The sequence below is a fragment of the Nicotiana tabacum genome, chromosome 20 (genome assembly GCF_000715075.1).
Source record: "Nicotiana tabacum cultivar K326 chromosome 20, ASM71507v2, whole genome shotgun sequence".
Classification (NCBI taxonomy): domain Eukaryota; kingdom Viridiplantae; phylum Streptophyta; class Magnoliopsida; order Solanales; family Solanaceae; genus Nicotiana; species Nicotiana tabacum.
In genome coordinates, this window is record NC_134099.1 from 56,873,824 (window position 1) to 56,945,912 (window position 72,089).

At 38.8% G+C, this 72,089-nt stretch overlaps 3 protein-coding genes across 3 annotated transcripts; 2 read left to right on the plus strand and 1 right to left on the minus strand.

The window, feature by feature from the left end:
* Positions 1–2,634: 2,634 nt before the first annotated feature.
* Positions 2,635–7,350, plus strand: LOC107778376 (protein SIEVE ELEMENT OCCLUSION B-like). The gene is made up of 8 exons (XM_016598624.2): positions 2,635–2,937; positions 3,387–3,611; positions 4,109–4,219; positions 4,675–5,132; positions 5,456–5,565; positions 5,658–5,800; positions 5,890–6,384; positions 6,519–7,350. Exons 1-8 carry the CDS (start codon positions 2,722–2,724, stop codon positions 7,137–7,139), a joined length of 2,379 nt encoding a protein of 792 aa, XP_016454110.2. The 5' UTR covers positions 2,635–2,721; the 3' UTR covers positions 7,140–7,350.
* Positions 7,351–31,853: 24,503 nt separating this feature from the next.
* Positions 31,854–33,747, plus strand: NTTCTP (translationally-controlled tumor protein). Its single transcript, NM_001329593.1, has 3 exons — positions 31,854–31,989; positions 32,902–32,975; positions 33,100–33,747. The coding sequence occupies exons 1-3, from the start codon at positions 31,962–31,964 to the stop codon at positions 33,502–33,504; spliced, it is 507 nt and encodes a 168-aa protein (NP_001316522.1). The 5' UTR covers positions 31,854–31,961; the 3' UTR covers positions 33,505–33,747.
* Positions 33,748–37,634: 3,887 nt separating this feature from the next.
* LOC107778374 (DEAD-box ATP-dependent RNA helicase 52-like) lies at positions 37,635–42,078 on the minus strand. The gene is made up of 6 exons (XM_016598622.2): positions 41,412–42,078; positions 41,200–41,283; positions 40,020–40,262; positions 39,561–39,728; positions 39,345–39,458; positions 37,635–38,557 (listed from the first exon to the last, which is right to left on the minus strand). The coding sequence occupies exons 1-6, from the start codon at positions 41,883–41,885 to the stop codon at positions 37,979–37,981; spliced, it is 1,662 nt and encodes a 553-aa protein (XP_016454108.1). The 5' UTR covers positions 41,886–42,078; the 3' UTR covers positions 37,635–37,978.
* Positions 42,079–72,089: the final 30,011 nt, after the last annotated feature.

The window sequence follows — 72,089 nt, forward strand, 5'->3', positions numbered from 1 at the left end:
TGAAAATATAAAGAATTTTAGTACTTTTTTATTTTTATTTTTATTATTAGTTTTATTATGTAATATTGCCCTAAGATGCGTTTAAATGATTGAACCCGGTGAGGATTCATAAAACCTTCTTCATCATTGCGGACACACTTTGCTGAAATTTTCTGCAGCTTCTTTGCTGGTTTAATTTAAGTAGATACATGTTTCTGTATTTTATGGCAAAGTTGGATAAGAATGTCTACCTGTTTGGGAATGCTCTTATTTCCTACTACTCTAGGTGACGCTAGTTTATTTAAAATTGAGGCGTATTTATTGTTATTATTAAGTTGTTCTAGGTGAAAGTCTCACATATGATTCTCGGGATCAATAGACCATTTTGCCTAAAGTTTATATTTGTTTTGAAACTTTTAAAATTGAATTTGTCCATTAAGATTATCTTATCAATGTCTAACTCTAGACAGTATATTTTTTTAAAAAAGGGTTATAATTTGGGGAGATGTCTAATGACATTGGGCAAAGGAACTTTTCGGTGCGAATTTGAATTTAATCAGGTTCCGATATGATGAGGATATTGACATCAAGTAGGAAACAAAAAAAAAATGGATGGTAAAACATCCAATTATGAACCATTTCTTTTCTCACCTCGTTGTCCTCGCTGAAATTTAAAGTGAAAACCAGCATGCAAATCTTGAAAAAGCGAAAAAATAGAAAAAGGATGAAGCAAATGGCATATTTTTACATTCTCAAAGTTAAATTCGGACTGTAACTAGGTTTACTGCCAATAAAGCAAAGCACCCCATTTGTGGTCTTTGAGCTGTCATTCTCAAGGTAAAGATTTACCTTAGCTTGTACCAAACATTTGCCCTTTTTTCTACAGTATTCAGTTTCTTTTTACCAAACAGAATTTCTTATTCTTCATATGAATATTAATAATACTTTGCAATATTCGCAAGCTTCAAGTGGGCCCACAAAATCACCCCTTTGAAGTAACCCAAAAAACAAAAAAAGTGAAAAGGGAAAAGAGATTCTTGATTCTTAGCTAGCTTTTTCTAATGGGTCTGTATCTATTACGATATGACATGTTTTTGTTTCAACTTGACAAGATATCTTCCCACTCTTATTCTTAAAAAAACAAAACAACTTCTTATAATAATTGAGAAATTAAGCTTTTAATAACTATTGTAGTCACTTATACTAGCTAATCCATATCTTATTAGTAGTAATCGTTTCGGTACCAACTAAAGTGAATAGTCTTTCAGCAGTGAATGAAGAGCTTTACTGAATTGTATCTTCTTGCCTTTTTTTTTTTTCTTCTTTTTCTTGACTTTTAGGGCTTTTGAAGATAAAATAACAAATCCTACACTCCCAAATTTAATGTATTATTCAATGAGTCTTAACTTGTATGATCAATAGTGTAAAGAGTTTTTTATATTATCAAGTTATCTAAAGATATCTATCCGCCACCCTTCGTAAAAATTGAGATTTGTTATCTTGAAAATAAGGTAATTACCTACTAAAACATTTAAAGATGACATGCAAAAATTATTTACAACTTTTGTATATATAATTCAAACTATTAGACAATTCCAAAACATCACCATCACCAGTTTCATCTAATTTGATTGATAACACCTAAATACTTACCCTTCATGTCCTTCATTATGCAAATTTTGCTAATTAGCAAGGATGACCATGTACAAATAAAATTGAGCATTGTTATGCTATAGACGCTTTTTCCCCTTCCCCAGTACTTAAAGTGAACTTCATTGATAATGCTATAATAGTATGTTGTCTATCACTAACCGATAGAGTTTAATTCTCTCCTTTGATGGTGCAAAAAATATCTATCTAATTTGATCACGTATATGATTAACACAGGAAAATCTCTATAGTGAACATTGGTCAATAACCTAATAAACAAAAATGATAACTAACCTACTATCACGGTTAAAATTGGGCCGAAAATGTATAAATCTTTACACAGTTAGTGTATATAAATTAAATTCTGATAATACCCTTGGATGCTGACTCTCCATGTCCTTCATTATGCAAAACTTGCTAAGCTAGGATGATTATATGTGTGCGATAAATAAATTGAGCAACAAGTGTTTAACTGAATTTAATTTATTGATAAAGGGTGTGTTTAACCTTTGGGGTTGATACTTCTCATTAATAAGTCAAATTTGTCTTGTTCTTTTGGTATTGATAGCATTCTTCCTACCATCCTATTGAATGGATTAGTCATGTGGCCAGATGAAGAGGCATAACACTATACTTTTTTGGAACTTTAATTAAGATTCAAATTAACAAAACTAAGCACAAACTGTTATATATATATATATATATATATATATATATATATATATATATATAGTGTGTGTGTGTGTGTGTGTGTGTGAGAGAGAGAGAGAGAGAGAGAGAGAGAGAAATGAAGCAAAATCTTAATGGTAACGATAATGAGAATGCTGTCTAAATTACGTTTTATCCTTTCTACTGTGAAAGAGACAAAGATGTTTGCTTCATAGGAGCCATTCATAGGACCAATTCCAAACCTCTTCACAACTTTAGACCCCATTAGAAGCAAGGAACTTGATTCATACCACCTTTATACTATTTCCAAATGTTATATAAACCCCTCTCATGGGTTCATTTCAACACACAGCTAGCAGTTCTTAATTACAACTATTTCTTGCCTTTTCTAAAACCCTACCATTTTTTAGTTCCCTTTGAAATATGGCTCATGTTAACCAATTGACTGAAAAGGGAGCCATGAACCCAGTGACTAATGATTCAGCTGTTGCTGCCAACAGGATGCATCCAATGAGTCATGATCATATGGTCCCAACTACTGGCCATCACGCAACTTCTGGCCATCACATCAACCCTCTGAATACTCAGATAAATCCTGTGATGAACCATCCTGTGGTCAAACCAGTGAGTCATGACATGGTACGATTGAATTTCTGCCACCATTTTATTTAAATGTTTAGCACCCTTTTAATTAATTATATTATGTCGTAACATGTTTCTCATGGGTAGGTTTAATTCTTTTTCATGAACCAAAAACATACAGATATGCATGCACCGTATAACCTTTTCTGAAGTCACTCCTTAAATTAGTTCTCCAATAGTTCAATGGCCTAAATTTCGCCTTTAAAGTTGAATGAGTTTCTCTTGTTGCGAACAAATTTAGCCAGCTAGGCTAAACTCGATATAAATTAAATAGTGGCCTCAAAGAATGCCATTTGTGCAAATGCGCCAATGTTTTTTTGGGAATTTTGGATAGAAGAGTGAGATCTGGACTGAGAATCTCTACCTAGCTACTCTAATACTTATTATATATGTTGAATAGTAATAATATAATTTTAATTACTTAATTATATATTATGTCCCCACAGGTACCAGCTGTTGCTCATAATACTCATATCAACCCACGGACTACAAATCGAATTCACCCGAGGAGGGGTGATCATCATCTCTTCTTAACATCTGATGATAATGCAATGATGAAGCACATTGAGGATACTCATTCCCCAGATGGCCGTGACTTTGACGTCAAACCTCTTCTCCATACCATTGAGGATATTGTGCATCGTGCTCCTGCTATTCCTGGCCATCTTCATGTATGTATCATCTCATTTTTCTTGTTATATCAGAACACAGTTTTTCTACGTGAACCAATATTGTGACAGTGTAACAAAAGTTTAGACTATTAGGAGTTTAGGACACTTTAGCGGTAAGTTAAAAATAAGACATATAACCAGCTTCTATAGCAAGTTAAATTGTACTGTTTGTGAAAAAATTATTTATATTGTCGTGGATATAATAATAAATATCTTTTTTAATTTACTGCTACTAGTAATTTGTTATATCATAACAAAGTTTTTCTACATGATCCAATAAATGATTGTGATGGAGTAGTAAGTACTCCTTCATCCTTAACCAACTCTCGGGTTCGAGTCCTGGATATGGAGTCGCTTTTATTAAGAATCGCTTTACCCCCAATGTGGGACTTCCGGGCGCAAATCTCGGGCCCTAATGTGGATATCGAACACCGAGTGAAAAATGAAAAAAAATAGCTTTTCTAATCTTTTGTTTGTTTTTGTTTTGAATATTATAGGGAGGTCAAGCTCAAGCACATCTGGAAGCATTGGAAGAGAAGGTTCCCCACAGTGGACTTTCTGAAATACTCAACTATTTGGCATATCCTATACACAGAATTTCTATGGAGGTAAGTGCATTAAAATTTAAATATAACTCGCTTTGCTATTTAAATCCCAAAATTAAAAATTTGATACTACTTAACATTTTTAAACTTGGAGTACTTGTAATTAAGAGAACAAGTTCAATTATCATTTTTATATATATTCTATTTGCGACCTGGTCAATGTGTTAATAGATCATGCAAACCATTTGATTTAGAGAAGGAAAAAGAGAATCTCATGTCTAGAATGATTCGGTACGGAGCTTGTAAAACAACTTCTTTGTTAGCTATTAGATCACCTAATTATAAACAGGAAAAATTAGTAACTTGCAAAATAAGACATATAATAACCTGCTACAACGGGTTATAATGCACCGATACTCTAAATTCTTTTTACATTAAGCGGATATAAGTAAAATCCTTCTCGGATGTCTCCTGGAGTAAAATATTTGGTGGTTGATGTGAATGTAATTATGGTACAGTTGATATGCAAATGTGCTAACAAAGAAGACCCGCACTCAACAACAATTGCGTTGCTTCACTCGCTCACAACCTACGCCTGGGATACAAAAGTAGCAATAACATTTGCAGCCTTTGCTCAGCAATATGGTGAATTTTGGCTACTTGTTCAACAATATCCCACAAATCCACTGGCCAAGTCAGTTGCAATCATTAAGGAACTTCCAGAAATCATGGAGCGCACTGATGTTCTTAAGCCAAAATTTGATGCAATCTCTGATCTGATCAACAAAATGTTGGATGTCACAAAGTGCATTATCGAGTTTAGAGACATTCGAACATCTCATCACCAATATGCTATCACCCAAGAATTGGAAATGTTGATCAATACTGCCCATATTTCCACTGCTGCCTATTGGACTATAAGGGCCGCTGTCATGTGTGCTGCCATCATTTTGAATCTCATTGCCACCGGCCACGAGTATGTTTTCTAAACGACTTTAAATTCTATAAGGTAACGGTATAAAAGATTTTTACATTACCATGCTGCGTATGCAATAACTACAAATAACCATAACCATCCATTAAAAGTTGGATTAGAAACCTGGAAAATAACACAAATTACCTGCTATAACAGGTTAATTTTTCTACCGTTTGCGCATATGAGTGAACTCCTCTCTAAAGTGGGCAGTCAAGCTAAAAAATAACTCTAACATTGACAACACAATGATGGAAATATTAATAATAAAGTGTTATTTCTCCATTTTGACAATTTACCATGTACTTTGTGAATATGTGTTTTAGGTATATGTCCACAACATCCGAGACTTGGGAGATATCTAGTTTGGCTCACAAGCTTGCCAACATATTGGATCTCCTGAGAAAGGTTCTTAACCAATGTTACCAAAAGATTGGTAAGCATGTGCTACGATATTTTTAATTAATTAAATTGATGTTTAAAAAACAAGCAAGGATATTTTACATATTATTCTTGTTTGTGATATAGAGGAGAAGAGGCAACATGATGCATTTGAAGCACTTTTGCGACTTCTGAGGACACCCCACATTGATAACATGAAGATACTGTCAATCTTGATTTATTCCAAGGATGACCAGCTCCCACTTTTTGATGGAACTCATAAGAGAAGGGTTTGTACCAATCACTACCTCTTCTTCTTAACAATTAATATCTTCAAGAGATTTACTTATAATTACTAATTAATTATTGATGTGGTTAGGTAAGTCTTGATGTGCTTAGGAGGAAGCATGTATTACTTTTGCTGTCAGATCTGGACATTGCAGCAGAAGAGCTGTTTATTCTCCATCATATGTACGCTGAATCAAAGGCACAACCAAGTAGGCCTGAGAGTAACTATGAGGTTGTTTGGATTCCTGTAGTTGACAAAAGAGTAACAACATGGACTGAAGAAAAGCAAATGAAATTTGAACAAGTCCAAGCTTCTATGCCCTGGTACTCAGTAGCTCATCCTTCTATGATTGATCCTGCAGTCATCAGATACATCAAAGAGATCTGGGGATTCAATAAAAAGCCTCAGCTTGTTGTTCTTGATCCTCAAGGTAAAGAAACAAACAACAATGCTTACCATATGTTGTGGATTTGGGGAAGTTTGGCATTTCCCTTTACTAAAGCTAGGGAAGAAGCTCTATGGAGAGAACAAACTTGGAATATTGAACTATTAGCTGACTCCATTGATCAAAACATATTTACCTGGGTAAGTTAAACTCTCTTAAACATTACTTTTAATCAATTAATTAAGCCAACTAAACTCTCACATACACATAGATCATGAGGTATCATATATCATCTTTAAAGTTTAAATTATCCATGATTTTTTTCTGCATGCAGATTGGGGAAGGCAAATGCATATGCTTGTATGGAGGAGAAGACATCGAATGGATCAGAGCATTCACAACTGCGACAAGAGCTGTTGCAAATGCAGCCCGTATCCCTCTAGAGATGCTCTACGTGGGTAAAAGAAATCCAAAGGAAAGAGTTCGCAAGAACAGCGCAATAATCCAAGTTGAAAACCTAAGCCATGTGGTGCAAGACCAAACTCTCATTTGGTTCTTTTGGGAAAGGCTAGAAAGCATGTGGCACTCAAGGACTCAACAAGACATCCCTGGAGAAACAGACCCAATTCTTCAAGAAATCGTCACCATTTTAAGCTATGATGGAAGTGACCAAGGATGGGCTGTTTTTAGCCGGGGATTGGCTGAAATGACTCGAGGTAAAGGTGACCTGATGGTGCAAGTTATGAGAGGATTTGAACGCTGGAAACATGAAGTCACAGATATCACTGAATTTGTTCCTTCAGTGGACCGTCAACTTCGTGCTCTTCATACTCCTCATCACTGCACACGTCTCATATTGCCTGGAACCACTGGTCATATTCCTGAGAGAGTGGTTTGTGCTGAATGCAGCCGTCCGATGGAGAAGTTTATCATGTACAGCTGCTGCATTGATTGAGCATCTTTATTAATTGCTCCTAGAGGACCATATGTTTGAATAAAATTACTACTACTTCTAGTCCTCTTGAGAGTCTTTTAAGTATTGCTCTTACTTAGAATAAAATGCCATGTACTGGCTTTTTGATGTACTTGTTTTGAGATTTGAGTGTGCGATCGATGTAATTCTATAGCGTTATGCATGAGTGAAAATAAATCTGGTTTCCAATTGATAACGTGTGTTTCTTAGTTTGTTTCTCTTTTGCTCACTACTAGAATTTTCAAAAAATCTTCGACGAAAAATTTGAGAAATGTGGTCGATAATATATAGTTACCCATGTGGTCAATAAAAGGTAAAATTGAAAAAGTAGGAGTAACATGACACGTGTATAGAGGGGCAAAGCTATAAATAACAGTAGGATTTAGTGGTTAATTAACAGATGAGCTGTCACGTTGTACACGTGAAGTTAGTTGTGTAGGGCTCATATTGAAGAAAATAAAAAGAAAAGAAGAAAAATGGGACGGGAGAGCCTAACTTTATTGACAAATTATAGGCTAATTGCACATACAAATTGCATGACTAAATCAACAACAAGCCATCTTCTTTGGCTATTTGGACGACAGCTCTTACTGTAAATAGAGGCCTCCATTCTTCATTTCAATCATACCTCCATCTCTTCTTGTTCCTTGTTGATACATGTTATTATCTCTGTTTGGGATGATTCATATGATTTCTGAGAGCCCGAAAGACTAGAGAGGTTTTGACTGAGATATGACCTGAGTGCCAAGTTGTGAGCTAGGTGAGTATACGTGAATCGGGTTGCACGCTGCAACGAGCCTGAGGGCTGCATGTATATGGATTGGGTTGCACGCCACAACGAGCCTTAGGGGTGTATATATGTATATGGATCGGGTTGCGCGCCTCAACGAGCCTTATGGCTATTTATATATTATGGATCGGTTGTATGCTGCAGCTATATAGAGCATGGGCTGAAAGAGCTCCTCCGAAGTCTGTACACCCCTAATGAGCGCAGGTACCTATTGAGTGTAAGTACTGAGGGCTGAGAGCCGAGTGATTGAGCTGTTGAAACGAGTTGAATGACAGTAGCCCTGAGAGGTTGTACTTGCTTTCATTTGTTATTGCACTTAGTTGTTATCTGTCATTGTTGTGAAATTTCTGGAAGATGTTATATTCGGCTACTTGAACGTGAAACTGTATAGAACTGATTTAACTTAAATTTTCGGATTTGAAAGCATGTCTATTCTTTACTGAAATTAATGAAGATAAAGTATAATTGTGTAGCTCGTCATTTCCTTCAGTTCTTTATTTATTATTGTTAGTTACTGGGTTGGAAGTACTCACGTTACTCCTTGCACTTTTTGTGCAGATCTAGGTATTTCTTGGCACGGTGGACGTTGATCTCTGCGTAGTTAGTTCCGGAGACTTACGAGGTAGTTGCTGGCATCTGTAGTCCTTGTCTCTCTTTTCTTGTTATCTTTTCTTTTTAGTATTGGCATTTGACACAGACTATTGTAAACTCTGATCTTAGACTGGTTATTTAGATGCTCATGACTTAGTGACACCCCGATGTCGGGCTATTTTTTCGCACTTATATTTTGGGTTTTATCCCCTTTTTATGGCAAACTTCGGTTATTTTTAATGTCTTAATTCAGTCCTGTTTAATATTGAAAGTTGTTTTGGAAATATCGGCTTGTCTAGTACCACGATAGGCGCCATCACGACGGGTTAGGTTTTACGGTCGTGACAAATTTAACTGCATTCTTGCTCATTGATAGTTTTTATTCATTTTTCCTTAGTTAAATAATTTCTATTAATTTCCAAATCAAATTTTGAAATCTGAAAGTTGTCTTAGCTTATCATTAGTAATACTAAAATTTGTAACAAATAGGTTAGTTCCATATGGGATTCGACTCCCTACTCTTGAATCGGATTATTTTTGCAGCGACCGCTTAGTCATTTTTATAAGGCATAGTTGGGCGTAATCAGTAACCATGCCATAGAGCTGGTTCCAGGGGCTGAACCCATAAATTTGAGGCCTTAGTGTTACTCGTTTGATCAGAAGAATGCCATTGAAGAGATCGTAGCAGAAATGTTGAATGCCCAAACAGTTGCAAGAAGTGTTTCACCATTTGTCTCAACTGTCCTTTTGGTTAAAAAGAAAGATTCTAGTTGACGTATGTGCATGGATTATCGCAAGTTGAATGAGGCCATTGTTAAGAATAAATATCACATACCAGTTGTTGAAGACTAATTTGATGAGTTATATGGATCAAGAATTTATATTAAGTTAGATTTAAGGTCTGGTTATAATCAAATCTGTATGAAGAAAGGGGACAAATACAAAATAGCTTTTCACACACAACATAGGCTATGGGAATTTAAAGTCATGCCTTTTGGGCTGACAAATTCCCCTAGACACCTTTCAGGCACTTATGAACCAGATCTTTGGGCCTTATTTGAGGCAATTTGTGCTTGTATTTTTTTATGACATTCTTGTTTACACTGAGTCAATGGCATAACATCTGAAGCATTTACAGATGGTGTTCGAGTTGTTGAAAGCAAACCAATTGTTGATCAAAAAGTCTAAATGCAGTTTCGGCCAAGACAAAGTTGAATATCTGGGCCATGTCATTTCAAAACATGGGGTGAGTACTGATGAGTCTAAAATCAAGGTTATGCTAGATTGGATCCAGCCCAAATCAGTCAAGGAGCTGAGGGGATTCTTGGGCCTCACAGGCTACTATAGAAGGTTTATCAGAAACTTTGCGACAATTAGTAAGCCCTTGACTAACCTATTAAAAAGGGAAATTTTAGTTGGTCCATAGAAACAACCCAAGACTTTGAAGAGCTAAATAAAGCCATGGTCCAAGCCCTGCCACATTTCTCAATATTTTTCATTGTGGAAGTGAATGCTAGTGGAAAGTGAATAGGGGTAGTTTTAATGAAAAATGGGCGGCTCATTGCCTTTACCAGTCAAGCACTAAGCTCAAGGTACATGGGACATTCAACATATGAAAAAGAGATACAACAACAATCACCTAGTATAATCCCACAAGTGGGGTCTGGGGAGGGTAAGATGTATGCAACCTTACCCCTACACTGGAAGGGCAGGGAGACTGTTTCTGATAGCCCTCGGCTAAAGAAGGTGAAGGAAGACCTGATAGCAAGTGATAGCAAGGCAAATAATTAAAAAACTAAATTGGAGTTAGCAGCAGAGAATATGAAAGTGGTACTAATAACAAGTAATATCAAGATAGTATATTTAGAAAAATAAATCCAAGGCAGCATCTGAGAATAAGAATGAAGTTATGCTAGCAAACTACGGAATTACCGATGGCAAGTAATAACAGAACAAGACATGCGAATATAGCAAACTAGGAAAAAAAGGGTACCATACTAGCACTAATACTATCGAACTAGAGAAGACAAAGGAAACGCACGACTACCTACTAACCTTCTACTCTAATCTTTAACCTCTACACCCTTCTATCTAGGGTCATGTCCTCGGTCAGCTCAAGCTGCGCTATGTCCCGCCTATCACCTCTCTTCAAGACTTTTTAGGCCTACCTCTACCCCTCCTATCACCTCCCAAGTCCAACCTCTCATATCTCCTGACTGGGGCATCTGTGCTTCTCCTCTTAACATGCTCGAACCATCTCAACCTTGCCTTACGCATCTTTGCCTCCACAAGAGCCACTCCCACTTTGTCCCGAATAATTTTATTCCCAATTTTATCCAATCTAGTATGCTCACACATCCATCTCAACATCCTTATTTCTGTTACTTTCATATGCTAGACATATGACTTTTTGACTAGCAAACATTCTGCCCCATACAACATAGTCGGTCTAACCACTACCTTGTAAAACTTACCCTAATCGCACTATTGTATGTTGTGGATAATTGGCGACATTATCTACAACCTAATCATTTTATCATCAAGACAAACCATTTTAGCCTTAAATTTCTCAAAAATCAGAAGCTAACCACCTCATTGCAGCACAAGGGAGTCACTAAGTTGTTGGGTCTGAGATATGAGATTCATTATCGAAAGGGGTTGAAAATGTAGCCGCATATGCACTTTCAAGGAAGTATGATGAGGGTGATTGTGCCAGACTCACAGTTGTTCAACCGAAATAGGCTGAAGATGTTTTAGAAATTTATCAAAATGATGCACTTGTTCAAGACATTTCCACTCAGTTATTTGTAGATCCTAATACAGTTCTAGGGGTGCAGATCCAAGATGGTATTCTCAGGCAAAATGGAAGAGTTTGGGTGGGAAATCATGGTGATCTCAGACAAAAGTTAATTAAGGAGATGCATTCATCACCCTGGAAAGGTCACTCTGGTATATATGCTACACAACAAAGGCTTAAAAACTTATTCTATTGACCTACTTTATTATAAGATGTCAAGAATCAGGTCAAGGAATGTGAGACTTGCCAGAGAAATAAGGGGGAGAGTGTTGCTTATCTTGGCCTTCTCCAACCACTACCAATACCTTTGCGATCTTGGGAACATTTTGCAGTGGACTTCATCAATGGATTGTTTAAATCAAACGGCAAAGATTCAATACTTGTGGTAATAGATAGATACACAAAGTTTGCTTATTTCTTTTCCCTCGCTCATCCCTACACAGCTAGTCAGGTCTCTCAAGTGTTCTTAGATAATATATGCAAGTTACATGGAATGTCAAGCTCAATAGTTTCAGACAGGGATCCAATTTTTGTTAGCCCTTTCTGGAAGGAGCTATTCAAAGGGTTACATGTATAGCTAAAACCAAGTACTGCTTATCATCCGCAAACCGATGGGCAATCAGAAAGGTTGAACCGATGCCTGGAGACATACCTTAGATGCATGACATGTCATAAACCTTCTAAGTTGAGCAAAAGATTGGTACTGGCTAAATTTTGTTACAATTCGAATTTTCACTCAGCAATTGGTATGACACCCTTCAAGGATCTATATGGGTATGATCCTCCCCAACCCACATTCAAGCTGGTGGCCCAAACAAAGAAAGAATCTGCAGACTTAGTCTTAAGAGAAAGGAAATTGATGTCCAAAGTCCTCCATGATAACCTCATGATAATGCCCAACTATGCCTTATAAAAAGGACTAAGCGGTCGCTACAAATATAATCCGGTTTTAAGTCCGGAATCGAATCCTCAGGGAACTAACCTATCTATTACACTCTACAGCAATGTTATTATCAACTCAGTCAATCTCTAGATGCAAGATTTTTAATCAATAAAGATTGGTTTTTTTTTGTTTAACTACTTCAACTACTATTAAAAACAACAGTAAGCTAAAACAAAGATAATTCAATGGTAAGAAAGTCTAGGGCAGTGATTTCCCCAATTGCTAGTTTAGATCTTGACTCTTCCGCTATAATCTCACTGTAATACTCTATGAGGATTAAGAGTTATGGGTTATCGTAATTATCTCTCGATCAACTGCAATAACTTACTAGAGCATTCTCTCGAACTACTCTAGTTGACAGTAGTTATGCAACTCTAAATTATCCCACCAAAGTTTTGTTATCTCTAAACCCACTTTTAAGTTCAAGTAATGAATCTCTTCAATTACCCAAAATTGGTATTGTTCAACAACTATCTAACTTAATATTCTTTCTCAAGCAATATAAGGTAATTAGATACGATTAATCAAGGGCTCATTCAATTAATCACCATACAAAACGTAGTTGAACAATCATATCATAAATCCGACTCCATTATAACAACTTGAGTCAAAACTTCAACCAACAATTGGTTCTATCAACCTTAGATAAGTATTTAGCTACTCATAACAAAATAAGAGAAAACTACTAAATTGTTCATAATGTAACATTGCAAGAATTAAAAGGATATAGAAAAACTCTAATGTTTGGTTGATCTTCTCACTCTTGTTCTTGCCTCCAAAAGTAGTCTAAAATCAGCTTAGCTTCCTCTTGGGCGAGTTTCTAAATCATATAAGGGTTTTACAAAAGTTTCCCCGATTTTACACTTTGGTCCTCAAACTTTCCAGCAGCGTGAACAGTGCACCGCGGTCGCAGTCGACTGCGGTGAATGCTGACCTTTCTGCCTCACGTTGTTAATCTATCGCGGTTCACCGCAGTCGCGGTGGCCTTCTTGCCCGGGCCACTTATGCTTCTTTGTGTTTGGGTACTTCTCGAGTGGGTGTTTTTCTTCACATTATTGCCTCCAAAACACTCAATGTTGCTTCCTCTCATATAATATTCCCTGTTAAACAAAAGAACACTATTTAGAGCATTTTGTTGGCAATTTATCTATAAAACAACAACAAAGTATGGTCATATTAAGGTGTAAATATCAACTATATAGCCTACTATCAACACCCCACACTTAAATTATTGCTAGCCCTCGAGCAATCCACCACACTCCATCAAAATTCCTTCCCTAAGCTTTACCCTTACGACTCACACCATGAATATTTTACAAAAGTTGTACCTAGTAGTGAACAACCTTTACCTCAAGAGTCAAACCTTTTATGCCATGCAACATCAGCACTTACTCAAACCACTCTATACAAGAGTCAAGACTTACCTTTCCTTTGTGAATCACATGCCCTCACATCATACAAGAGAGTAGTTCCACATATGATGATAATTAGAACAAGTAGGAACTAAGATAGACAAAATTCACTCACTCTCAGAAAGAACGTTCACATGCCACAAAGATGCACCATAGGTTTGCCCGTAGTGTAATACTTTACTAATTGAGCCCATTCAGTCTAAGATCAATAGGACTTTACTTGGTTCTAATGTAGGTAAAGGGACGGGTAGAATATATTTAGATATAGTGACTAACCTCCCTAAGCACTTTTAATACAATTACATTAAACTTAAAGATCATAGTTGTGCCAACCAAACACTCCACCTCATTTGTTTAAAACATCCCCATCCATTAGGTTCAATTTGTACAAGCCACCACTTACCAACCATTATAATTATTTATAACCCATATTTTTTACTTCTTTTTTTTTCGTGGTGCTTCTTTTTTATGCTTCAAAATTTCACACATTTTCTTTATCTCAATGGTTCCACTCAAAAACCAAACCACCACCCCACACTTTTGCTTTTGCATATTTCCACTACTATTCAAGTGCTTATTGGGAGGTAAAAGGGTTCAAACGGCAAGCTATTCAAACAATTGGGTAAGGTTCGCAATTTGGTTGCCAAAGAAATAGGCTTATAGGCTCAACGGGGTTAACTAAGCTGTATTGCATTTAGGTTGGTTTACTTTATATGTCTGGCTCAACAAAGAAATGCCTATATCACTTCTAAAACTGAAAGAAACTACTATTTCGCTTTGCAAATACACAGGGCAAGTTCTAGGCATCAAATATGAAACATGGAACACAGTAAAACTCACACACACATGGAACATGACTTACTCCGGATTGGTTTATCAAGACATTCTCTTTTGAGTGTTCAAGTTAGATACAAACGTACAATTTTAAGGCACTCTAACAGGATTCAACCAATGAAGCTAGGCATTATACTCTAGTGTCTATTATGCTCAAATGTATCAACGCTAAGTGTTTTCCTTCGAATTTAGCTCGTAGCCCATTAGTCCTACTCTAAAAACTAAAAAGAACAAAAATAAATAAAAACTACCTATACTCGGTTCAAGCTAAACCATTGGAAAAGAACTGTGGCCCAAAAAAAACCAAGGAGAAGTTACTACACTACCTAAAAATAAAATAAAAAAATCTTTTTGGTCTTTTCTCTAGGCTAACTTCCCTCAATAAAATTGTCTAAAGGATCCGTCATCAGGAAGAGTCTCCATATTCTAATTTTTTTTCTCAACTTAGTCCCTCAAGAACCCCGCCGAAAGAGATCCGTCGTCGGGACAAGTCACTTACTATTTTAACTTTCCTAATGAACTATTACTCTAACATCAAAACAATCAAAGCAAGACAAAACAAACAAAATCAAACAGTCAATTGTTACAATTACAAACATACAATGAAGTATCCCCCACTCCACACTTAAAATGAAGACATGTCCCCATGGCTTATAAATTTAAAGAACAGTGAGGTTAAGGAACTTCTCTGAAGGCTCACTCCTGATCGGAGACAGTGCCTGGGTTCACGTTGTATGCACGTCCCAGCGCTCTCAACCAGCCCAAGAATTTCTTCTCCGACTTCACTTGCCTCTCAGCCACCGCATCAACACGGGCACCCAAATCAGTGACTGAGGTACGCAACCCAGCCATATCCTGCTCTAAAGCTGTCATACGGGTGCTCCGGTGTGGCTGTGATGGGCCTGCCACATCAACTCTCGGAGGAGGAGGAGGAACCGCAGCTACCTCAGCATCATCATCATCATCATCAGCTGAATCATCATCAGAGTCATCAACATTCACCACCGGATCTCGTCCAATTCCAATTTTTCTCGCCCGGAACGGGGCTTTTAGTGACAATCTCCCATCAACCCGAGGGTCTTCAGGGACTCGAGCAATACGGCACAGCCGGGTGATCAGTGAAGGGAAGTAGTGGCCTTTGGTTAGCTTAGGTGATCTAATGAACATCTCTTCATGGATGAGCCGGGCCACATCAAAATCACTGTGGGACATGAAACAGTGGATTGCGGATGCCCGTGGTAGATTAATATCTGTCATGTTGCTGGATGGCAACAATCGACTGTTGACAATGGTGAGCCAACACTTAGCCTCCCAATTCAGACAGTGGGAGTTGAGAGTAATCCTGTGCTTAATCCATAGGTATTCTCCGTTCGGCATACAGATAGTATCGAGAAGAGTTCCCCACAAGGCCCGTGTACCACTAAAAGTACGATAAGGATCAAATTCACCTCTGAACACTAGCAGCCTGTATACCCTGCGGATGGTGTCGAGGGATGCATTTACCGGGGTGTTGTGCACCGTCACAACCCCATTCTCATGTTCTGGAAAGTTCGCATAGAACTCCCTTACTAGTTGAACATTAGCCTCCTCCGGTACCTCGAAGAAGATATCCAGCTGACACCGCCTCAGCTCATTAAACATGTTGGGGCATTCCACCTCCAAAGCCGTTCGATCAATGTGCACCTCAGGTTGTAACTTCTTAGCTGCTTTCTGGTTGTACCTATCCTCCGCTGCTCTGGATACAAACCGAGTGCTATCGAACTGAGGTGCACTGGCTTGGCTCCTAGCTTGTGAGGAGCCCCCCGGTCCACTAGTGGAGGGTCCGGTGTTTCGTCGCTTCCTGGAAGAACTCATTGTACCTGTCATACAACGAAACGCCTATTAGTGAGTGCGCAAAATATGTGACTATGGATGGTTACTCAGACTTCACCATAACCATGTCACAATAGCTCCTTATATCTCCATTGGGGCAATTTCCCAAACACCTTGTGAGCAGGGCACTATCCAAACACATATAGCCCTCATGGGTACATCAAAGCTCCTCCCCAATCAAGTATACTACCACACCACACACCCCACACTTGTGTCATTCAATCACCCACCAACAAACACCGTTCCAAATATTAATTACACAGCCCCTTCACCAAACATTCTCATAAACGAAATTAAAATAGAAAAACAAAAAGAAACTACAAAAAATCTACCAACAATTACAACACCATATCAACATAAAACTACATAAACTACAATACAATACAACACAATACCAAAGAAAAGAGAGGGAATAGGTGAGGAACATACCGTAGTTGAAGAATGGGTGAGAGGAATGGAGGTGGGGGATGTTAGTATGAGGGCAGAAGAAGAAGAAGAAGAGATTATTTGGGTGGTTAGGGTTTAGAGAGAGGGAGAGATTGAAAATTTGGGGGAGGAGATCAGGTATTTTGGGTTTAAGAGGGGGGTTTTGGGTTTTGAAATTAAAAGAGGAAGAAAAGAGAAAAGAAAAACGCAAAAAAAAAAATTAAAATACCTGGTACGCACCGTGGTCAGCCGCGGTGGGTTTAAAATCTTGAGGCAGAAAGTTTACGCCTCGCCGCAGTTTACCGCGGTCCACCACGGTCGCGGTGAGATGAAAAATTCGAGGCAGAATGTTTACCTTCCACCGTGGTTTACCGCGGTTCACCGCGGTCATGGTGCTGACGCTTTTTTTTAACACACTAACAACAACACTCGTGGGTTTCCTCCCACGCAGCACCTGATTTAACGTCGCGGTACGATGCAAGCATTTGATCATCACTCCTTATTCGCGTACTGGGGCTCTTCCAAAGTGATTACTACTCTATCCCTTTTTTCTTCAGCCATTCCAAGGTAATGTTTCAACCTTTGCCCATTTACTGTGAACCTATTTGTCCTATCTTCTGATACAATCTCTACAGCTCCACTTAGGAACAATTGCACCACTCTGAAGGGTCCTGACCATCGGGACTTTAACTTACCTGGGAACAATCTCAATCTCGATTTGTATAACAACACTAGATCTTCGGGTTTGAAGTTTCGATCCAAGATGTGCTTATCATGCATTAATTTCATCCTTTCTTTGTATAATTTAGCACTCTTAAAGGCCTGGAACCTGAATTCCTCGAGTTCATGTAACCCAGTGATTCTGTTAGTCCCTGTTGTCTCCATGTCTAAGTTTAACTGCCGCAATGCCCAAAGTGCTTTATGCTCTAGCTCAACTGGGAGGTGGCATGACTTGCCAAACACCAACTTGTACGGTGACATATCAATTGGGGTTTTGAAGGCTGTGCGGTACGCCCATAATGCATCATCCAATTTCTTTGCCCAGTCAGTCCTTGTTGCATTCACTGTTTTTGTGAGGACACTTTTAATCTCCCTGTTGGACACTTCAACTTGCCCGCTCGATTGTGGGTGGTACGAGGTGGTCACTTTACGATGAACTCCATATTTTTCCAACAGTCCTGCGAATGCTCTATTGCAGAAATGGGTTCCGCCATCACTGAGTATAGCTCTTGGGGTACCAAAACGTGTGAAAATGTTCTTCTTTAGAAAGCCTAGTACCCCTTTAGCATCATTGGTCGGAAGAGCCACTGCTTCGACCCACTTGGAGACATAGTCAACTGCTACCAATATGTACTTGTTACCATACGAGCTGACGAATGGCCCCATGAAGTCAATCCCCCACATGTCAAAAATCTCCACCTCTTGAATTGTGGTCATTGGCATCTCGTGTCTACGAGATATGTTGCCAGTTCTTTGGCATTCATCGCAGCTTTTAACCCAAGCATGGGCATCCTTGAACAGAGTAGGCCAGTACAAGCCTGACTCCAACACCTTAGCTGCTGTCCGAATTCCTCCAAAGTGTCCACCATATGGTGAAGCATGGCAAGCCTGCAAAACAGAATGTTGATCTTTCTCGGGGATACACCGCCGGATCATGTTATCTACACATATTTTAAACAATAGAGGTTCATCCCAATAATAATACCGACAATCACGAAAGAACTTTTTCTTTTGTATTGAGGAGAGTTCATAAGGTACAATACCACTTGCTAAATAATTAGCAATATCAGCATACCATGGTGCCTCCTCCATTGTCATTGCCAGTAACTGTTCATCCGGGAATGTCTCTGTTATATCCTCAACCTCTACCTTCTTTTCAGCTCCTTCCAACCTTGAGAGGTGGTCAGCTACTTGGTTCTCTGTCCCTTTTCGGTCACGTATTTCCAGATCGAATTCTTGTAAAAGAAGAACCCAGCGAATCAAGCGTGGCTTTGACTCCTTCTTTTCTATCAGGTACCTAATTGTTGTATGGTCAGTGTAAACAATAACTTTCGAGCCAATCAAGTATGACCTGAATTTGTCGAATGCAAAAACAACAGCCAACATTTCCTTTTCCGTCACGGTGTAATTGAGTTGTGCACCGCTTAGCGTTCTGCTTGCATAGTAAATCAGGTGCATCAGTTTATCCTTTCGCTGCCCCAAGACTGCTTCTATGGCATAGTCACTTGCGTCGCACATGAGCTCAAATGGTTGCTCCTAGTTGGGTGCAACAATGATGGGTGCAGTCACCAATCGCTTCTTCAGCTCCTCAAATGCCAACCTGCAATCATTAGAAAACACAAAGGGGTGATCCTTTTCAAGGAGTTTGCATAATGGGTTAGCAATTTTGGAGAAATCTTTTATGAATCGCCTGTAGAACCCGGCGTGCCCAAGGAAACTTCTCACCACCTTGACTGAAGTGGGCGGTGGTGAATTTTCAATCACGTCAACCTTAGCATGATCGACCTCAATTCCTTTACTGGACACTCGATACCCCAGTACTATCCCTTCCTGTACCATAAAATGGCACTTCTCCCAGTTCAACACTAAATTTGTCTCCACACATCTTTTGAGCACTCTTCTTAAGTTGTGAAGACAGTCCTCGAATGAATCTCCCACCACGGAGAAATCATCCATAAAGACCTCCATAATATCCTCCACCATGTCTGTGAAAATGGCTAACATGCACCGTTGAAATGTCGCCGGTGCATTACAAAGCCCAAAAGGCATTCTCCGAAAGGTGAAGATGCCATAAGGACAAGTGAAGGATGTTTTCTCTCTATCTTCGGGGGCTATTGATATTTGATTGTACCCCGAATATCCATCCAAGAAACAGAAGTGCGATCGCCCGGCCAGCCTGTCCAACATTTGGTCAATGAAAGGCAAGGGGAAGTGGTCCTTCCGGGTGGCTGTGTTCAATTTTCGGTAATCCATGCAAATCCGTCATCCCGTTACTGTACGAGTTGAGATCAACTCATTGTTCTTATTTTGCACAACAGTCATTCCCCCTTTTTCGGCACACATTGGACAGGACTGACCCAATTGCTATCAGAGATGGGGAAGATGATTCTCGCATCTAACCATTTGATCACTTCCTTCTTTACTACCTCTTTCGGGTTCAGCCTTCGTTGATGTTCTCTAGAAGGTTTGTGCCCTTCTTCCAAGAGAATCTTGTGCATACAGAAGGCTGGGCTGATACCCTTTATGTCTGCCATGGTCCAGCCAATGGCAGTCTTACTTTTTTGCAGTACCTGCAAGAGCTGTTCTACCTGCACATCTAGCAAACCGGATGATATAATAACAAGCAAAGTAGAATCAGGGCCTAAGAAAATGTACCTGAGGTGAGCTGGGAGCGGCTTCAGCTCCAGCTTGGGTGGTTCCTCTACTGATGGCTTTGCTGGAGGTGTAGCCCTTTTTCTAACTCAAGGGACTCGAACTGAGGTTCCCTTTTCCAGAATCCTTGGCCTTCAAGTGCCATGACCCACTCAGCTAACCCTTTACCATCCATCTCTTCTAAATTTGTCAGACATGCCTCCAATGGATCTTTAGCAGTCAGGGTCACATCATCTTCTTGCAGGATCACATCCACTGCCTCCACTAGAGAGCAATTAGCATATTCACTGGGTCTCCTCATAGATTGCTGAACATTGAATATGACTTCTTCATCGTTTAGTCTCATTTTTAATTCCCTAGTCTCACAATCGATCAGTGCTCTCCCAGTGGCCAAAAATGACCTACCTAAAATGATAGGTATCTCTTCATCTACCTGACAGTCCAAAATAACAAAGTCTACAGGGAACACGAACTTCCCCACTTGCACCAACACATCATCAAGAATCCCAGTAGGCCTTTTTACCATGCGGTCAGCCAGCTGCAGCAGCATCGAAGTTGGTCTAGCTCTGTCAATGCCCAGTTTGGTGTATACAGCCAGAAGCATCAAATTTATGCTGGCTCCCAAATCACATAATGCCTTTGCAAAGGCATAACTCCCAATTTTGCATGGAACAGTGAAGCTACCTGGGTCTGACATCTTTTGAGCCATCGGTTTGGTCACTACTGCACTGCAGGTCTGCGTCAGAGTCACTGTGGATAGGTCCTGAAAATCAAACTTCCATAACATTAGGTCTTTCATCATCTTCGCATAACCTGGCATCTCCCTCAAGGCATCCATCAAAGGAATATTCATTTGGCACAGCATCTCCATGAATTTCTTGTATTGATCTTCTTTCTTTTGTTTTACCAGTCTCTGAGGGAATGGTGCAGGTATCACCCTTTGTGCACTATTTGCTGGCTTCTGTTTGTTGGGGTTCTGTGGCACAAGAGGCACCACCTGCTCTACAGCTTGTTCATTTACCTTAGCCTTACCCTTTTCATCTTGACCCTATTCAACCACCACTTCAGTCAGATTTGATGGTTCATCTACCTCTAGTGGAATTGGAGTGACTGGCATAGTCTTTTTGCTGGCTTGTGCAACCTCCTACTCTTTGTCTAAATCTCTCCTATTCCATAGACTTACTGCCATCAACTGATTCGGGTTTTGCTCCTTGGGGTTAATATTTGTGTCCGGTGGCAATGTTCCCTGGAGGCGGTTGTTTAAAGCCATAGACAACTGCCCCAACTGAGTTTCAATGTTCTTTATAGCTGAATCATGTACTGCCAACTTTTCTTGCATCTTACCATTTGTCCCAATGAGTTGCTGGAGCATCCCCTTGATCTCTACGATGTTGTTATCCTGCTGCTAAGGAGGTGGCTGATATGTCAACTGTTGTTGGTTCTGCTGTGGGTAGCCCTGTTGTCTCTGGTGGTATGGCACCATTTGGCCTTGAACTTGCATGCCCCCAGGCTGAGGCATGTTAGGTCTGTATTGCTGATTTGGTGCCGGTCTCCACTGCTGTCCTCCTTATCTCTGACCCCTAAAGTTGTTAACGTAATTCATATATTCCCCTGCCCCTTGATTTTCACCTTCTCCGCTCCATGAACACACATAAGACTAATTAACACAAGGTGTACACAGTCCTCCATTTGTCGTGTCAACAATATGCACCTGTTTGGTACCCATCTCATCTATCTTCTTTGTCAAAATACTCATTTGAGTCATGAGTGTGGCCATGTTCTCTGCATGCGAATTATTTAGGTCAAGAGGAACTGAATGCATTATGGGTGCCAGTATTGTACCTCTAGTCATCCACCCCGAATTCTGGGACATCTTGTCAAGAAGGACTTTGCACTCGGTGAATGTCTTACTCAAAAATGCACCTCCAGCTGAAGCATCTACATTGGCCTTTAGATTGTCAGCTAACCCCATGTAGAATCTCTGGCCAAGCATCTGGTCTGGAATGCCATGGTGAGGACACTTCACCAGCATCCCTTTAAATCTTTCCCAAGTTTCTTGCAAGGTCTCAGTCGATTGCTGCTTGTACTGCAATATTTCATCAATCTCCCTTGTAGTCTTGTTGGGCGGGTAGAACTTATTCAGGAACTGCTTTACTAATTCCTCCCAGGTGGCAATGGAATTGACTGGGAGCGAATTTAGCCAAGTCTGAGCTTCCCCAGTCACAGAGAACGGGAACAGTAATAGCTTGATAGCTTCTGGGATCACATTTGGCTGCCTTTGAGTCACACAAATTGATAGAATGTTTTTCAAATGTTGCTGAAGGTCTTCAATGTGTGACCCGGAGAGCAATCCTTTATTCTATAGCAAATGCAACATGTTGTTGGTGATCTGGAATGTCTCCACTTGAATTGCGGGCACAGCTATGGCAGTTGCCAGGTTGTCAGCTATGGGTTGAGCCCAATCATAAAGTGCAGCTTCTGGCACAAGAGGTGCCACCACTCTGACATTTGGGTCAGCTGGCTCACCTTGATGTTTCCGTTGATGTTCTCTGCGTCACCCATGTCAATTTCAAGCTGGTGTGATTGTTATGATTATTGGATCCTCTTGTTGGCACGGTTCAATGCCCTGAATGTTTTCTCGGGGTCTGAAAGTCCTTCAAGCAGTTCTCCAGTCCTCAAAGAATTTCTAAGCATACACCTGAATTCCACAAGAGTTCAAACGTTAGAATTTCAATGAAAATTGTTTAACACCTTTGGAAATTGATTTGAACTAATAATTTTAAAACTACTTCTAAGTTGTAATAAATAACACCGTTAGCTCCCCGGTAACGGCGCCAAAATTTGATAACGCCCAACTATGCCCTATAAAAAGGACTAAGCGGTCGCTATAAATATAATCCGATTTTAAGTCCGGAATCGAATCCTCAGGGAACTAACTTATCTATTACACTCTACGACAATGTTATTATCAACTCAATAAATCTCTAGATGCAAGATTTTTTATCAATAAAAATTGGGTTTTTTTGTTTAACTACTTCAACTACTATTAAAAATAACGGTGAGCTAAAACAAAGATAATTCAATGGTAAGAAGGTCTAGGGAAGTGATATCCCCAATTGCTAGTTTAGATCTTGACTCTTCCGCTATAATCTCACCGTAATACTCTATGAGGATTAAGAGTTATGGGTTATCGTAATTATCTCTCCACTAATTTACTAGAGCATTCTCTCGAACTACTCTAGCTGACAGTAGTTATGCAACTCTAAATTATCCCACCAAAGTTTTGTTATCTCTAAACCCACTTTTAAGTTCAAGTAATGAATCTCTTCAATTACCCAAAAATGGTGTTGTTCAACAACTATCTAACCTAATATTCTTTGTCAAGCAATATAAGGTAATTAGACACGATTAATTAATGGCCCATTCAATTAATCACCATACAAAACGTAGTTGAACAATCATATCATAAATCCGGCTCGATTATAACAACTTGAGTCAAAACTTCAACCAACAATTGGTTCCATCAACCCTAGATAAGTATTTAGCTACTCATAACAAAATAAGAGAAAACTACTAAATTGTTCATAATGTAAAATTGCAAGAATTAAAAGGAGATAGAAAAACTCTAATGTTTGGTTGATCTTCTCACTCTTGTTCTTGCCTTTAAAAGTAGTCTAAAATCAGCCTAGCTTCATCTTGGGCGAGTTTCTAAAGCATATAAGGGTTTTACAAAAGTTTTCCCGATTTTACACTTTGGTCCTCAAACTTTCCAGCAGCGTGAACAGTGCACCGCGGTCGCGACCAACCGCGGTCGACCGCGGTGAATGCTGACCTTTCTGCCTCACGTTGTTAATCTACCGCGATTCACCGCGATCGCGGTGGCCTTCTTGCCCAGGCCATTTATGCTTCTTTGTATTCGGGTACTTCTCGAGTGGGCGTTTTTCTTCACGTAATCGCCTCCAAAATACTCCATGTTGCTTCCTCTCATATAATATTCCCTGTTAAACAAAAGAACACTATTTAGAGCATTTTGTTGGCAATTTATCTATAAAACAACAACAAAGTATGGTCATATTAAGGTGTAAATATCAACTATATAGCCTACTATCACTTCACAAAGGCAGAAGCAAGGATGAAGAATTATGGTGATGGAAGAAGAAAAGATAGAAATTTACTGTAGGGGATTGGGTGTTCTTGAAATTACAGCCTTATCGGCAAACCTCTGTAGCAGTGAGAAAAAATTTGAAGAAAGATTTAAATCTCTCAGCTCGTTATTTCGGTCCTTATAAAGTAATCAAAAAGATTAGTTCAGTTGCCTACGAACTCCAATTGCCATTGGGATCGAAGACACACCTTGTTTTCCACGTTTCGCAATTAAAAAAATTTGGGGGGAAGACTTTTTGCCACATAAGATCCGTCTTACTGCACTAATGATGGCCGGATTCTGACTGAGCCATTGAAGATCTTAGAAAGGAGGATGGTCAAAAAGAAGAACAAGGCAATGGTAGAAGTGTTGGTGTAATGGAAAAATTTCGCTCTTGAAGAAGCTACATGACAGGAATATGGTTTTCTGAAGAGTCAATTTACTAATTTTGAACCTTGAATTACAGCAAGGTTCCTTATGGAGGATGGAGTGTAGCAGTTATCGCTGATGAGCAGCCATATCAATGAGCTATTAATTAAGTCCATCTTATTTAGTTATTTCTATTCTAGTCCCGTAGTATTTACTTTTTCAATTAAGTCCTCTTAGGTTCTAGGAGCAGGACATGTATCATTTTGTTAATTGGTTTGTTACACAAAATCAGTTGTCCCTTTCTTATTTTGTTAGGCATATATTGCCAGTCCTTGCATTCAGCAAGGTATCCAGATATGACAAAATCGACATTTTAATTCTTTTTCGTTCTTTTATTGTTTCATTGTCTTTCTCTTTATTTTTCATAGTAGCTGATTGCTACATTAACCAAGTTTAAATAAATCTTTAGGAATACACAATTTTTTTGTTGTGTAAAATAATTTACATGATTTATGCAGATCATTGTAAGCTCGATAAATTGCACAGTTTTCTTACTAAGTCGGCGACCACTGAGAAAGCAAGTAACAACAATTCGTTTATTTTAAAATCATCTTTGATTAACTCGTTTATCAAGTCGCATCGCACAAAAAAAATCTCAGCGCCTACACAGTTGAAACAAACTTGTTTGAAAGTTAAATTAGTTTATATTCCAAAATAAAGAGTCTCGCATGAAGTAATTTTATGGAGACAGTAACTAGGAACAAGCAACATAGGCTCTGATGTCAATGTTAAAATAAATTACGGGCGAGAACAATAAATTGTGTACCTTTTAATGCACCAAAAGTCGTGGTACTTGCCACCAAAAGAGTTGCCCAAGTCGAACTTCGATCACTAGGAAACAATGTTTAATTCACAAACTAAATGTCTTTCATTTTATGTTTTTCGAATAACAAGAGAATTTTCTCTCTTTTCTAAAGTAGCTAAAGGAAAAAGTTGAGAAGAGAAGAAAGCGATCAATTCTTTTTAATCAAATTTGATCTTCCTTTAATAGAAATTACTGTGAGCACGTGATTTTTACCCCGTACGAATTACTCCCAAAGAATTCAAAATAAAATAATTTTTATTTTTGTATGCAATTTTTTGAATTTTCATGATATTTTCTGTTATTGTTTGCATTTCTTTGTGCATGTTTATTTGTAAAATTAATGAAAAATACAAAAAAAAAATATTATAGTTAATTTTAGGATTTACTTTGACATTTTGGAATTAATTAATAAATATATGAAAATTTTAAAAAATATGTATTTTGCATTTTTAAAGTTTAAGTTAAATTGTGTGATTTTCTTAGGTATTTTGCGTTGAACTCTTATAAGAACTTGAATTGAAACTGTGTTGATCAATTGTTTGGACTACACTTCCGTTAAAAAGCTTGGGACACAATAATATTAGTTAATAAACACTAAATTAGTGGGATTGTAAAAAGGGAAAGACAACTAGTAGTGAAGACAACACTTGCTGATTTTAAGGGTTAAAGATAGTATAGTTAATTGTCTACTAAGACTTAAAATTAGGAGAAAAGAGATTTGAAAGCTTATAAGACACAGAGAACCCTACCCTCTCGTAGAGAGGATCTTCTGGAAGCAGTCATCCATGGCTTTTTGTTGAACTAAATAACAGACCCACCCCCTTCGCGTGGTCTTCTCCAAACGACCCCTTTCCCCACTGTTCTTCTTCTTTAACGCAAAACGCAACAGAACCCTAGGCACGCTCGAACCCAGCAACCTTACTTCAGTCGCGACACACAAAACACAGTCACACACACAGCCATATACAGAGAGAAGATGGGCTGCTCACAAAAAAAAAAATCTCTCAGTCCCTTGGAGTCGCTGCTGCTGCGTCGCCATAATCTATAATGGGGTGACCAGCGACGACCTTTCTCCTCCTTCAGTTCTCACTGTTATCGTCGTTCGCCGGCGACCAGCTACGTCCGCAACGACTTCATCCCTTGCTTTTCTTTACTCTATTACGTTGCTGAACACTCTGGCGACAGAGCTGACCGGATTGTACATTTTTTGCGGCAACCTCCATTAACACCGATGGAGTTTCATTTGAGTTGAGCTTTGCCGTTTTGAGGTTTGGTCGATAGCTCGTTATGTTTATTCATCAGTTGGATTAATTTGAGAGATTCAATACATAATGAAATTCCAAAGTTCTTTATTCTTCATGTAAGGTCAGTTTCTATTTCTATTGTCTTTGACAAATGGTATTGCCTCGGTCGGTCAAATTTTTTGTTGCTATTTGATTTTGCATCTCCTTGTTTAGTTGACGGAGAGTATTTTATTGTCTTTGGCCTTTTGATTGTTGAATGAGTATATGCTTTGCTTGTGAAGTTAAAACTCAAAGTTTAAAACAAAAAGGGATATGTGAACTATTAGCCAAAATTAAAAGTTTTGTTAATTGTTTAAGCGTGTCCGTTTATCTTTAAGCGTTAACTGTTCACGTACTTCTTGTAATTGTCAAACGACCTCTATCTCTATAACACTATAATGCTAGTAAATGTTGTTAGACATTAGATACTACATAGATGTGACGTATTCCATTTCACTTTATTTTGTATTTCATGACTATATAGATTCACTAGTGACTAGTAGTAGGTATCTTTGACATTTGAGTAGCATAATTATGGGTTCCAAAATTAAGACCGAAGTATGCGTTCGTGCAATTTCGACCAAACTTTTTTAATAATAAAAGTGTTGCTAATAGGCCGTTAAATTAATTTTAGTTCATATAGTTCGAGGTGTTCCATTAGCTGAATTTCCCATGGCCATCGCAAATTTGAAAGCGCGTAGTTGTTTTAGGCGCGTTATTTTAATAATGTACCTTCCTAAATTCGGGTGCGCATTTATGTGACCCAAATCCAAATCTCAACGATATTAAAATATGTCAGAATCACGGGTGCATTTATGTGACGTGGTTCGAGACGTGTTTTAATAACGTTGCAATCTTCTTAAAAATGAATAAAAGCGGTTAAAGTTGAAATAGAACCATAGGCTAAAATGTGTTTAAAATCAGATATTAAGCTGAATATAACAGTTGAGCGACCGTGCTAGAACCACGGAACTCGAGAATGCCTAACACCTTCTCCCGGGTTAACATAATTCCTTACCCGAATTTCTGGTTTGCGGACTGTTAAACAGAGTCAATATTTTCCTCGATTCGAGATTCAACCGGTGACTTGGGACACCATGAATCTCCCAAGTGGCGACTCTGAATTTCTTAATATAAATCCCGTGTTTCGATTGTCCTTTAATTGGAAAAACTCCCTTATACCCTTACTAGGGTGTAAGTGAAAAAGGAGGTGAGACAATTACCCTACGATTTCTTTTTAACTTCTCTTCAGGGAAGTTATCTTTTAACTCATTATTGTCTCCCTTAATGGGTTAGCCCATATGGGCGACCCAAAAATAACTACCAAGATGGAATAACTCAACAAATATGGATTTCTAGAACAATTAGATAGAATTCCATATACTTTCTTGTTACGGATTTTTTTCTAAAGGGAAGACTTGTTAAAAAATAATTTTATATTTTACTAGTTTTATTTTCTATCACTAGTATTAAAATTTATTATAAAAAGTACTTTCTAAGCTCTTAATCTGCCTGTCTTAATTCTCGCTCGTCACACTCAGTCACTCGGCACTATACGATACCTGCTGCAGCGTGTAGCCCGATCCACATATAGCCATAAGGCCCATTGCGGAGCGCAATCCGATCCGCATATATATAGCCACAAGGCTTATTGCGGCGTGTACCTCGATCCACATATATATAGCCATAAGGCTTGTTGCGGCATGAAACCCTATCCACACACACACACACACACACATATAGTACCATTTTTTTTAGTTAATAAATTTTTCACTAATTCGCATCTATATCTATATCTATATATATATTAAAGCAAGAAAGTTACCATATATAATTAACATTATGGTTAAGCCAAGTGGCAAGCTAATAAATGCCAATAGTATATGGTAACTTTATTCTATATTTGACTATGTTAGACACACACAAATATATATATATATATATATATATATATATATATATATATATATATATATATGTATGTATATATATCACGGAATTTGAATTAAAAGATAATTTTGAATTTATAGATAAAGTTCTAAAATTCGAATTTAAATTAAAAATAAATTTATCTTTTTTTATCATGTTATCATACTTAATTCGGTTAATGATCATATGCAATCATATTAGGAATTTTTGTTAATTTTTTCTAATTATTTAAATACTACTTCGCCTCTAGAAAAAAAAAACTACTCCATATAACTATAAAACTCTTTCACATTTAAAATCCTATAAGTATAGTTCTTTGAAACACTGTAGCTAGATTTGAATAAAACGAAATTCTTTTAAAATAAATGTAATATATAGGGTACACGTCTATGTTTATCTAAATAACAAAAAAGAGTTTACAAAACCAAATAAAAGTCTACTTACATATATAATAAAGTAAACATACATGCTGGGGAAAGAAACATCATAAAATCAGTCAATATTAAAAAAAATTATTTCTTTCTTCTTGAAGAATATTTGTTTGAAGAGTCAATTTGCATAAATGGACATCAAATAAATAACAAAACTTTGGCTATACAATTGCTATTATTAATTTGAATTTAGCACATTCAAGGAATTGAAGGGTATAAGTTGAAACCCCTTCATTTAGCTATAGTCAGGCCAATATTGCAAGGTATAATATTTTTTTCGTTGAAGAATAATTAGTTTTGAATCATTAGATTATGTGAAAGTTTTTTTTTCAAACTCAACAAGAGATAAATTGGTTTCTAATTTGATAGTTTCTATAGCAACTTTTAAGTGTTACAAAGAGTATATATATATATAATTGGTATGACGTGAAATATTTTTTTTAAAATGTAAATAAATTATTTTGAAAAAACTCTTTACTTTTTTTAATTCAAATATAATAAAAAGATGAAGATATTTTTGAATATTAGTAGAAAGTTTTAAAATTATTATAATAGAAGCTATATCATGGATAAACTAAAAAAATCGAAATCTTATGGAATATTTACATAATATCCGGCCATATTTATTGTTTACTTTTTATAGCTAATATAAATAGATGATATATCGACAAGACACGATTATACACATATTATATATTAATTATATATAAATTACACATCATTCAATTTTTTAATTTAAATGGTTGGGTGAGCACTTATGTAGGCTGAATAGATAAAGCCAAAAGAAAAATATGAAATAATTTCAACCAAAGAATAAATTTATAATTAAAGTTCATATATAGATATTTTTTATTAAAACTCATCCTTTTATAGTGAAATAAATTAATTTTTTGTAACAAAAGAAATAATGACATAAAAAATAAGATAAAAGAAAATAAATATTTAAAAAATATTATAAAGATCTAAAAACAAGAAATAAAAGATGACAACAAATTTCTTCTTGTGTTTCATCTTTGTTGAGTATAAAAAATTTGAAAGTTAATCTCATCGATTTCAAATATATTTTTTTCAACTCAAATACATAGATTATAAGATAAGTATATCTTCGAATATTTTTTTTAATTTATGTTATGTGTCATTTTTAAAAAATCACTATTACTAACAAATTGATATGATATTCGAATTTGAATTGGAATGCAACTTGAGTAGTTTGCATTGAGGTTAAGCCAAGTATGGTGTCGAAAAATAAACTATTTGACAATTTTAAGACAATATAATATTTTATAATAATAATCAACTAATTTAACATTTAATAATTCAAAGAACAAAATTTTGTATATATAGGGTATTTAAAATTCAAATTCTGGGGCTAGAGATATTCATAAACTTAAAGTGGAGTCATACTGAAATAAATCCGGATAAAGAATCATTTATATTTTTAGATAGCCGATTAAAGTGAATTTTAAATTAGGGATAATATCGTCACTTGCATCATTATAAAGACAATTATTATAATAATATATATAAAGTTTTAGAAATTGAAATTCAAAATAGAAATATTTTTAAAAGATAAAATCATACCAAATAAGAGTTCAAGTCTTAGTATAAGAGTCACGTCGTAATCAAAGAATCGTTTATATCGTGTCAACCTTTGTGCTTTGCCATAAATATGAGTTATTATTTCACTTTATGGCTATTTTTAGGTTCCAATGACACTTATGAGAATAATGCAAAAATAAAATTATCACTACGAGATTTGAGAAAATGTTAGTTTTTTTTCATGTAGTGTTTCTTAATTAATATATGACGTTTATCTATAATTATTTAGAAGGTTTAAATGTTAAGGTTATTTACATATAATTAAAATAACTCAGATATTTAACATGGTTAATGTCAAATATTAAAATGGAGTAAAAAATTCACTAGCTAAAGAATTTTTTATATTTTTAGATAGACAACTAAAATGAATTTTGAATTAAGAATAATATTTTCAATTACATTATTATAAATATAATTATTATTGAAAAATAATATTTTAGAAACTGAAATTTTAAGAAAGAAATATTTTTTAAGAGATATCAACACACCAAATAAGAGTTCAAGTAGTAGTAAAAGAGTTAAATCTTATCCAAAGAGTCATTCAGTGTCTCAACATTTGATTGTTTTGCCATAAATATGAGTTATTATTTTGCTTCTCACTATTTTTAGGATCCAATGACATCGGCAAGAATAGTATCCAAAAAGAAAAATAAAAAAAATGGTTAATTTTTTTCATGTAGTTAATATCCAATGATTATCTATATTTACTGAAAAAGTGTAAATTTTAAGATTGTTTACCTACAATTCAAATAACTTAAATAATATTTGACATGATTAGTTTCCGCGCATTACTAGTTACCTTAAAATTAAGGTATTGTATAATTATCAGATCATGTAATACATAACCAAGTAATTACCCATATCTTTCCACATATCCTTAAAAAAAAAAAAACACACACACAAACACACAAGTTGGTGGGGCCCAACAAAAGGGCGACAACGCAATTCCCCAATCCCGAGAGGACTATAATTGTCATTTCGGAAACCAACTTGGTTTACCCTAACCCCGTAAAGGCGCTCCACTATAAAAAATCACGACGCAGCCACTTTGGGAACCCTCTTTGGCCTCTCTGTTTTCTCCTCCTCTTGTGCGTTTTTGTTGAGCAAGTTCTTCAGAGGGAGAAACAGAGAAAAATTTTCTACGATAATGTTGGTTTATCAGGATCTTCTCTCCGGTACTTTTCTATCCTTCCTTTTTTTTTTAAATTTTTTTTTATTTGGGATGTAAATTGCTCGATGTTTTTAGCATGGGCTGTTTAAATCCTTGCTTGTGTGATGATTCTGTAGTTCGTTTTGGATCGTTGTTGCTATGTGCTGGATTCCTTACAAATAGTTATTGGTGAAAAGTCCTGTTCTTGTATGGATCTTCTTTTCTGACTAGTTGGATTAGCTCTGTATATTTCGGCAACCGTGTTTTTTTATTAATGCGGCTTGGAAGAGGATCTGCTTTTGTATTATGTTAGGAAGGTCATACTCCCGATCCAATTTTTGTATTTATCTCGACGTGTTAAGGTTTAACATAATAATTTTAATTCGCTAAACTATTCAATTTTGGAACTTCGATATTGTTGATGTGATGATGGCCTCTGCCGTATTAGTTTACTCAATCATTATTAGATTAGTTTTTCTATATTATTATAATGTATTATATATAACACCAAACTTTTCAAAAACTGTCATTTTATAAACGGATGGAGGGAGTGTCATTTAGAACTGTTGTAATGCATGTTTTAATTTAAGTCACCCACTGCCCCGTGAATTCGGTCTGATACAGTAATTAATCCTCCTATATGGTGTTTGCGCCTTCAAAGTCCAATTGCTCGTGTAGAATTGTAGTACTCCTTTGTAGATGAATCTGATATTTCTTTATGACATCAACCAGTCATTTTATTTTTTTTGGTGCTTGAGACAGTTTTTCCTATGGATCTGCAGCTATTTCTTCCCTGTTCCCTTCACTATGAACAGTTTCTTCTTTTATAATTTTTGGATTTATTGAAGATCTCTAACATTTGTTCTTTGAGTCCTTTTTGGTGTCCCCTGTTTATTGTGGGATGTAGTGTTGCTAAATAAATGCTCCAATATTGCAGGGGATGAGCTCCTTTCGGATTCATTTCCCTACACTGAACTTGAGAATGGAGTGCTTTGGGAAGTACAAGGGAAGGTAGGATTTTTTAACTTCATTTGCCACCACACATTTTGTCTCTTAACACGTATATATTTTTACAAACTGTCTATTGTATAAGAAAGGTTGTGATGTCTTTTTTTCTTCTTTTTTTGCATTTCAGTGGGTTGTTCAGGGAGCTGTTGATGTGAACATCGGGGCGAATCCATCTGCTGAAGGTGCAGATGAAGACGAAGGTGTTGATGATCAAGCCATCAAGGTTGTTGATATTGTTGACACTTTCAGGCTTCAGGAGCAGCCTTCTTTTGACAAGAAGCAGTTTGTTGCCTACATGAAGAAATATATCAAGAGCCTTACACCCAAGTTAGGCGCAGAGCAGGAAGAAGTTTTTAAGAACAACATTCAAGGAGCAACCAAGTACCTTTTGTCAAAGCTCAGTGACCTTCAATTCTTTGTTGGTGAGAGCATGGCTGATGATACTGGAATGGTGTTTGCCTACTACAAGGATGGCGCCACTGATCCGACCTTTTTGTACCTTGCACATGGACTCAAGGAGGTCAAGTGTTAAAAAGAGTAGGTGCTTGACCGGTTATGTGTTCTCGGTTTTGATGTATTTTTAACCATTAAATCAGTTGTCTGAAGTTAAATTTTGTACTGCAAACTTATATAGCAGCTTCTATATTTGTGTGCTTTCTATGGATTGATTGAAGAATCAACACATATACCTAAGATGGTAGCAAATTTCTTTTTGATTTGTTGCTTTAGTGACTGTTGGACATTCTTGTTGTTATGTACTAGCAATTTTGCATTATTCCGAGGTCTTGAAATTGTTTTTGTCCTAAAAGAATTTCAACGATAATATGTATGAAGTGTAAAATTATGAACCAAGACTTTTAGCTGTGGCTCAAGTTCCATTTACTTGAGGTTGCAGTCAATTGGTAAAGTTTCCGATTATATTATTCCTTATTTAGTCTTAGGTACTATTACAAATGGTAAGAGGGTGCAAAAGCAGGTTTGTGTGATGGTTTATTTCCAAATGTACCGAAGACACTCTCCTTCCAAATTGGGTGCAAAAGATAGTTCCCTTCGTACCTTGAGCACCTGAACATCCTCGTCTAAGTGTAAATAATAGAAATCCGAATTTTCACGAAGACAAACACTAAACTCAGGCACTAAGCATTAAAAATAGTAGCCACATTTAAAAAGGTGAAAGTAGTAGAAATGAGGATGTTAAAGTAAATGTGCGGAATGGATAACATCAGGAATGACGGTATTCGGGAGAAGGTGCACGTGGCCCCCATTGATGACAAGATGCGAGAAATGAGGCTTAGATGGTTCAGGCATATGTTCAGCGGAAAAGCCCAAATGCTCCGGTAAGGAGGTGTGAGCGGCTAACTGTGGAGGGCACGCGAATAGGTAGAAGGAAGCTTAAGAAATATTGGGGAGAAGTGATAAGACAGGATATGGCGAGACTTCAGATTTCCGAGGATATGACACTTGATAGGAAGATGTGGAGGTCGAGTATTAGGGTTGTAGGTTAGCAGATAGACGAGTCTTGCTTTACTTCGTACCTTTGTGAGACAAGTCTAATAGGGTTTTTGTGTAAGATAGCTAGTGGCAATGTTGTGTCTTACTATTTCACTTTTCAATGCAGGACATACTTGCTAGCTAACGCTTTTGGTTTGCATCTTTCTTCTGGATTTCATGTTGTTCCTATTTTTCCTATGATTTCTGTGGTGATACTAATATTGTCTCCTTTTGTCTTTTTGTTTTCTTGAGCTAAGGGTCTTTCCAAACAGCCTCTCTACTCCTTCGGGGTAAGGGTAAGGTCTGCGTACACACTACCCTCCACAGACCCCATTAGTGAAATTTTACTGCGTTGTCGTTGTTTGTATTTGAAACTTCACGTGGCTTGTACGAGTTGTGATGGTCTAGCAGGTTGTGGCACCTCGCCCGTCATGCTAAATGTCACTATTTTCCAGCATAGGGAAGGTAAAACTGATGTTTAGGTTGATCAAAAGGCTGGGACTGAGATTTTTTTTTGTTGCCCCATCTGCCTCTTATATGCAAGTGGGAGAACTTTTTGATTCATAATTTAATTCTTGAATGTTTCCTAGACATTTTTGGAATTTCCGTGAAGTAGGAAATCTGCAATATCTGAGGTATTCATGATAAATTAAAGCAGATCAATTCTCATGTTCTATAATTTGCCATTGAACTGCTGTTTCTCAGTTTTAAAAAAAAGTGACCAACTTCTGCTTGTTTGGAGCTATTGTCCACTCACTGCTTAGGTCCCTGCAACAAGTTTTTGCTATCAGAAAAAGTTGCCTGGATTAGAGCATAATAATCTTGCAACTTTTTAAGCAAAATTTTCTGCAAAATGAAGAGGTTCCTTCAGAAAAAAGAGGCACTCTTTTTGTATAATTTTACTGCGAATAAATTCGAAGGACTTCTTGGACTTTCTTTCAATTTGCCATCAAAAGCTATGTTGCTCGGACTTTTCAAAAATATGGTCGGATATGTGTCGGATCCTCCAAAAGTAATGTAGTTTTGAAGGATCCGACACGGGTGTGGCTACATTTTGGAGAGTCCGCGCAACATAACTTTCAGTATATGAAGAAACGTATCTATTATCTTATGTTATAGACTAGTTTAGTGTACGTGCGTTGCACGTGTGCCTCGCGTCAAGTAAATATATGTGCAAGAATAATGTGTTTAACTACATATGCTTCATCACGATTTTGTATTTTTTTTCTTATCAGTTTAGCATTGATATATTTGTGATTTCCATATATACTAACCTTGTATTATATTTTCAATTGTTGTAATTTCAAAGGATAAATGTTTAGAATTTTTTTTTGGAGAATTACAGTTTTTGAATAAGATAAATGAATCTAGTCATCTAAAAAAATTTAGGATTATTATCACCATTTCAATCCTATTTTATTCCCTTCTTTTGATTCTTCTGCTTATTCTCGTCTCAAAAAAAATTATACAATCAAAATTGGCATGAGAACAATATAAGAAAATATCAGATATATGAATAAAGTTACATATGAACATGCAAAATACTAAGTAGAATGAAGTTTAAATCAATAATTAAAGCGTGCATCATAAATTATATCACCATGCCAATAGAAAATTTATAATAATTTTGAAATAAATGGCACATTAAAAACAATATAAAAGATTAAAAGAATTTATTCCTATGCGCTTTGCCCGTGTACTACATATTAAGAAATTTATAACTTTAAAAAAAATTATATAAATATTATTAAATTTTGTATACCTAACGTGCATTGTTAAGTGTCATTTAGAAAGTATTTTTAGAATTGGATGTTGATTAAAGAGTATAATAATAATTGTAAATATTAAAATAATTTATATCTAATTATATAATTTATTATAAAGTTTTATATTTTGGTACATAAATTCTATAGTATGAATCTTTGATTAAAGGCTAATGACACACTATTTTATACCTAGATAATTAAACATAAATTTCACAAATATTTTTCTCTATTCTTTATTTTTTTACTAAGATAATTAAATTATATGAACTAATTGATTTAATTTTATTATCGATTATATATCTGTAATTAAGAATAAAAAAAGCGAAGGATAGCCGATTGACACTATCTAATTTATTAGCAAAAAACACTATCTAATTTAGTTATAGCTTCCTACTAATTACTTTTTTTCACTTTCATTTTTTATTTAAAGATAATTAAATTATATAAAATTAATTGATTATAATTTTATACAACGAATAATTCAAACTTAAAACAAGTAATAGTTATGTTTTTAATTATTCTCTTTGAATTTTTTTTATTTTTGGTATTAATTTTCTTTTATAAAATTACTATATCACATGATTATAATAAGGAAAGGATCTAATGCGCAAGATTTAGTTGAAATATTAAATAAATTTCCGTAAAAGATGTATATGTTACATTAGTTTTTTATTATATTTCTTAAAGTAGCTTGAAATTGGTATTCGTAATTTGCAAGGTATTGCGATTCAAAAGAATTTTGAGACTAAATCCAACACTATATAATTTTTGTGGTATTTTATTTAATCTAACTTAATTGTGCTTTTTGTTTGGTTTTATAATTATATAAATCTGATTTTTCCCTTTTTATCTAGTTTCAATTTGTAAAATAAATGTCAATATATGAATGAATAGACTTATCAGATAGTTCAATATATTCTAATTTGGGCCGAAGTGCTAGTATTTTACCCATGAATCAATCATTTAAATTCTCGACAAATAATATCAATCACACATATTATCTAGTTGAATGTAAATAAACTTGAATTTTAAAATATAGCTCAAAAAATGCTCTAGTTTTACCACTATATTAATGAGGTAAAATTTCCATGTAAACTTTACATTTTTATGTCGACAGCTCATGTTTGGAAAGATTTGTATTAGTTATAATTGTAATTGCTTTAAAGTCCTAAATATTTGGACTTCTTATATAGTAGTATTTTAAATAAGGAAGAATTTAATATACAAAATTTTAGGTGATTATAAGATCCTAAATATATTAGGTAAATAATCAAATGACTATTTTATCCAATATGAATTCTATTTTAAAAGGGTAAAAAAGTCAAACGATATTACGCTAAGGGCCTTCGTGCTTTTAATATAGTATAGAATAGATATATATATATGGACATGACATAACCAGATATAACATTGGACAACAGCTTTACAAGCAGCTAAGAAATTATGGCCCATGACAGAACCGGATATAACAGGAATATCGTTTGAAATACATAACATAGTTCATCCAGCAAAGGACCTAAATATATCCATGCAGCCAAAAGCATTAGATGATCCCAAAAATATAAGTCAGACAGATCAATTCGAGACAGTATATGTATCACCATTCTGCCTCTGAATCTGAAGTCATCATGAACATCTACACTGTCCTTCAATTAGTTGTCAACTAGCAAAAGCTTTAATTAGTAGTCAACTAGCAAATGCTTACTACCAAACTGTCACAATTTTTGCGGGGCTATACAACCTGAATTTTCAATCCCATCCACTAGCAGCAACAGGCGCATTATCAAAACTGTAAGTGTATGAAGCAGCAGGAAAGGAGTCCATTTCAGAAGGACCATAACAACCCGCAGCATAAGGAGCACCGTAGGTGAAAGCACTAGCGGACACAGCATAATTAGTAGCATCTTCTGTATCAACAAACTGGCTAGAGTAGTTTCCATTACCACTATGGAAGGAAGCACTCCTGTAATCATAGCCCCCGAACTTACTTCCAACATAGCGACTTGTTCTAGCACCATCACTGCTGTAACATGTTTCAGCATATTCACTCAGCCAATTAGGAATTTCTTGATTTGCCCCCTGCATCAATTCAACAAGATCCTTTGCCAAAGGTACATTCTTGTCATTGAAAAATGCAGTTGCCAGTCCAGATTTACCAGCACGACCTGTTCGTCCAATTCTGTGTACATAGTCATCTATGTTCCTTGGCAAGTCAAAATTTATGACATGAGCAACATTTGGAACATCCAGACCGCGAGCAGCTACATCAGTTGCAACTAAAACTGGAGTTTGTCCACTTTTAAATGATTTTAGTGCTCGTTCTCTCTCCTTCAACATCATGTGAGAAGAGCATTAAAAATTTTCATACCATCAACAGACGTAATCAGTTTAATGCACAAGTTACCAAGTAACAGAACCAAGATTGTATAATTAAGTAGAAATTTGCCTATTAGCATATCTTTTATTCACAATCCCCATTTTTTCTATAAAAAAAACATGAAATTATCTTATTTAGATCAGCTTAACCAACTTTACGTGAACCTGAATCATCATACTGCAGTGTAACATGTTTAGATATCACAGATGAACACGCATATAACTACAGATCCTACATCTGAGAATAGAATCTTAAATTATGACAACATAATGCAGCAAAAGTATGAACCATCCAGGTTTATCAACATTGACACCATAAGTAGTAGTCAATTAGCAAACAGAGTTACTAAAAAGTTGGAGTAAGAGCCCGTTTGGATTGACTTAAAAAAAGTAGCTTTTAAGCAAAAATAGCTTTTAAGCCAAAAAGCAGTAAGTTGGGATTGCCCAACTTATTGCTTTTGGCTTATTTTAAGCAGTTTTAAACTTATTTTAAGTACTTTTTGACTTTGACAAACACTGAAAAAAGCTAAAAAGAGCTTAAAAGCTGATTTGACCAGCTTAAAAGCCAATCCAAACACCCTCTAAATCAGCAATAGATAAAACGAGTAGGGGCATAACAAGACTTAAAACTTTAAAATACATGCAGTAGGCAGAATGAGCATGGGCTTGAGCAGACTCATACTATTGAAGTGCATGAGCAAGCATTTGTTGAAAGCGGAGAGAAGGAAGAGAGACTAACAAACTGCATTTTATCACCATGAATGGCAATAGACGGGATACCACTCCTGACCAACCAACGTTCTAATGTATCTGCTCCTCTTTTGGTCTCCACAAATATTAGAGTCAAAGCCAGCTGCAACAATGATATAGAGATTTGATCATTTTGCTTATGGTCATGTTCAGAAGCAGCTTAATCTTAATACAATCAATACCCTAAACATATACGACTTCTCACCTTCGCAACTATTTGATTTGAATGTTGAGCATGAAGAAGATTTAGTAAATGATCCTTCTTGTCCGTATCAGGAACAAACTCAACTTTTTGAACTATTAGATCAGTGCTGGACCCAACTTTTCCAGCAGCCAAGAAGATGTAGTTTGAAAGAAAATCCGATGCAAGCCTCTGTATGAGTAAAATTGAAAGGTGCAACAGTCACATATTAGTTATTACCTGAGCCAAGTGCTTTAGCTTGTAAAGAAGAGTAACAAACTCAAACCATTCAAGATCATCACACAACTTTGCCAACAAAACCATCATATCATAATATTTGATGATTGGCTCATTGATGACAGTGATGTAACAAATATCTAAAAGAAACTAAATAGATTTGTCTGGGGAAAAAACACCACATGCAATCATGCAGGCACCACTCAGTAAATATGTAACAACAGTTTAACTAGGCAATGAGCTAACCTGTATCTCAGTTGGAAATGTTGCACTAAAAAGCATTGTCTGCCTTCTACCAGGTGGGGGCATCTTCATTTTCTGAACAATCTTGCGAACTTGGGGCTCAAAGCCCATATCAAGCATCCGATCAGCTTCATCTAAGGCCAAATATTTCACTGCTTGTAAGGAAACTCTGGATTTCTCTATCATGTCCACCAAGCGCCCAGGTGTGGCAACTAAAATGTCTACACCCTTTTCCAGATTGCGTAACTGCAGAAGCAAAGTTATTAGAATCAAGGACTGAGATGCAAAGAACATAGGGCTTTAAACTGATCGTGCATGCTTTAGCCTAGATGATAAAGAATGAAATATGCTAAACCTTCTTTTGTTAAGTACTTAAGGATACTAAGTAAGAAAGAATGCATCCAGGAAATAAAGCATAGCCAGTTGAAGCAAAGATTGCAGGAAATGGTGAAAGAATTAAGGTGAGGTTCAATGAGCATACCATTGTAAAACTGGTCCATACTAAAAGCCAAAGATGCAAACAAAATATCCTATTATTTTTTTAGGATGGTGAGTAAACATGAAGGCGTCTAGAAAATACAGGGTGACATAATCAAATTAATTTGCATAGAAACTAAATAAGATACTCTCCCCTAGCAAGCAGTAAGACGAAAATAAGAGGAACAAGAGAAAATATTACTCCATCCATCTCAAAAAGAATGAATGATAAGGGACAAACCTCCATCTCAATTCCAACATTAGTTGATTTATTTTCTTAACATAATTAGAAACTATCACCTACACCTTTTTTATGATTACAAATATTTAAAAATTGTATGAAAAAATTGTTGTGAAAGAAAAGATTGTGCAGCTCATGAAATCAATAGTGTTATACGAAAGGAGACAAGGGGATCATAAAGAGCAATTACTCAGCCAAAGGAGGATGCAGGCAGCAACTCATGCCTGCCACCAGACAAGCACACAGCCTTTTATAATCATTTTAACACAACTGATGGAGATCTTGACTACAGCATTGCAACAAGTTTTTAGCTATGCATTAGGGTACAAACATATTCTCCAGACCACCATACCATTTTCTATGATCTCGACTCTAGCAACAACTGAAGACACAAATTACACCCAAAAAGGGGGAAACAGAAAAACAACAAACAGTAAGGCAAAGCAACAAAAAAAAAAAAAAAACCTGAGGTGTTATGGGTGCTCCTCCATATACAACCACAACCTTCAATCCTGTCAAGTAAGAGAACTTCTTCACCTCTTCATGTATCTACACAAAATATACCCATAAAAATAATTATGAAAAAAGAACATAGTAAGAGTTAAAAGTAGCCATAAAAGTCACACTTGCCCTTGTATAAATGAAAAAGAGAATGGAGCATGAAAGAGGGAGGGAACCTGACAAGACAACTCTCTAGTAGGAGAGAGTATGAGAGCAAGAGGAAAAGCGCAACCTCCCCTTCCCCTAGTACTAATACTAGTAGTAGTCCTTTTGTCCTTCAAAATCCAACTGATAATGGGAAAGCAAAACGCAGCCGTTTTCCCTGAACCAGTCTGAGCACAAGCCATAATGTCTCTCCCCGCCATTCCGACTGGTATTGCGTATCGCTGAATCGGCGTTGGCTTCACATACTTGCACCTTCTTATGTTATCATACAAGTCACCAATTTCCGAAAAAGACGACAGTGGCTCCGGAATATCAGCCCCACTAACCTCCACTGGAACATCATCATATGCATTTATGTTCAGTTGTTCAACATTTGAACGTGGAGGAAGGGATGGGTTCCGCAGGTGAGGAGGGAGGTAAGTGGGTCGAGTAGAACGACTGGAGCAAGTTGGCTCGGTATAAGAACCATTCCATGGCATACTCATTTTGGAAAACAACCCTAAAGGACAAAAGCTGGTGAGAAAGAAAGCTAAGGTTTAAAGGTTTTGATAGACCATTACTGTTATAGTATTATGTATCTCTTTTGGGGATCATTGTGCGCGCGCGTGATGATTGGAGGAGAAGAGAACCAATTAGGTGTGATTTCCAATATAAGAGAGAGAGGGAGTGGAAGACTGGGAAACAGAGGGGCAGTGTATACCATTTTGGTAATTTCTTCACCCTTCAAGCGCGTACAATGCACATCAACATTAGAGACCAACGTATCTTTCCTGATATAAAAACTGATTTTTACTGATGACGATAGGATAAAATTTATGTTAATTCTGGAGTATCTCCGAGTAATTCACCACTACGTAGAGTAACGGACCCAAGCGGCTTCATTAAACACGACACCAATAATAAGAACGATATCAGATATAACAAGCGAGATTTGCTCCACTATATTTTTTCTTTTTTATTCATTACAACAAATGAAGTCATTATTTTTAAGTTGACGTTTTTAGCTTTACCTGTTGAGCAAGTTTTTTTAATAAAAGTACTACAAATTCTATTTAAAATTTTAATTTTAGAATAAATTACTTACTTACTTGAACTAATTTTGCTCTAACAAATTTAGCTATTTGCTAACAAATTTAAAAGTATATTAAGCTCTAAAGCATATAAAATTATTTAAATATTTTTCTCATTTGTAGAAACAATGTTGTTATTTACCAACAAAAAAAAATCAAAAGAAAGAGTATTAACTAAACTAAATTAATACAAATAACTCTGAATTGAACTTAATTAGGGTAATGCGGCCATACAAACAAAAATATTAATACTCAAAAGCCAAAAAGCTAAAGTGTTGTTATGCGGAGTCGATTACTAAACCATCAAGAGCCTTTGAATCCGCTTGACCACAACGCGTGTGTTGTGTCAAGTGGATTCATTGTTATATAAATAATTTGTATTAGATAATAAATGCATGTATACACAATATATTTTATCGATGAAACGGGATCATTTGAACCATTTTTGATATACGTGGTTCCGCACCGGAGTAAACCTACTTGTCAAGGTTAGAATGAGTAGGCTAACAATGATTCTTATTGACAAAAACTTACTCACTTTGCTTAATATTCAATTCATGTTAGTTAATAAAGTACTTTTATTAGAAGGCATTATTTCCAATATTAAAAAAATAAAACAGATCGTATTGTTGTGTTTAATTCCATTTGTGTAAGTTTGCTACTCTGCCGATCCTAAATTTGGATAAAGGAGGCAGGGGCGGATTTTAGGCAAGTATATGAGCACGTGAACTCATGGTTTCTTCGTCAAATTAGGTATTTTATGTTTATCCATTTGAACTCATGAACTTGGTTGAATGATGAGTTATTTACCTAGAGGAGTAGGGATCAGATCCTATTTATTACTTTTTTTCTCTCCTATTTAATATACCTAATGCTAACGTAGCAACATCTTCTCCCAATAACTTAACACACCTGCATTTTACACAAGAGCGCATAATCATCCTTGCAATACGAAAATCATCGAGTGTCCTTGCCTTAGCAATAAATCCAGCAACCCCTTCTTTAAATTCATCCCTTAATCCCATACGATTAGAATGATTCCTATTATACATTCATCTACGATGCACAAATATCATCTACAAAAACCAAAAAAACTTAAAATTTATAAAATATTTAAAATTATTTAGTTTATTTAAAGTAATTAAAAGGTCATGCCAATTCGAAGGTTCATTTTTTAAATTTACTTATTGTTTGCCAACATACTTTAATTAATATATTACTATATTCTTTTGAACAATAACACTCGAAATCTCACATTTATTCCTATTATATGCTATATGAGTCTCTCAACATATAAATTAAATTTAAATAGCTTTTTATATGTTCATAAAGTCCACACATAGCTTTAATTAATATACTATATTAATTAACATAGTATATTTGTCAAATAAAAAACTAGTGAAAATAAAAAAGGGATTAAACAAGATGATTGAAATTTGACCAATTTCGAAACTAATCTTGATTATTAATAATATAGTCATACTTTGGTTTCTCTCCAAACTTTCTGCTTCTATTATTTTTTCCGGCAGGGGATAAGCTTCCTTCTCCCAAAAAATAACCTATCAATACTAACTAATCTAACAAGTTGTTATAAAATAATAAAAGAAGAAGAAGAGTATTGCAGAAAAAAAAAGTAGAGAAAGAATTCTTATTGATTGGGATGAATTACAATGAAATAGAACCCCTCTATTTATAGGAAAAATTGACTTAGCCACAAAGTAACAAACCCTAAAATCTCTCTAAAATATAGACTTTTGTCACGACCCGAATTTTCCACGCTCGAAAGTCGTGATGAGGCTTATTAGTAAAATCTAGGCAAGCCATTTATTCCAATTATTTAACCCTTTTCATTTTTAAACCCTTAACAATTGTGAGTTAACATTTTATAAACAACAGAAATAATAAAACGGAAGAATGAAGTGTAACAATTTAGAATAATACTGATACAAATCCATAAACATAAGCTACTTAGAACTGGTGTCACAATCTCACAGACTATCTAAGAATACTACAAATAGGGTCCGAACAAAATAGATACATGTCTGTCTCTGAAATAGTAAAGAACAGAAGAAAAACTAGATAGGAAGGGGACGCCAAGGACTGCGGACGCCTGCAGGACTACCTCGGTTCGTCTGATGGACTGAAGGCAGCAACCTCACTGTGGTCCAAAACCTGCAGCACCGGGATCTGCGCACAGTGCAGAGTGTAGTATCAGCACAACCGACTCCATGTGTTGGTAAGTGCCTAGCCTAACCTCGACGAAGTAGTGACGAGTCTAGGACAAGATTACCAAATAAACCTGTGCAGTTATATCATATACAACAAGTAATAGTGACAGAAACTAGCAGTTAAAGATGGGAAGGAGAAACATGCTGCGGGGAACATCATGTACAAACAAAATCTCAGTAAAGATGTGAAAGGAACACGAAAATGCAATGGTAAGCAAGAATAAGTAAATCAATGACAAGTGCATGGCTTCACCCTTCGTGCTTTTACTCTCGTCCTCACCATAAGAATCAATATAATCGGCACGGCATCACCCTTCGTGCTTTTACCTCACATAATCATGGCAGGAAATTATCCTTCGTCCATTATCACTCATATCACGGCACGACATTGTACATCGTGCGGCTCGACATCACCCTTCGTGCCTTTACCTTACAATATCGGCACGGCATCACCCTTCGTGCATTAACACTCTCAAAATCATGTACGACATCACCCTTCATGCTTTACACTCTTCCTCACCCAAGCAATAATCACAAAGCAATTTGGGCAAGGGAATCAATAATATCACAATAAAATCCCGGCAAGGGAGCAATAGCATAATAACAATATCCCGGCAAGGGAAACAATATCATGAATAATAACATCCCAGCAAGGGAGATAATATCAAAAGCAATAACATCCCGGCAAGGAAGACAATATCATAAACCTCTTCTCTTTTTCACAATTACTTCACAACTCATTCTCAACTTGAGACAACGCTCTACAATGTTCAATTATCAATAATACTTCCACAAGCCTTGTTCAACAATAGAAATCATCATATAAAGCATGAACAATACGAAACGGAGTCAAATCAATCATAGTATAAGAATCACGGGCATGCTTGACACCGGCGTATAGATACTCGTCACCACACCTATACGTCGTACTCAATAATTAACACATAGCAAATAAGGCACAACTCCTAATCCCTCAAGCTAAGGTTAGACCAAACACTTACCTCAATGCCGCAAACACAATTCAAGCCTCAACTATCTCTTTACCTCTTGTTTCCACCACCAATTCACTTATATCTAGCCACAATTTACTTAACGATATCAATAAATTCTAAATGAATCAATTCTAATGCGTGAAAATAAATTTTCTAAAGATTTCCCCAAAAAGTCAAAAATCGACCCCGGGCCCACATGGTCAAAACCCGAGGTTCGAACCAATATCCGATTACCCATTCACCCACGAACTCAAATATATAATTTATTTTAAAATCGAACCTCAAATCGAGGTCCAAATCCCCAAAATTTGAAAATCCTAAGTTCTACCCAAAACACCCAATTTCCCCCATAAAAACCCTTGATTTTGAATTGAAATCATGTGAAAAGATATTATAGATTAAAGAAAATGAGTTAGAAATGACTTACAATCGATTTGGAGAAAAAATTTTCTTTGGAAAATCGCCAAAGAGAGCTTAGGGTTTGAGGGAGTTTGAAAAATAAAGAAAATTTTGTCTAAGTTTGATTTTACACAGGCGCAGATATCGCATTTGCGATGTCATGTTCGCAAATGCGGCCAAAGCTTCGTAATAGCGAAGGAAAGCCTGCCATGTTAACCTTATAAATGCGAACAACTGTTCGCAATTGCGAACACGGTTGGAGTCGCTTTTGCGCCTGGAGCTTCGCAAATGAGAAGGTCACCCCCGCCCAATCATCGCAAATGCGATGGTTAGACGCAAATGCGAGCCCGCATTTGAATTGCGAAGCCTGCAGACCTGCAATGCACCAGCAATTTTCCTAAGTCCAATTTCACTCCGCAGCCTATCCAAAACTCACCCGAGCCCTCGGGGCTCCAAACTAAACATGAACGCAAGTCCAAAAATATCATACAGACTTTCTCGTACAGTCAAATCATCAAAATAACATCAACAACTATGAATTAAGCCTCAAATTCATGAAATCACTCAAGAACATCAAAATTTTCAATTTCTCAAATAATGGTCCGATTTATACTAAACGGACTCCGATTCTTATCAAACTTCACAAATTTAACTTAATTATTATATGAGACATGTACTGGGCTCCGGAACCAAAATACGGGCCCGATACCATCAATTTCAAACCTCTTTTTATTTCCAAAAACTCTTATAATTTCAGTTAAATAATTTTTTTCAAAAATTCATTTCTCGAGCTTGGGACTTCGGAATTCGATTCCGGGCATATGCCCAAGTCCCAAATTTTACTGCAGACCCTACGAGACCGTCAGATTGTGGGTCCGGGTCTGTTTACCAAGAATGTTGACCAAAGTCAATTTTATTCAATTTTAAAAGCCAATTTCCTTATTTTACTTAGTTTTCACATAAAAGCTTTCCGGAAACGCGCCCGAACTGCGCATGCAAATCGAGGTGAGACAAAAAGAGGGTTTTAAGACTTCGGAACATAGAATTTACTTTTAATACGAGGGATGACCTTTTGGGTCATTACATTCTCCACTTCTAAAACAATGTTCGTCCTCGAACGGACATAAGAAAAGTACTTGAGTCGGAGAAAAGATGGGGATATTGGCTCCGCATATCAGACTTAGACTCCCAGGTCACTGCCTCAATAGGCTGACCTCTCCACTGAACACGTACAGAAGGGAAACTCTTCGATCTCAACTGACGAACCTGTCGGCCTAGAATAATTACCAGCTACTCCTCATAGGACAAATCCTTGTCCAACTGGACAGTGCTGAAGTCTAACACGTAGGATGGATCATCGTGATACTTTCTAAGCATGGACACATGAAACACTGGATGCATGGCTGATAAACTCGGCGGTAACGCAAGTCTGTAAGCCACCTCTCCCACTCAATGAAGAATCTCAAAAGGACCAATGAATCTAGGGCTTAGCTTGTCCTTCTTTCCAAATCTCATCACACCCTTCATAGGCGACACCCGAAGCAACACCCGCTCGCCGACCATGAATGCTACATCACGAACCTTACGATCAGCATAACTCTTTTTCCTGGACTGAGCTGTACGAAGCCTATCTTGAATAATCTTAACCTTGTCCAAGGCATCCTGTACTAGATCCGTACCCAACAACCGAGCCTCTCCCGGCTCAAACCACCCAACCGACGACCGATACCGCCTACCATATAAAGCCTCATAAGAAGTCATCTAGATGCTCGACTGGTAGCTGTTATTGTAGGCAAACTCTGCTAAAGGCAAAAACTGATCCCACGATCCTCCCAAGTCAATGACGCAAGCTCGAAGCATATCCTCCAAAACAAGAATAGTACACTCGGACTTCCCATACATCTGAGGGTGAAATGTTGTGCTCAACTTGACTCGTGTGCCCAACTCATGTTGAACTGCCCTCCAGAAATGTAAGGTAAACTGCGTACCTCGGTCCGAAATGATAGACATGGGCACACCATGAAGGTGAACAATCTCCCGGATATAGATCTCAGCTAACCTCTCAGAAGAATAGGAAACTACCACAGAAATGAAATGTGCTGACTTGGTCAGCCTATCAATAATAACCTACACTGCATCGAACTTCCTCTGAGTCCGTGAGAGTCCAACAATGAAGTCCATAGTGATATGCTCCCACTTCCACTCAGGAATCTCAATCTCCTGGAACAAACCACCTAGTCTCTAATGCTCATACTTTACCTGCCGACAATTCAAACACCGAGCCACATATATAACAATCTTTCTTCATCCTCCTCCACCAATAATGCTGCCGCAAATCCTGATACATCTTAGCGGCGCCCGGATGAATAGAGTACCGGTAACTATGGGCCTCCTCTAAAATCAACTCTCAAAGTCCATCCACATTAGGCACACAAACTCGACCCTGCTTTCTCAAAACTCCATCATCTCCAACTATAACCTACTTGGAACCTTCGTGCCGCACTATGTCTCTAAGGACAAGTAAGTGAGGATCATCATACTATCGATCTCAAATACGCTCAAATAATAAAGAACGAGCGACTGTGCAAGCTAACATACGGCTGGGCTCAGAAACATCCAGCCTCACGAACTGATTGGCTAACGCCTGAACAACCAAAGCAAGCGGTCTCTTATCGACCAGAATATATGCAAGACTGCCCATACTGGCTGACTTTCTACTCAAAACATCGACCACTACATTAGCCTTCCCCAGATGATATAAGATGGTGATATCATAGTCTTTCAATAGCTCCAACCACCTTCTGTGCCTCAAATTTAGCTCCTTCTGCTTGAACAAATACTGTAGACTCTTGTGATCCATGAACACCTCACATGACACGCCATACAGATAATGCCTCCAAATCTTCAACGCGTGAATAATGGCTGCTAACTCCAAATCATGCACTGGATAATTTTTCTCATGAATCTTCGATTGCCACAAAGCATAAGCAATGACCTTGTCATCCTGCAACAACACTGCACCAAGTCCAATATGAGATGCATCACAATAAACTATATATAGCCCTGAACCAGTAGGCAATACCAACATCGGCACCGTAGTCAAATCTGTCTTGAGCTTCTGAAAGCTCACCTCACACTCATCCGATCACCTGAACTGGGCACCCTTTTGGATCAACCTGGTCATCAGGGCTGCAATAAATGAAAACCCCTCCACAAACTAATGGTAATAGCCTGCCAAACCCAAGAAACTCCGGATCTATGTAGCTAACGCGGGTCTAGGCCAGTCCTTGACTGCCTCTATCTTCTTCGGATCCACCTAAATACCCTATGTTGATACGACATGATCCAAGAATGCAACTGAACTCAATCAGAACTCACACTTTGAAAACTTAGCATACAACTGACTATCTCTCAAAGTCTGAAGAACAACTCTCAAATGCTGCCCATGCTCCTCCCGGTTGCGGGAATAAATCAAAATATCATCAATGAAGACTATCACGAATGAATCCAAGTAAGGCTTGAACACTCGGTTCATCAAATCCATGAAAGCTGCCGGGGCATTTGTCAATCCAAATGACATCACCAAGAACTCATAATGCCCGTACCGAGTGTGGAAAGCTGTTTTAGGGACATCGGATGCCCTAATCCTCAACTAACGCTAGCCAGATCTCAAGTCAATCTTTGAAAATACCTTGGCACCCTGAAGCTGATCAAACAAATCATCAATCCTCGGTAATGGATACTTATTCTTGATTGTAACCTTGTTCAACTGCCGATAATCTATACACATCCTCATCAATCTATCCTTCTTCTTAACAAACAACACCGACGCACCCCAAGGCGAGACACTAGGTCTAATAAAGCCTTTATCAAGCAAGACGTGTAGTTTCTCCTTTAATTTTTTCAACTCAGGCGGGGCCATACGATACGGCAGAATGGAAATGGGCTGAGTGCCCGAAGCCAAATCAATGCAGAAGTCACTATCCCTGTCGAGTGGCATACCCGGCAGGTCTGACGGAAATACCTCAAGAAACTCACAAAAATAGGCACAGAATCCATAGAAGGAACCTCAGCACTAGAATCATGAACATATGCCAAATAGGCCAAACACCCCTTCTCGACCATACGTCGAGCCTTCATAAATGAGATAACCCTATAGGTAGAATGACTAGGAGTCCCTCTCCACTCTAAACGAGGTAAACCTGGCAAGGCTAAGGTCACATTCTTGGAATGACAGTCCAAGATAGCGTGGTAAGGTGATAACCAGTCCATCCCCAATATGATATCAAAATCAACCATATCTAAAAGTAACAAATCTACTCGAGTATCAAGACCCTAAATCACAACTGTACATGAATGATGGACGCGATCTACTATGATAAAGTCACCTACTGGTGTAGACACATATACATGAGCACTCAAGGAATCACTAGGCATGACCAGATATGGTGCAAAATAAGATGACACATAGGAGTATGTAGATCCTGGATCAAATAGAATTGAAACATCTCTACTACAAACCAGAACAATACCTGTGATAACTGCATCGGAAGCCTCATCCTCAAGCCTGGCTGGGAGAGCTAACATCAGGGCTGGGCCCCACCACTTTGAACTACATCTCTGGGACGACCTCCTGCTAGCTGGCCTCCACCTCTAGCGGTCTGACCTCCACCTCTAGCACCTCTACACCCACCTTTAGCTGGATGAGCGAGCGGTGGAACACTCGATGCCTGAAACATGGCACGGGAACCCTGATGCTGAAAGCTGCTCGGTGCTCGAGGGAAAAATCTAGCAATATGCCTCGTATTGCCACAAGTATAACAAGCCCTTGGCTGCTGAGACTATTGAGCCTAACGACCTGAATAACTACTCTGAAAACTCTGGAGCGGAGGTGCACTGATAGGAGCTAGCGGTGCACTATAGGGCAGCTGATCAGAAAAATGCATATGAGAACCACAACCACCTGGAACACCGTGAGAAGCCTAAAGTGCTGAATGAAATGGCTTGGAAGGATGACCCCTACCAAAAAAATCCCTACATCTAGATGAGGCACCACTGAACCTACCCGAATGACGAGGCCTCTTGTCAGACCCTTGACCACTCCCCTACGATAGAACCATCTAAACTCTCCTAGCTACATTGGTCGCATCCTGAAAAGAAATCTCGCTCCTCGTCTCCTTAGCCATCTGCAATTGAATAGACTGAACGAGTCCCTCAATGAACCTCCTTACTCTTTCTCTCAGTGAGAAGTATAAAAAGAGCATGACGGGCCAAGTCAATGAATCTGGTCTCATACTGAGTGACAGGTATAGAACCCTACTGGAGATTCTCAAACTACTTCCGATAGTTCTCTCTCTGAGTGATAGGAAGAAACACTCCAGAAATAGCTGAGAGAACTGATCCCAAGTCAAAGCTAGTGACTCAACTGGTCTAGCCAAACAATAATCCCTCCACCAAGTCTTGGCGGATCCAGACAAACAAAAAGCAGCAAAGTCGACCTCATTGGTCTCTACTATCCCCATGTTCCGTAGAATCTCATGACAGTTGTCCAAATAATCCCGGGGATCCTCAGAATATGTACCACCAAAAGTAGTAGTAAAAAGCTTGGTGAACCTGTCCAATCTCCATAAGGCATCAGTAGACATAGCTGGCCCCTCACCGGTCTGTGCCACAACACCAGGCTGAACTACCCTAACTGGCTGAGCTACTGGAGTCTGAAACTGGGGAGCCATCTACTCCGGAATGCGAGTAGCAGGAGTCTGGGATCCTCCAGCCTAAAAGATGGCTGGTGCTACAGGAAGTAAGCCTACCTAGGCGATACTTTCCATAAGACCCGCTAGATGGAACAGAGCATCCTGAAGTACTGGGGTGGCGATGAACCCCTCTGGGACCTGAGCTGGTCCTACTGGAACTATCTGGGCTGGAACCTCATTATCAAATTCAACCTGAGGCTTCGCCGTTAGTGCTGCTGCTCGAGCTCTAGGCTGAGCCCTAGCACGGCCTCGACCTCTGCCCCTCTAGGAGCTGCTACTAGGGGCTCGGGCTGCTGGTCAACTAATAAAGTGGTACATGTTCTCACCATCTATGAAAGAACGGAGTGGAACTTCAATTAGCATTGAGAAATCGAGTCGCACGACAGGAAAGAATAGATGTGAAGTTTTTCCTAACGCTGTAGCCTCTGGGATAAATACAGACGTCTCCGTACCGATCCCTCAGACTCTACTAAGATTGTCCGTGAATTGTGAGACCTAAGCAACCTAGAGCTATGATACCAACTTGTCACGATCCGAATTTCCCACCATCGGGAGTCGTGACGGCGCCTACTAGCGAAAGCTCAGCAAGCCAATTATTCCAATTATTTAACCCTTTTCATTTTTAAACCCTTAAAAATTGTGAGTTAACATTTTATAAACAGCAAAAATAATAAAGCGGAAGAATGAAGTGTAACAATTTAAAATAATACCGATACAAATCCATAAACATAAGATACCCAGAACTGGTGTCACAATCTCACAGACTATCTAAGAATACTACAAATAGGGCCCGAACAATATAGATACATGTCTGTCTCTGAAATAGTAAAGAACACAAGAAAAACTAGATAGGAAGGGGACGCCAAGGACTGCGGACGCCTGCAGGACTACCTCGGGTTGCCTGATGGACTGAAGGCAGCAACCTCACTGTGGTCCAAAACCTGCAGCACCGGGATCTGCGCACAGTGCAGAGTGTAGTATCAGCACAACCGACTCCATGTGTTGGTAAGTGCCTAGCCTAACCTCGACGAAGTAGTGACGAGTCTAGGACAAGATTACCAAATAAACCTGTGCAGTTATATCATATACAACAAGTAATAGTGACAGAAACTAGCAGTTAAAGATGGGAAGGAGAAACATGCTGCGGGGAACATCATGTACAAACAAAATCTCAGTAAAGATGTGAAAGGAACACGAAAATGCAATGGTAAGCAAGAATAAGTAAATCAATGACAAGTGCATGGCATCACCCTTCGTGCTTTTACTCTCGTCCTTACCATAAGAATCAATATAATCGGCACGGCATCACCCTTCGTGCTTTTACCACACATAATCATGACAGGAAATTATCCTTCGTGCATTATCACTCATATCACGACACGACATTGTACATCATGCGGCACGACATCACCCTTCGTGCCTTTATCTTACAATATTAGCACGACATCACCCTTCGTGCATTAACACTCTCAAAATCATGCACGACATCACCCTTCGTGCTTTACACTCTTCCTCACCCAAGCAACAATCACAAAGCAATTTGGGCAAGGGAATGAATAATATCACAATAAAATCTCTCCAAGGGAACACGAGCATAACAACAATATCCCGACAAGGGAAACAATATCATGAATAATAACATCCCGGCAAGGGAGATAATATCAAAAGCAATAACATCACGGCAAGGGAGACAATATCATAAACCTCTTCTCTTTTCCACAATTACTTCATAACTCAATTCTCAACTTGAGACAACACTCTACAATGTTCAATTATCAATAATACTTCCACAAGCGTTGTTCAACAATAGAAATCATCATATAAAGCATGAACAATACGAAACGGAGTCACATCAATCATAGTATAAGACTCAGGGCATGCTTGACACCGACGTATAAATACTCGTCACCACACATATACGTTGCACTCAATAATTAACACATAGCAAATAAGACACAACTCCTAATCACTTAAGCTAAGATTAGACCAAACACTTACCTCAATGCCACGAACACAATTCAAGCCTCAACTACCGCTTTACCTCTTGTTTCCACTACCAATTCGCTTGTATCTAGCCACAATTTACTTAACGATATCAATAAATGCTAAATGGATCAATTCTAATGCATAAAAATAACTTTTCTAAAGATTTCCCCAAAAAGTCAAAAATTGACCCCGGGCCCACATGGTCAAAACCCAAGGTTCGAACTAACACCCGATTACCCATTCACCCACGAACTCAAATATATAATTTGTTTTGAAATTGGACCTCAAATCGAGGTCCAAATCCCCAAAATTTGAAAATCCTAAGTTCTACCCAAAACACCCAATTTTCTACCATGAAAACCCTTGATTTTGAATTGAAATCATGTGAAAAGATGTTATAGATTAAAGAAAATGAGTTAGAAATGACTTACAATCTATTTGGAGAAGAACTTTTCTTTGGAAAATCGCCCAAGAGAGCTTAGGGTTTGAGGGAGTTTGAAAAATGAAGAAAATTTCGTCTAAGTTTGATTTTACACAGGCGCAAATATCACATTTGTGATGTCATGTTCACAAATGCAAACTCATATTGCGGCCAAAGCTTCGCAATTGCGAAGGAAGGCCTGCCCTGTTAACCTTGCAAATGCGAAAGACTGTTCGCAATTCCGAACACTGTTGGAGTCGCTTTTGTTACTGGAGCTTCGCAAATGCGAAGGTCACCCCCTGCCCAGTCATGGAAAATGCGATTTTTAGTCGTACATGCGAGCTTGCATTTGCGAGCCAGGCTTCGCAATTGCGAAGCCTGCAGACCTGCAATGCGCCGACAGTTTTCCTAAGTCCAATTTCACTCTGCGGCCTATCCAAAACTCACCCGATCCCTCGGGGCTCCAAACCAAACATGCAAGCAAGTCCAAAAACATCATACGGACTTGCTCGTGTGGTAAAATCATCAAAATAACATCAACAACCATGAATTAAGCCTGAAATTCATGAATTCACTCAAGAACATCAAATTTCCAATTTCTCAAATAAAGGTCTGATTTATACTGAATGGACTCCGATTCTTACCAAACTTCACAGATTCAACTTAATTATTATATAAGACCTATACCGGGCTCCGAAACCAAAATACAAGTCTGATACTATCAATTTCAAACCTCTTTTCATTTCCAAAAACTCTTATAATTTTAGTTAAACAATTTCATTAAAAAATTCATTTCTCGAGCTTGGGACCTCAGAATTAGATTCTGGGCATATGCCCAAGTCCCAAAACTTACTACGGACCCTACGAGACCATCAAATTACGAGTCCGAGTTCGTTTACCAAGAATATTGACCAAAGTCAACTTTATTTAATTTTAAAAGCCAATTTCCTTATTTTACTTAGTTTTCACATAAAAACTTTCCGGAAATGTGTTCGGACTGCTCACGCAAATCGAGGTGATACAAAAGGAGGTTTTTAAGGCCTCGAAACACAAAATTTATTTTCAATACGAGCGATGACCTTTTGGGTCATCACAACTTTCACCATAAATAAAATAATATTTATAACACTCCCCCCTTTAATATCTATTCAACAGATAATATGCCTTATTAAAACCTTAATTAAAATAATATCTAGAGGAAAAATATTCTAGTGAAGGAAAAAGAGTACACGTATCTAACAATACGTCTTTTGGTTGCCTCGTTAAAAACTTTGCATAGATGTTATGACCCCGGTTCGCCCTCCGTGAACCATTGTGACGATACCTAGTCTCTACAATTAGGTAAGCCTAAATTGCAGAAATTAAACGATTTAAGACAAGATTAGAGTAATAAAACCGTGTTTAAAAGTGTCGCTCGGCATACACAATATTTAACTCTCAAACCAATACATACTTCCAAGACCCGGAAACCCATGAATCACAAGCTAAAGATATTACATAGTGCTCTAACTCCAGAATAGTCTAAAACAAGTAAATACAGATGGACTGCAACTACAAGAGAGAATAGAGAGAAACTCCTCGGTCTGCGGACGCGACAGATATACTTCGAAGTCTCCGAAGGGTCGCCTCACCTCAAGGATGGTAAGTCTGAGTCAAGGTACCTGGATCTGCACATGAAAAACATGCACAGAAAGGGCATGAGTACACCACGACGGTACTCAACAAGTGCCAAGCCTAACCTCGGACGGGTAGTGACGAGGAAGGTCAGGGCCCTACTGAGGTTAAATAAAATATAAAGTTCAACAGTGTAGAACAAAATAGTATAAATAAGTACAACACTAAAAGTAACACAAGATATAAAGGACAACAACAACTATTACAGAGACAAGGTAAACACAGAAAGAAATGCGGTTCAGCACCAAAATAACAATCGGGGATCTTCTAAGATACCGTCCTGTAGTTCCAAATATACATATCCAATGGATCTCCTGGGATCCCGTCCCGTAGTCCAACTTATAGTGCGCGAGGATCTACCGGAATCCCGTTCCATAGTCCTAAATGTAAATACCCAGTATTGGGGAATCTACCGGGTGCATTCTCGTAGTTCCATATAACTGTGCAGGAGGATCTACCGGAATCCCACATCCGTAGTCCCAAAATAAACAGACAAGGGGAGCTACCGGAATCTCACATCCATAGTCCCAATGTAAATACACAACAACAACAGGAAAATATATCGAAATGACAATTTCATATTAAGGCAAACAAGTGATTCTAGCCTAACATACTGCACATAATTTAGGTAAGGCAGTTGGAGAAAATAAAGCAATTAAGTCACGTAGACATGCTTTCCTAAGCTAACAACATGCTTACTAGTGCAAGTAATAAAAACAGGAAAGGAAACATACTAGTAATTACGTAATGAAAACTGGATTTTCAATAATTAGCACAAGTACGCACTCGTCACCTCACGTATAAGGCATTTTAATTAACAGTAATACCAAAATCCTAAGGGGAAGGTCCCCCACACAAAGTTAGGCAAGCCACTTACCTCGAACCGGCTCAAAATCAACCCGAAACCACGCTCTTGTCATGAGTACTCGACTCCAAATGGCCCAAATTTATTCAATTCAATTGCATAACGTATATAACACTTCAATTAACTAATTCTACAAAGAAATTCTAAGCTAATACACGAAATTAGGTAAAATGACCAAAATGCCCCTCAAGGCCACATCTCGGAATCAGGTAAAATTTATATTTTCAGAATCCTCATACTCTCACGAGTTCGTGCATACCAAAATTATCCAAATCTAAGGTCAAATTCTCAATCAAAAGTCGAATTTTAGGTCTAAGAACTTTCTTCCAACTTTGCCCCAATTTTCATCTCCTATCCAAAATTAAATGATGAAACTAACTATAGATTGATGGAATATAACTAGAAAGGGTTAAAGAATTGTTACCCACTGATCTCCTCTTCAATTTCCTCTCAAAATCGCCCTCTCCCGAGCTCCAAATTGAATTTCCAACTTTTGAAACTAAACCCTCGAAATTTCAAAATTTTGCCCAGCTGTTACCGCATCTGCGGTCCTGGGACCGCTTTTGCGAAACACAGGTCGATCTGCGACTTCTCACTTAAAACAAATCTTCTGCATCTGTGACTCTCCATCCGCAGATGCAGTACTGCTCCTGCGGAAATCCTACCGCTTATGCGGTCCCTGCTGAACTTCCTCATTTCCGCTTCTGTGATAGATCCGCCGCTTTTGCGGCTCCGCACCTGCGGTCCCACACTCGCAGGTGCGGTTATGACAGAAGAACTGCTGAAGCTGCAACTCCAAAGTTCCAAAAATCTTTTCGTCAACTATCTGAAATCATCCCGAGGCCCCCGGGACCTCAACCAAACCTACCAACATATCCCATAACTTCATTCAAACTTGTTCCAACCTTCGGAATGCACAAAACAACATCAAAACACCTATTTTTCATCAGATTCAAGCCTAAGAATTCCAAAAACTCTAAAAATACGCTTTCAATCAAAAAGTCTATCAAACCTCATCCGAATGACCTGAAATTTTGCACACACGTCACATTCAACACTACGGAGCTACTCCAACTTTCAGAATTCCATTCTGACCCTCATACCAAAATCTCACTATCAAACCGGAAACTTCAAAATTCGACCTTTCGGCATTTCAAGCCTAAATTAGCTACGGACCTCCAAAACACAATCTGAACACACCCCTAAGTCCGAAATCACCCCAACGGAGCTAACAGAACCAACGAAATACCATTCCGAGGCCGTCTTCACACTGCTCCGATCACGGTCAAACTTTTCAACACTAAAGCTCTCATTTAGGGACTAAGTGTCCCAAAACTCTCCAAAACTCAAAACTGAACATCCCGACAAATCAAAATAGCAGGAATAACACGGGGAAAGTAGTTAGTAGGGGATCAGAGCATAAATTCTTAAGACGACCGGCTGGGTCGTCACATCCTCCTACACTTAAACATTCGTTCATCCTCGAACGAGCATAAAGACATACCTGAAGTAGTGAAAAGATGAGGGTAACGACTGCACATATCCTGCTTGGTCTCCCAGGTCGCCTCCTCGACCGGCTGACCCCGCTATTGAAATTTCACTGATGCAATGTTCTTTGACCTCAACTTTATAACCTGCCTGTCCAATATCGCCACTGGCTCCTCAACATAAGATAGATCCTTGTCCAACTGGACTGAACTAAAATCTAACACGTGCGACGGATCACCGTGATACCTCCGGAGCATTGAAACATGAAATACCGATGAAGTCCTGCCAAGTTGGGAGGTAAGGCAAGCTCATAAGTGATAAGTAGGGATTTTAACGAGTTTCATGCTCTTTCTTGCCTATGCTTTGATTATAAGATGATACAAAATAGTCTCAAAAGGCTTATAAGTTGTGCTTGATTGCAGGTTTGATCGACAAAGTGACAAAATGTCAAAGATCGGCTCAAAAGGAGTGAAACTTGCTCAAGTATCAAAGACAAAGTAACCTGAGGGCAAACAAGCCTAGTGCGGACCGCACAAAGTCTAATGCGACCGCACTAGGTGATTCAGAGAGATGGAAAAACCAAACTTCAGACAACACGGTCGTAGTACACGTTGCACGGTCCACGGTGAAGGTTCCGCAGCCGCACCACCTTTTTGTGCGGTTCGCGGAAGAGAGATTCAGAGAGATGGAAAATGCCAAAGTTCAACCCATGCGGTCTATAACCTGAGGGAAAACAAGCCTAGTGCGGACCGCACAAAGTCAAATGCAGCCACACTAGGTAATTCAAAGAGATGGCAAAACCAGGCTTCAGACAACGCGACCGCAATACACGTTGCGCGGTCCGCGGTGAAGGTTCCGCGGCCGTACTACCTTTTTGTGCGGTCCACGGAAGAGAGATTCAGAGAGATGGAAAATGCCAAAGTTCAAGCCATGCGGTCCGCGGTCATGATTGTGCGGACCTCCGTGGCCGCGGTCCATTCTACGCGGTCCGCGGAACCCAAGTTCAGAGAGCCCAGAATTGAAATCCAAGAGCCTAGTGCGGCCGCGGTCCATTTTATGCGGCCCGCACTGACCCCGCAGGGATATTTTTGTCCAATTTTTTCAGCCTAGTATAAATAGAATATTTTACCATTTTTTAGGTTAGCTGATATATCTAGAACTGAGCTGCGCTCGTGGGATCCTCATCTGTAGCCATTTTGGCATTTTAGCTTCAAATTAACGATAGATTCTTGTATTTTAATTTAGTATTTAATTAATATGCCTTGTTCTTCATCTATTTCTCTATTTTCTCCTTCAAGTATGAGTAGCTAAACCCATTAGTTAGGGTTGTGGCTCAATCCTAGAGTGAGTAATTGATGGGTGTTGCCATCTATTGTTAGATTGACTATGAGTGTTTGTTATTTGGGTCAATATTATGATTTAATCTATGAATTGGTGGTTGCAAACACTGGTTTGTGCTAAGTTGACTTGGCTCTTCTTGAGAACGACAACCTAAGTCTCCAAAACTGACCCAACAAGGAATTGGGATAGACTCAAGAGAATTTATAATCCCAATTAAAGGGTTAAACCTCGAGAGAGTAATTACCCAACTTGAACGCTAGTTGATTGAGCTAATTTGCCTACCCATTTGGTCTCAAGAGAGTCAATTAGGCAAAATCACTCTCTCTACCGAGAGGTGTAAGAGTGGGTAAAATTGTGCAACGGTTATAACATAAGCCCCAATTATGTCAATCGAACCTTAGTAATATCTACCCGTCAATTAGCCACCTAGGTAATGTCACGACCCTCGTGCCCTTCTTCCCATTATATACAACTTAACAATTATCTCGTAGCATAATCTAGTTTTAATTAATAGTTTGATAATAGTAGTTTATAATCAAAAAACCCAAAAACGTATGGAAGTGACATTTGGAATTATTACATAACTCTAGTCTAGATAGATACTCGACTCCATTCCTAGCTCCCTGTGGAAATCGATCCCGACCCTCATATCGGGTAAAAGCTATTGCGACCCTCTCTTCCTACTTTTTAGTAGTGTGGAGTTGGCAGTGATCACTTTTTGGCGCCATTGCCGGGGAGCTATCAATTTTGGCTATCTATTTAGTTAGTTTCGTGTATTGTTCTTCTTTCCTTCTTTGTTACTTACTTGTTTGTGTCATTACTCAGGTACCAACATGGCTTTAAACAATGCTAATGATCCTCTTTGAAACGTGATAGCGGGGGAGGAGGTAGATGATCTTGAGCAAGATGAGGTGCCCCTTGCACCTCAAGGTCAACGGAGAGGCCGGAATGCCAATGCTAATCCAAATGATAATATTCCAGACCCTCCCCCGGTTCCTCCAAGAGTGGCTCCCAAAGTATTACCGAACCAGAGCTGCACAAGTGCTATTATCCCACCCGAATCCGGGCGGGCAACTTTCAGATAACCAATGTGATGTTAACCTTACTTGAGCAGCGTGGGTACTTCATGGGTGCTGCAAATCAAAATGCCTACAAACATCTCAAGGGGTTTGTAGATATATGCTGGGGGAGCAAACAGATGAATGTATCCGAGGATGCGTTGAGATTGAGACTTTTCCCGTTCTCACTTCGGGGAAAGGCATTGGATTGGCTCGAGAGACTCCCTAGCCATTCCATCACAACTTGGGATGAGTTGGCGGATAAGTTTATTGCCAAATTCTTCTCTCCTAGTCATATGGCGACACTTCGAGATGAAATATTAGCCTTCAAGCAAGAGCCAACGGAACTTTGCATGAGATTTGGGAGCGGTATAGAATGATGGTAAAGGAGTGCCCAAATAATGTTATGACCGAGGCCATGATCCAACAAACCTTCTACCGGGGCATAAATACTACAAATCAATGCATTGTTAACCAATTGGCTGGGGGAAATTTTATGAAGATTTCTTATGAGGAGGCATGTGATGTACTTGATGAAATGGCGGACACTTCTTCAGCATGGCAGAGTAGAGCAAATGTGCCTCAAGGTGACCCTACGATTATCTATTTGCACAAGAAATTACATGATCACGGGCAAGCGATAGTTGAGCTTACTACTACTATGAACCAATTGGCAAAGGCGCAGTTGCAGCAAATCCAAACTCCGCACCAAGTCAACACAATGGAAGGTTTCACTATGCTTAAGAGAAGGCAAAGAGGGCAACAATCTCAAGGGAATTGTGAACAATATGACAATGATAGTAGTGGTTTTTCAAATGAGTGTTATGATGACCAAAGTGAAGAGGTTCAATATGTCAACAACTATCAAGGCAATAGAAGCAACTCTTCCAACCAACAATGGCGACCCCAAGAAAATTGGGGAAATCAACAACAAGGCAGAGGTAATTGGAATAACAACAATCAACAACAAGGCGGAGGTAATTGGAACAACAACAATCAAAACAACAATTGGGGTAATCAAGGCAACCAAGGGAATTGGAATGGTAATAACAATAATTGGAGCAACAACAACAATCAAGGCGGGTGGAACAACAATGGAAACCAAGGCAACCGGGGGATGGGCTTTCAAAGGCCCCCAATGTACCAACAACCGAGCAATCTACCCCCTTTCCCTTCTCAAGGTCCTAGTTCTTCCGGAGGTGATATGGGAAGAATTGAAAGTATGTTCGAGAAAATGATGAAAAAAACCAAGATTCCGATGCTCAATTGGCTTCTCATAATACATCTATCCGGAACTTGGAGGTGCAATTAGGCCAAATCTCTCAAGCGTTGAATACTCGTCCCAAGGGTGCTCTACCAAGTGATATGGTAGTGAACCCGATGGGTGGAAATAACAATTATGTGATGGCGGTTACAACAAGAAGTGGGAGAGGCGGTGATGTGAATTCCTCAAAGCAAAAGCAAGTTGTGGATGAAGATGTTGAGTTGCGGGATGATGATGTACCTTTGATTGTTAAAGATGTGGTTGAAGAGAATGTGAACAATGATGTGAGGATTGATATTGATGAGGCCGAGGTAGAGACCCAAGATGTCGTGAACCCGTCTAGGAAACACGTGATTGACATGCTCGAGCCGGTTGTGCCAAAAGCCAAGGCTCCTTTGCCAAGGCCACCTCCACCTTATCCTCAGAGGCTCACGAAGCAGAAGAATGATAATCAGTTTAAAAAGTTCATTGACATGATGAAGAGCTTATCTATTAATGTGCCTCTGGTGGAGGCACTTGAACAAATGTCGGGTTATGCAAAATTCATGAAAGACTTGGTTACAAAGAAGTGTTCTATGGATTGTGAAACTATAAAGATGACCCACCAAGTTAGTGCTCTAGTGCATTCATTGGCCCCGAGGCTTGAAGATCCCGGTGCTTTCACCATTCCTTACAGCATTGGGAGTGCGGATTTTTCTAAAACTCTTTGTGACTTGGGAGCTAGTATCAATTTGATGCCCTACTCGATTTTCAAAACTTTGGGTATCGGGCAACCTAGGCCAACTTCAATGAGACTTCAAATGGCGGATTGATCGATGAAGCTACCTTTGGGCATTATTGATGATGTGCTTGTCCAGGTGGACAAATTCATATTGCTGGCCGACTTTGTGATTTTAGATTGTGAAGTGGACTACGAGGTTCCTATTATCTTGGGCAGACCTTTCCTTGCAATCGGGAAGACATTGGTTGATGTTGAAGCGGGTGAGCTCACTTTCCGAGTGGGAGATAAAAAGGTCATTTTCCGCGTTTGCAAATCTATGAAGCAACCCAATAGCACCAAGGTGTGCTCATTTGTAGACCTTGTCACAACTGTGATTGTGGATGATACCAGTGCTATGATCAACATGGAAGATCCTCTTGAAGTAGTGCTCTTAAACATGGATATCAATGATGATGCTAGTAGAGTGGAGTGCGTCAATGCCCTACATGGGATGGGCTCTTATTCTTATGAGCTGAGGAAATTATCTTTGGATCTTGAAATTTGGAAAACTCCACTAACAAAGCCATCAATTGAGGAGCTACCGGTGTTGGAGTTGAAACCACTTCCTCCACACCTCAGATATGAATTCTTAGGCTCAAATTCTACTTTACCACTTATTCTTTCTTCTTGCCTTACTAACATGCAGGTTGAGGCCACTTTAGCGGTGCTTCAAAAGCGAAAAGGGCAATTGGATGGACTCTAGCTGACCTTCGGGGAATAAGCCCCACATTTTGCATGCACAAAATCATCTTGGAGGAGGATGCAAAGCCTTCCTTGGAGCATCAAAGAAGATTAGATGAGGTGATGCAAGAAGTGGTGAAGAAAGAGGTTATCAAGTGGTTAGACGCCGATGTGGTTTATCCTATTTCTGACAGTTCTTGGATTTCTCCGGTGCAATATGTGCCGAAGAAGGGTGGTATGACTGTGGTGACCAATGACAACAATGAACTCATTCCTACTCGCATGGTCACCGGGTGGAGAGTATGTATGGATTACCTTAAGCTAAACAAGGTGACCCGAAAAGATCATTTCCCATTGCCATTCCTTGACCAAATGCTAGATCGTCTTGCGGGGCATGCTTTCTATTGCTTTTTGGATGGTTACTCGGGGTACAATCAAATTTTAATTGCCCTGGAGGACCAAGAGAAGACAACTTTTACATGTCCTAATGGCACATTCGCTTTCTCTCGAATGCCATTTGGATTGTGTAATGCTCCGACGACCTTCCAACGTTACATGATGGCTATTTTCACCGACATGGTAGAAGATATCTTGGAGGTTTTCATGGATGATTTCAGCGTGGTTGGGGATTCTTTTGATGAGTGTCTGAAAAATTTGGATAGAGTATTGGCCTGGTGTGAAGACACCAACCTTGTTCTCAATTGGTAAAAATGTCATTTCATGGTAGAAGAGGGTATAGTGTTTGGTCACAAAATATCGAAGCGAGGAATTGAAGTGGATAAAGCCAAGATAGAGGTGATTTCGAGGCTTCCTCCCCCTACTTCTGTCAAAGGGGTGAGGAGTTTCCTTGGGCACGCAGGTTTTTACCGGAGGTTCATAAAGGATTTTTCTAAAGTGGTACACCCTTTGTGCAAGTTGCTAGAGAAAGATGCAAAGTTTTTGTTCGATGAGAGTTGTATGCAAGCATTCGAGCTTCGCAAGCTCAAGTTGACTTCTACCCCCATCATTACCACACCAAATTGGAGCTTACCTTTCGAGCTCATATGCGATGCTAGTGACATTGCGGTTGGGGCTGTTTTGGGCCAACAGATCAACAAGATGTTTCATCTGGTGTACTATGCAAGCAAGACCATGAATGAGGCTCAAAGGAACTACACAGTCACCGAGAAAGAGTTGTTGGCTATTGTATTTGCTATGGATAAATTCTGACCTTACCTTATGGGGGCCAAAGTTATAGTGCACACCGATCATGCCGCCCTTAGGTATTTGATGACCAAGAAAGACTCCAAGGCGAGATTGATGAGATGGGTGTTACTTCTTCAAGAGTTTGATCTAGAAATTGTTGACCGGAAAGGTAGTGAGAATAAAGTGGCGGACCACTTGTCCCGTTTGGATGAGGAGGGGAGGCCTTGTGACGGCGTTGAGATAAATGATTCATTTCCCGACGAGCAACGCCTTGCGGTGTCAATGAATGGAATGCCATGGTTTGCTGATGTTGCCAATTATATCGTTACTGGAATAATCCCGTGTGAGCTCTCTTCTAAACAAAGGAAGAAGCTCAAGCGGGATAGTTAAAATTTCTATTGGGATGAGCCATACTTGTTCAAGATTTTCACGGACGGTGTGATTCGTAGATGTGTTCCGGAGGAAGAGCAATTGAGTATCTTAGAGACTTGCCATTCTTCACCCTATGGTGTCCATTATGGTGGGGTGAGGACTGTCTCGAAAGTTCTTAGTTGTGGATTCTATTAGCCCACCTTGTTCAAAGATGCAGGCGATTTGGTGAAGAGGTATGATGAGTGCCAAAGAGCGGGCGAAATTTCAAAAAGGGATGAGATGCCTCTCAATACGATTCTAGAAGTGGATATCTTTGATGTTTGGGACATCGATTTCATAGGTCCATTTGTTAGCTCTTGTGGGAACACTTACATTCTCATGGCGGTTGATTATATCTCAAAATGGGTTGAAGCCGTGGCTTTGCCTAACAATGAAGCCCGGAGTGTTGTGGCATTTCTTAAAAAGAGCATCTTCACAAGGTTTGGCACTCCTCGTGTGATTATCAGTGATGAGGGGTCTCATTTTTGCAACAAAGCTTTCGACACGTTGCTTTCCAAGTACGGTGTCAATCATAAGGTTTCTACCCCCTACCATCCTCAAGCTAGTGGTCAAGTGGAAGTCTCCAACAGAGAAATTAAGAGCATCTTGTCAAAAATTGTCAATGTTAATAGGATCGATTGGTCGAAAAAGTTGGATGACGCTCTATGGGCTTATTGGGCGGCTTACAAAACTCCGATCGGAATGTCTCCATATCGGTTGGTGTTTGGAAAAGCTTGTCATCTTCCGGTTGAGTTAGAGCATAAGTCCATGTGGGCTTTGAGGAAGTTGAATTCAGAATGGGATGTTGCGGCAAATCTTCGTGTTGAACAACTGAATGAGCTCGATGAGTTTAGATTCCATGCCTACTTAAGTTCATCCTTATATAAGGACAAAATGAAGTACCTTCACGACAAATATGCTCGGGGTAAGGAGTTCAAGGTTGGAGATATGGTTCTCTTGTTCAATTCCCAGTTACGTCAGTTTTAGGGTAAGCTCAAGTCAAAGTGGAGTAGGCTATTTGAAGTTGTGTTCGTGATCCCATTTGGTGCTCTTGATCTAAGGAACAAAAATGGTGAAGTTTTCAGAGTTAATGGGCACCAGGTCAAGCATTACCTTGGGAAGTTTGATGACAGCCACGTGGTGGCGCTTCTTCATCTAAAGTGATGTGATGGTAACATGTGTCGTGCTGCGACGTTAAATCAGGCGCTTCTTGGGAGGCAACCCTTGTCTTTTTATTCTTGTTTTCTTTGATTTTCTTTGTAGTGTAAGATTTATTTTTGAGCTAATTGGTTGTGAGATGTTGCAGGGATTGTGTTGATACAGTGCAAAATATGATGAACAAATTGAACAGTCGCTGAAGTTGCCAGTGCGGCCGCATTGCACTTTGTGCGGTCCGCACTAGTATGAACCAAGTGAGGAACTCTCTGAAGTTTGCCACCGCAGCCGCATGCCATTTAGTGCGGACCGCGATGGACCTCCGCGGTCGCGGTCTATTTTGTGCGGATCGCAGAGGTTGCCTTCTCAAACTTCTTCTGAACAAACCCAGCGCGGTCCGCAGTCCATTTTGTGTGGCCGCACTGGTAGGTAAGACCGGGTCCCACATGTTTTTCTATAAATAGACCATAGGGGTCACCGGTTACCCTTTTCGAAAAATTGATTCTTAGAGACCTAAAAATTACTATTCATCTTCCCTCTTCTTCGTACTAGCTTGTTTGCATTGTGTTTCTTCACTTATTCTCAATATCTGGTAACAATTCAACCACTTCTTGTTATTTTAATTATTTAATTTTATTTTATGTCATTTTTCTATTAACTGTGTAGTCTCCCCCCCTCCCTGTAGTTCTTCAATTTTGATGTTAGTTTAGTTTAACTGTTAAGTTTTGTGTGTCTGCGGAGTATTATTAACTGGGTAAATTGAGTAGGGACAAAGTTAGGTGAAAACTTGAACAAAAAGGCAAAACCAATGAACCCTATCTTAGTGCGTTGACTAAGTACCCTCCGTGGACCGCGGTCCCTTTTGTGCGGTCCGCGGTACCACTTTGTGCGGACCGCGGTGCTTATATTCTGAAAGATTGACCTATTGCCCAGCGCGGCCGCACTACATTTTGTGCGGTCCGTACTGGCCCACCGCGGGCGTGATGCTACTTTGTGCAGGCCGCGGTGGTTATATTCAGAGAAGTGGATTTTTAGACCTTGCCTCAATGCGGACCGCGGTTGCTTTTATGCGGTCCACGGTGTCCCTAGTGTGGCCGCACTCCTTTTTGTGCGGCCCGCGCTGCACTATTTCTGCAACTTGTGGCTTATGTTCTGCAATTCATTTTCCATATCTGTTTCACTATTTGTGCTGATACTAACAAAGCTAGATGTTTGTGCTTGCAAACAATGGTCAAACAAAGAGGCAAAGGATCGAAACAACCCGGCCAAGGTGATTCCTCCCGGGGAGGGAAGCAAAGGTTGGTAAAACTCACTCCCCAGGCTAGAAAAAACATAAAGAATATGAGGAAAGCAATCAAAGCAGCTGACAGAGCCATTGACAACTCGGGGAGTGAGTACGACCCCTCCTGGGAGATCTCTTCGGATTCAGTCTCACTATACATCCCGTATCCGGAGAGGGCCATACATAGAGACTCTCCTCCCTCTTCCCCCGATGTCCAAGCTTCAGTCAACATTTCTTCTGGGTCATCTGAGGGCTCAGCAGCAGGTAGTGGGAAAGAATACTCTACCTCTCCCACAACTTCAATATCTAGAGAGGGTGCTAGAGGTGATGAGGGAGATGATGAGGTACCTGGGGGTGGTGTGCCTCAGGTTGGGGATGTTGACCGGACTAGAAATCCCGTTGTTTGGGAAGATAGATTCATCAGCCAGGTGGCATTCCACAAGTTTAGGGAATGGTGGCCGTCACGAAAGTTGATTCTTGAGAGGAGCTTCATTGACAGAGACGTTCTACCCCTACACCCCAATGTGCATAGACAGTTTCGAGCTCGAGTGGGTTGGGAGCACTTTATAGATGATTGTGTGAAGGCGAATGAGCACATGGTCAAGGAGTTTTATAGCAATGTGGCCCACATCTTGAAGGGCACCAAAGTAACCAAGGTGCGAAACAAAAATGTGGTGTTTACCGGGAAGGCACTGAATGAATACCTAGGATTCAATGAAGAAGATGAGTCCCTTTACAATGAAAAGTTGGCAATGGGCGAGGAGGTTTGTCCGTGGTTAGCTTCATACCTGGCAATCCCGGGTACTTTTCCAGAGTGGTTGACAGCACGAGCCAAAATCCTTCGGAGGACCTTTAACTTTGAGGCTAGGGGGTGGTTGACTTTTGTGTGCAATCGGCTTGACCCCACTACCCATGATCAGACTATTCCACTTGTCCGGGCTGTTCTTGTTGCATCTATTATGGCGGGATACCCTATCAACGTGGGCAATGTGATGTCCCACGTCATTCCTACAGTGGGGCTTGAGCATGACCGGAACTACCCTTTTCCCAACACCCTCACTATGTATTTCTGGGACCTGAAGGTGGAGAAGAGACATTTTGACATCAAGTTCAAACCTGTGGCTCCATTTTTGTGGTATAGTTTGAAGGGGTCAGACAACTCCAAGGACAAGAATTACAAGCCGCCTACTTCTGCCCCAACTGGCCAGTCTGAAGAGCCGGTTGCGGTAGAGCCCTCCACTGAGCCTACCTCCACAGTTGCTGACATGCCTCCCGGACCTTCCACTACTGCTGGTCCTTCAACTTCAGCTAGCCTGGGGATTCCATCTTCTCGGGCCCATCCTATCATTGCCCACCAGCTCAGCCAAACACTTCATAGCTTGAACAACCGGATGGCGATTGCTTTATCCAAGTTGTCTACATTGACCTCCACCATTGCGGCTCAGTCGGCTCCACAGCCAGTGCATGTGCTCTAGTCTATCGAGCATTCACTTAAGGAGATTCTTGCCAACCAGCAGAAGATCTTTGATTCTCAGGCTGCTTTGGCTAAGGCAGTGGATTCACATGGTAAGGCCCTGAAGGAGCTTGCCAGGGAGCACAAGAAGTTGCGCAAAACACGGGCTTCCAAGGAGTCTGTGAAGGAGATTAGAGAGGATGTGGACAAACTGAAGGTAGACCAACTGACTTTAGATTTGCTATTTAAGGATCCAGCTCTAGCAGCAGTACCAGCAGCAGAGCCATATCAGGAGTAGAAATAGAGGCTTCCAAAGAAGAAGAGGAAGCTCTCTAGTGCATATGAGGCGATCATCTAGTTGGCGGACCCACCGAAGGCTTCCTCCAGTCAGCCACAGGATGTTCCTGATATTCAGCCCGTCCAGGTCCAGGCCCCAATCCCAATAGCTGAGTAGTAGGAGACCGGGAACCAGTCTGAGGTTCCCACGCATACAGAGGACCCGGGGACCACTGATGATCCCATGCTGACGGACACGGCTTAGGGAGTTCCCATATCCTTTCCTTATACTTTTTGGTGCTTATTTTTTTAGTTGGCATTGGGGACAATGCCAACTTTTATTTGAGAGGGTACGCCCTACATTTTTGGATGACTGTATATATTGTTACATTTTATGTCTCCTTGATTTTCATCTTTGATCTGTATATAATTTTACGTTTAGTTACTTTTATCGCACTTTTTATCTTTTATTTGGTCTGTATATAAAGTTACATTATTGTATATATTCATCCCCCGTTGTATATTCAAATCCCCTATTATACATATTCATTCTATTTTCTATTTTTGTAATTTTTTTTGTTTTTAGCTTCTTATATAGGATCGTAGCTTCTTGTTTCATTTTTGGCGCTTTCAATAAGCCTTTGGTTTTCTTAATGCCACAGTTCTTTTCAAAGGTGGAGTATTGTGTGAACCGGATGGCTCTTCCCGATGATGGATGGCGTGACAACTTTCTTAAGGGTTTGAGTCTGTGTTTTGTTTTTATTTTTGGTAGCTTGTAGTTAAGGGTACCTCAAGCAAAGTTTCACTTGGGCCTAACACATTTGCCTTTGATCCCATGGTCAAAGACAAGTTGTTGTGTTTAGGATGGTGAAAGTCGTGACCTTGAGACTCTTGTGTTGACCAAACAATCATTATGTGGTCTTTCGGGACTATTGTGTGCTCAATCGTGTCTAAGGTTGTTGTGGGCCCCGACTCTATGTCTTTAGCAATCCTTGAGCTTGTGTGGTGAGAAATCGAATTGTGAGTCCAAGTCCCGAGCCAATGGTCTAGAACTTGCCCTGAATGTCTGTTGAGGCGAAATCTTGAGTGAAATTTGGCTTGAGAAGTGATTATAGGCTCTCCTTGATCCAAATGATAGTTGAACAATTCCATAGCCCACTAATGATATAATCCCTAGTTAACCCTTTTGAGCCTTAAATCTTTTTCTTTCAAGAACCAATACTATAAGCCTATACCCGTTCTAAAATATACCCTCTCTTGGCACCCGATCTTTCCTTGAGCAATGGCAAAAGTCTAAGTTTGGGGGGAGAGATGAGAAAGGGAACAAAGTGGTAAAAGGTACAAAAGCGAAAAAAGGGAGGAAGGCAATGAAAAAGAAAAGAAAAGAAAACAAAAAGACAAAAAGAAAGGCCAATGTGAAAAAGAATGAAAAGGGATTCAAGAAAAACAAAAGAGAAAAATGTGTGGAAAAAGGAGAAACGCTTTGAAGTGCATAAGAAAGAGTGACATTATGTCTCTCTAACCCCTTAAAAAGAAGTGAGATACTCAAAGAGTCAAGAGAATTGTGCCAAATAAATCAAAAGAAGTGCTTAAGGAAAGATGGAACCCATTTAGACCAAAAACTTTTCCTACCCTGAACCAAAAGCCTTCACATTGACTCCTCAAAAGCCCTATATGATCTTGAGTTGAATGACGCTTACATTGGTGGATACTTACATGAGGGGCAAACATATGGTACTTAGAGCCGGACTTGTGGCCTTTCCTTGAGAGAGATGAGTGAATTCCCATTAACCTCAGTTTGTGTGCTAATACTCTAAAAGGTGAGGTTTGCTTAGGGAGAGTTGAGGATGTGTGAGTTTGGGTTCCACAATGACCAAAGTAATTGAGAGAGTTCTTTGATGTAATGAGTCAAATCTTGATGCTCTTGTGTCACACTTGATCTATAGTTTTTCAAAGTTTAAATGTTGTTAATGATTCATTCGTATTGAGGGCAATTGTTAGTCCCAATTGATGTTGTTGAGGTTACTTTAGGATAGTTGGAAATACTTGGATTTTCCCTTAAGGGGTGGGTATTATTTTGTTTGCTTGAGGACAAGCAAATGCTTAAGTTTGGGGGAGTTGATAAGTAGGGATTTTAACGAGTTTCATGCTCCTTCTTGCCTATGGTTTGATTATAAATTGTTACAAAATAGTCCCAAAAGGCTCATAAGTTGTGCTTGATTGCAGGTTTGATCGACAAAGTGACAAAATGTGAAAGATCGGCTCAAAAGGAGTGAAACCTGCTCAAGTATCAAAGACAAAGTAACCTGAGGGCAAACAAGCCTAGTGCAGACTGCACAAAGTCGAATGCGGCTGCACTAGGTGATTCAGAGAGATGGCAAAACCAGGCTTCAGACAACGCAGCCGCAGTACACGTTGCGCGATCTGCGGCGAAGGTTCGGCGGCCGCACTACCTTTTTGTGCGGTCCACGGAAGAGAGATTCAGAGAGATGGAAAATGCCAAAGTTCAAGCCATGCGGTCCGCGGTCATGATTGTGCGGACCGCGCCAGCTGCCTCTGCGGCCGTGATCCATTCTACGCGGTCCACGGAGCCCAAGTTCAGAGAGCCCAGAATTGAAGTCCAAGAGCCTAGTGTGGCCGCGGTCCATTTTATGCGGCCCGCACTGACCCCGCAGGGGTATTTTTTCCCAGTTTTTTCAGTCTAGTATAAATAGAATATTTTACCATTTTTTAGGTTAGCTGATATATCTAGAATTGAGTTGTGCTCGTGGGATCCTCATCTGTAGCCATTTTGGCATCTTAGCTTCGAACTAACGATAGATTCTTGTATTTTAATTTAGTATTTAATTAATATGCCTTGTTTTTCATCTATTTCTATATTTTCTCCTTCAATCATGAGTAGCTAAACCCATTAGTTAGGGTTGTGGCTCAACCCTAGTGTAGGTAA

Bases quoted from the DNA above. Each gene is read 5' to 3' on its own strand.
- LOC107778376 (XM_016598624.2), top strand. From the start codon at position 2,722: ATGGCTCATGTTAACCAATTGACTGAAAAGGGAGCCATGAACCCAGTG. The intron at 5,133-5,455 runs GTATGTTTTCTA...TATGTGTTTTAG, and splicing joins CTCATTGCCACCGGCCACGA to GTATATGTCCACAACATCCG. The intron at 5,801-5,889 runs GTTTGTACCAAT...TGATGTGGTTAG, and splicing joins ATGGAACTCATAAGAGAAGG to GTAAGTCTTGATGTGCTTAG.
- NTTCTP (NM_001329593.1), top strand. From the start codon at position 31,962: ATGTTGGTTTATCAGGATCTTCTCTCCG. The intron at 31,990-32,901 runs GTACTTTTCTAT...CCAATATTGCAG, and splicing joins TTATCAGGATCTTCTCTCCG to GGGATGAGCTCCTTTCGGAT. The intron at 32,976-33,099 runs GTAGGATTTTTT...TTTGCATTTCAG, and splicing joins TTTGGGAAGTACAAGGGAAG to TGGGTTGTTCAGGGAGCTGT.
- LOC107778374 (XM_016598622.2), bottom strand. From the start codon at position 41,885: ATGAGTATGCCATGGAATGGTTCTTATACCGAGCCAACTTGCTCCAGT. The intron at 39,459-39,560 runs GTGAGAAGTCGT...TCATTGTTGCAG, and splicing joins CAAATCAAATAGTTGCGAAG to CTGGCTTTGACTCTAATATT. The intron at 38,558-39,344 runs GTTAGTCTCTCT...ATGATGTTGAAG, and splicing joins ATGGTGATAAAATGCAGTTT to GAGAGAGAACGAGCACTAAA.